This window comes from Daphnia carinata, chromosome 2 (genome assembly GCF_022539665.2).
Source record: "Daphnia carinata strain CSIRO-1 chromosome 2, CSIRO_AGI_Dcar_HiC_V3, whole genome shotgun sequence".
In the NCBI taxonomy this organism is placed as follows: domain Eukaryota; kingdom Metazoa; phylum Arthropoda; class Branchiopoda; order Diplostraca; family Daphniidae; genus Daphnia; species Daphnia carinata.
This window is the reverse complement of record NC_081332.1, coordinates 7,374,850-7,446,528: the sequence shown is the minus strand read 5'-3', so window position 1 is coordinate 7,446,528 and position 71,679 is coordinate 7,374,850. Positions and strand designations below refer to the sequence as shown.

At 42.0% G+C, this 71,679-nt stretch overlaps 4 protein-coding genes across 4 annotated transcripts; 2 read left to right on the top strand and 2 right to left on the bottom strand.

The window, feature by feature from the left end:
- The first annotated feature begins 31,815 nt into the window (after window positions 1-31,815).
- Window positions 31,816-32,949, top strand: LOC130699839 (uncharacterized). Its single transcript, XM_057521938.1, has one exon. It carries the CDS (start codon window positions 31,816-31,818, stop codon window positions 32,947-32,949), a length of 1,134 nt encoding a protein of 377 aa, XP_057377921.1.
- Window positions 32,950-54,845: 21,896 nt separating this feature from the next.
- On the top strand, window positions 54,846-57,432 carry LOC130699843 (phosphatidylserine lipase ABHD16A-like). The gene is given in 11 exon segments (XM_057521943.2): window positions 54,846-55,003; window positions 55,077-55,133; window positions 55,337-55,576; window positions 55,635-55,866; window positions 55,930-56,047; window positions 56,110-56,251; window positions 56,324-56,447; window positions 56,536-56,761; window positions 56,820-57,025; window positions 57,028-57,098; window positions 57,171-57,432. Coding segments are annotated over 11 exon segments (1,635 nt in total). The 5' UTR covers window positions 54,846-54,928; the 3' UTR covers window positions 57,315-57,432.
- On the bottom strand, window positions 57,368-64,569 carry LOC130699841 (uncharacterized). The gene is made up of 6 exons (XM_057521940.2): window positions 64,380-64,569; window positions 63,153-63,306; window positions 61,010-63,075; window positions 58,435-60,935; window positions 57,847-58,356; window positions 57,368-57,775 (listed from the first exon to the last, which is right to left on the bottom strand). The coding sequence occupies exons 1-6, from the start codon at window positions 64,405-64,407 to the stop codon at window positions 57,596-57,598; spliced, it is 5,439 nt and encodes a 1,812-aa protein (XP_057377923.1). The 5' UTR covers window positions 64,408-64,569; the 3' UTR covers window positions 57,368-57,595.
- Window positions 64,570-64,833: 264 nt separating this feature from the next.
- Window positions 64,834-70,169, bottom strand: LOC130699842 (structural maintenance of chromosomes protein 6-like). The gene is made up of 21 exons (XM_057521941.2): window positions 70,052-70,169; window positions 69,739-69,847; window positions 69,585-69,680; window positions 69,360-69,521; window positions 69,033-69,277; window positions 68,736-68,927; window positions 68,509-68,604; window positions 68,378-68,449; window positions 68,214-68,308; window positions 67,943-68,142; window positions 67,723-67,860; window positions 67,461-67,645; window positions 67,019-67,347; window positions 66,733-66,952; window positions 66,487-66,657; window positions 66,237-66,424; window positions 66,008-66,173; window positions 65,839-65,952; window positions 65,516-65,746; window positions 65,274-65,413; window positions 64,834-65,209 (listed from the first exon to the last, which is right to left on the bottom strand). Exons 1-21 carry the CDS (start codon window positions 70,124-70,126, stop codon window positions 65,170-65,172), a joined length of 3,264 nt encoding a protein of 1,087 aa, XP_057377924.1. The 5' UTR covers window positions 70,127-70,169; the 3' UTR covers window positions 64,834-65,169.
- Between the last annotated feature and the right edge of the window lie 1,510 nt (window positions 70,170-71,679).

Below are 71,679 nucleotides of genomic sequence, written 5' to 3'. Positions count from 1 at the left end.
AGAACGGGGTGCTCTATTTCTACGTTCTTGAGGTTAAGTTGCCAGAACTGCTTGACTAACTAGTTAAGGTCCTCGCGACGTTCCTCGGTTACCAAACGAGCGATGAGCGGGCGTCCATCCTGTGGCGGGGCCCGTTTGACTATCCAAACACCACCCAAACAAAAATCGTTCCAACTGTCGGCTTGATGAAAGCTTCATGATCATGGGCCTCTGCGACTTCGATGACTATCAACACGGTTACGTCCTCCTGTTGAACGGTCGGGACTTCAATACCACGTAGGTGTGCCCAGGACACCAACTGTAGAAGGTCGATCGGCAAATTCGGCGTCACCTTTAAATTGCCAACGGCGCAAGCGTGTTTGATTTCAAACTTACTTGTGCTGTCACGAGACGAGAGGTCGAAATTTACTAAGGAAGCCTTAACGTTCGACGTGGCTTCATCCTACGAGACAACGCTGATGAATTTAGACGGTTCAACAAGTCCCAACTTCTTTACTACGTCGCTCCTGTTCAGCGTAGAATTGCCTCCAGTATCCAGGAAACCGAAAATGATGACTCATGTTTCACCAACTCCAATACGAACCGGTACAATCTAGAAATCACTTTACTGTTTCGAAGAGGGTTAAGGTCAAAGGATTGCTGCCAATGGTTGATCTAATGGAGCAGTTGGATCCGCTAGCTTCCTCAGTTGGATGAGTTCAATGCCGCGAAGCAAATTGTGGTGTGGAGAACCAGTGCATCCAGCGATGGTACAACTGATGTCCCTTGGATATTCTTTTCCCTCTTGTTTGCCGGTGGGACACAGCAAAGATCTCCCGGAATACTTTCTTGTGAGCGAGGGAGATGTGAAGAAGGTGCAGTTTGAAAGATGTGTGTGGGTGGATGTGTGGGTTCTACCGTTGCATACACGGGATCTCCAATGTACCGTCTTCTCGGCGGTTCTCTTCTATGATGTTGGTCGGCTCCTTGGAGGCGCGGTTGCCGAAGATGATGACGCCGACAATCTCGAACCTTCCATTGACTCATACGGTTTAATTATCAAACGGAGCACCAACTTTCCAAAATGGGTGATTTTTCGCTCACAGCAATCTCCATTCGCAGTATAGAAAATCTGAATATACGGTGTTAGTATCCAGTCATCGTACCGCTTAAGTTTGAGCAAACGTTTGTAACAAAATGGAAGATGTTTGTTTTCGTTCGGATTCACTTACGGCCGTTACAAACCTGTCTACGAGCCACGCTCTTGTTCGGGCTGACTAGAAAATATTCTTGTAGCCAGTCTTCAAAATTAGTTTGCTGAAAAATGGTTTGTCATTGGGAACTGTAGAAGAATTTAAATAGGCTGGAAAGTACAACAATCTGGCAAAGCCTCAGAAACGGGTACCGCGACTCACAAAATTAAAAAATTATTAAATAATTGGAAACCCAGAATTGGAAAAACCTACAGAAAGATCAAAGAAGTGAGGTGCTGGAAATTCTTTAGGATTCCTTTAGCTGTTTGGTTTTAAGTGAAAAAGATTTGGGACACTACACATTGGTAGAACATGATATATATGCGGGAATTAACCATCCAATTCACCAGGTGCCTAATAGAATTGCTAGGAAAGACCGAATCGTGACTCAAAAGCAGGGGGAAGGAATGTTGTGTCAGATAATAATGGTATACCCTGACAATACTTGGTCTTCTCCTGTGGTTATAACAAAGTAGAAGGACGGAACTTGGCGTTTCTGCGTGGATTGCCGTATGCGCAATGCAGTGACGTGAAATAAGAGATTCTTACCCCCAATCTCGCGTAGCCGATACACCGAGCCGCGTGGAGAGGGCTACAATTATGGTCAGCATGGATCTTCAATCCGGATACCAACTGGTTTCAGTCGCCGAGTAGGATAGATCTAAGGCAGCCTTTTAAAACAAACTACGATAGATGTACGGGTTGTATCGTGTTCCTAGATGGCTTGAACATATTATCGGCAACGGTTTAAGCACACTTGGAACGACTACGCTCAGTTCTGGATCGCCTTGGGAAAGGAAGCGTGAAACTCAAATAGTCAAAGTACTTATTGGCTGAGAGACATGAAATTTTTGGACACACATTAACACATTACATTTAATTTTTTTGGGCAAGTTGTTACCAAAGACAGTGTAGATCCTGATTCTGAAAAAATGGAGGCCATTAAAATTTTCCATTTCTAGCAATAGTCACACATAGAGTACTGTAGTTACTGTAGAGTCACATAGTCACTCTACAGTAACCTAAATTAACCGGGTGGAAGGCTTCCTGGGATTGTGCCCCCGTTATCAACGTCACATCCAGCATTTTACAGCCATCGCACGTTAACTCATCTCGTTAACAAACAATGAAACTCCTTTCATTTGAGGAACGTATCAGGTTTAGAGTTTCAATGCTTTGAATGAGGCACTTACATCAACTACAGAGCTAGACCATCTAAACAACAAATTTGGCGATGGAAATTTTTCCGGATGCATTCAGTTACGACAGAGGAGGAGTACTAACACAGCCCTTCAAGAGAACCAAAACACCAGTAGAATACGCAAGTCGCTTACTATCTAAATGGTAACTAAATTATTCATTTACAGAGAAAAAGTATGTAGCACTATTATGGTACCTTGCAATGAGGCTAAGTCATACAGCATTACCAATGTAATGAGACTAGGTCTTGCTGCCAGTCAGGCATTGCCGTCCCATTCTACATATCTTACCTCAGCAACCGCAAATAGCAGGGATTGTCATTAAACATTGTCGACTCATACCGCCAAGGAAGGAACCCGTCCAGATAGAATAGTGTTAAATGGGAAGGCAGACAGCCATTGAGGGATAGCTAATTGAAAAGAAATCGCCAAGAGCGATCATACAAAGAAGATCGAGATAGATTTCCCGTGACAGATCCAATAGCCGTGGAAGATATCAGGATTGCACACAATACACATATCTGGATAACAAGAACACAAGACAGTCATGTAAACTAATTAAAATACCCGTAGATTTAAGCAATCAGAAATGCCAAGTTTTAGTAGATGTGGGAGCAGCAGCCAGTACCATATCGTCGGAAAAATTTTCTCTGTTACTCCATAAGGCAATCTAAGTTGAATTAGAACCTAAAATTCGCCAATGATTTATATCGGTCTCAGGGAATGTTATGTACCCTTAAGGATGTTTTACTTTAAGTATTAAATTAGCTCCAAACTTCGGTTTTCAACATGGTTTGGTGTATCATAGGCTTAGATTTTTTCATCAAAAATATAAAACAAAAATCCATGTAGCTAATAAAACACTAATATTAGTATAGAACGGAATACAATCCGATTTAGTATTATGAAAATAGCAATCCTAATCTATAGCATTAAAGGAAATTCAACCATTACCTTCGAATTATCCCATCTGTTAGTGATAGGTGGAAATGAGATAGGGAAAGTCTTAAACGACAACAAACAAGTATTTGCATCTAAACCAATTGAATTAGGATGTACTAACGTGCTAAAGCGTAGAATCAAAACGATCTTCTGTAGTATTGCTATTTGAACATGTTCCACATGTAGAGAATAAAAATTGTATCATTATGAGTAAGACGTTAAAGAGAAACAAACGTCAAAACCCCTGTTAGAAGATCCTTAAGACAAGCCATTACACAACCAAAAAAACTGATAACAGAAATGTAATACAATAACGGATGAGAACCATAATTTCGAGCCTTATCTTCTCTCTAGCCGAAGGCCTAACCCAACCAATAACCATCAGCTCTTGCAACTGATCGAAGAGTATAATAAAAGGTACCATAGACTTAGAACACCCGTACTATTGTTCACACCCCGAACCGGTAGAAATACCATGGCAAGTTATTTACAAATTACTGAGAAAGAATAAGGAACCCATAGCATGGGAAGGGAATCCCAAAAAGGTAGAGAAACTAGTACTCACTAAAAGGTAAGATTTACAACTTTAAATTGCAAAACTGAATGTCACAACATTTTGTAATTAACACAGGGATATGGGTCCTCCACCTCAAAGCCCATTGATGAAGTAGTAATACTATCTCAGCGTATTTCACATGTCCATAGGTCCACCTTAAAGTCAAAGTCACTATGTAAAAGCAAGCAGAAATGCGTCTGCTTTTAGAGCGAACTATTAGCTGTCACAGAAAAAAAACATTGTGAGCTCAGCGCCTCAGGTGGGAATAAAATAAACTATTTTTGACAGGAAAAACTTAGCACCGTCTTCACTTTAAAAAATTCCCTTTCGTAAAATAATTAATACATATGAACTTGTGATATTACTAAAAAGGAATATAGTTTAATCAATATCCTATAGATTAATGTAATTGCGAGGTGTAGGAAACATTTCCTTGTATACAAAAAAAATTTCCAAAAAATGAGGTGTCGTGTCACGAAAAGGCATACCAACGTTAAATCAACCAGCCTTCTCCAACAATCAAGCCATGGGGAGTTGGAGACTGAAGCTCAGATGCTGAAGCTGGAATTGAAGTTGGAAACGGTGAGGGCTCAGATGGAGGCAAACAAACTTCCATAACAGAAATCCTTAATAAGGCTTTAAGGAGCATGTGTGAACAGTTAAGTAAACTCATTGAGAGCTCAAGAGTCACGTCCAGAGACATTGCGGCAAACAACACGCTAGTCAGCGAAGCATGATGAAGATGAGCGCTCTGAACGTTCCATAACCACAGTCAAGTCAATCGTCCTCACAGCAGCTGTTGTAGTTGTCTACAACCTCCAAACTTCAAGATCCAGCCGTTTGATGGTAACCCGAAGAATTACTCACGATTCCAGGCCAAATTCCAGGCTTTGTATGAAGAGTATGAGGACTCTCCGGTTCTTCTTTTTATGTTGGAGGAGCACGCTCTCAAAATCGAAGTACAAACCATGAGATGTACAGCCATACCACCTTGATGACCCTTGAAGCGAAATTGACGCCTTACCTCAAGGATAAGTGGATTGAAAAACGAAAAAAGGCCGGCGTAGAACCGACCGTTCTAGACGACTGGGTAACGTTAAAATTCATGAGCAAACAACATGGGAAAAACGAATTCGAGTCTTTACCCACGTCGACGTCCAAAGGTGTTAAGTTCGACGAAAGGAAGCACGTCAAACGACTCAGCCTCCCATATACGGCGACCATCGGACAAATATCGACGATGGAAGGCTCGAAGGTAGCGGCGTCATCATTTTCAGCAACCAAGCCTCCAACTAGCCGATCAACATCGGGGAAGATACAAGCCGAGAAGACAGAACGGTGGAAATACCTTATATGTAACGGCAGTGTCCACAATCTTTCAACCTGTACTATTTTCATGTCGCTCACGCCGACGAAAAGGGCTGAGAAAGTATTCAAGTCCGGAAGATGTTTATTACGTCTTACGGGAAACCATGAACGCAAGGAATGCCCCAAGGATATCAGCTGTACTATTGCTGGGTGCACTGGATCCCGACAGCACACCTTGCTTCATGGATCTGAATTCATCCTGTCACCGATTTGATCGGTGGAGGCAAGACTCCCTAGAGGGCTCCCGTACTCGTTCGATTTTCTTTTGGTTCCCCGTCTGTGTCTTCTTGGAAGCACATATAATTCGACTGAATCAGATTGTGTTTTAAGTTTGAGTTGCCATTACAGTTCCTTTCAGGGCTGTTGATTAGTAACTTTGAAGTCTTCTTTTTGCCCTTTGCCAGTTGACATTCACGTCGAAACCCCCCCTTGGTTTGTTCAATAAAGAATTCCAAATCTTAGTTCAGTTTTCTAATTGTGAAACCAGGAAAGTCAGGGCTCAAAGACTGGCTGTTAAGCTATTGCTACTCTCTCAGTTGAGATACGCAACACATCCCATTGAGGAGGTTAGCTGCTCCACCAGTGCCACCATCGACTGCATCCCTTGGGACTTTAACCCATTTAGAAACAGTAAACCGACGTGTACGTTTCAAGATCGTACCGGTTCGTGTTAGAGCTGGTAAAACATGGGTCGACACTTCGGTTTCCTGGATACCGGAAGTGACACCACGCTGATTAGGAGCGACTTGGTAAAGAAGTTGGGACTTGTTGGGCCGTCTAAACGCATCACCGTTGTCTCGTATAACGGAGCCACGTCTATCGTCGCGGCTTCCGTAGTAAACTTCGCCCTAGCATCTCGTGATGGTAAAAACCAGTTTGAAGTCAAGAACGCTTAACTCGTCGACAACTTGAAGGTGACGCCGAATTCGCCGATCGACCCTCGACAGTGGGAGTCATGGACACACCTACGTGGTATTGACGTCCCGACCGTTCAAAAGAGGACGTGACCGTGCTGATAGGAATCGACGTCGCAGAGGCCCATGATCATGTAGCTTCCATCAAGCCGCTGGCTGGAACGACTGGGCCCATCGGCTTTAAGACGCCGTTTGGCTGGTGTCTGGGTGGACAAACGGGCTCGACACAAGACGGACTTCCGTTCATCACTCATGTGACCACCGAGGAACGTCCCGAAGGCCTAAACGAGTTGGTCATGAAATTCTGGAAACTTGAGGCAAAAGAAGTGGAAGTAGATCAGCCCATTTTATCCGAAGATGATCTACGAGGAAAACGTATCCTCGAATCTTCAGTAAAGAGTATTGGTAATCGGTATCAAGTCGGCTTAATGTGGAAGACCAACGACGTAAACCTCCCGAACAATCGGTCGTCTGCCTTGAAGAGGCTCTACGCTCTCGAGCGACGCTTTCATTGAGACATGGAGTTTGCTCGAAAGTACGATGCAGTAGTCAAGGAGTACATCGACTTGAAACATGCCCGACTTCTCACGACCCAAGAAGCACGGACGGAGACGAGCAAGACGTGGTATCTACTACACCACGGGGTCGTGAGCCCATCCAGTTCATCGACCAAAGTCCGTGTTGTATTCGATGGAGCTGCTGAGTTCGGTGGCACATCGATAAGCCAAAATTTGCTTCGAGGACCTAACCTACTCGTTTGCTTCCGCCGTAACCTCATACCAGTCGGAGCGGTCAACGAGAAAATGTTTCACCAAGTGAAAGTTCCCGAAGAAGACCAAACGGCTTTCCGATTTATCTACCGGACGCCCGGCAGTTCTCCAGCCCCGTTAACGTATCAGATAACTGTTCACGTATTTGGAGCGATATGCTCTCGGATGACCTGCATCTTCGGCTCAACCGAACGGCCGATGACCACCGCGACCAGTTTCCAGAAGTAGTTGATAGTGTTCGACGGAAGTTTTACGTCGACAATTACTCCGACTTCTTCGACTCTGAAGACGAGGCAGTCAAACGGTCCCGCCAGATGAAATCTCTTCTTCAGTTAGGCGGGTTCAACTTGACAAAATGGACGTCGTCAACGAGAACGGTGATAGCAGCGTTACGAGAATGCGGCCTCGCTTCACCAACCCTGGATCTGGACTTGGAGAAACTCCCCGTTGAAAGAACGCTTGGAGTAATGTGGGACAGAGAGAGAGATATGCTGACGTTCTAGATTCGGAAGCCGTCGAACAACGAAACCCTCACCAAGCGAGCCTTCCTAAGCATCATCTCTAGTGTCTACGACCCGCTGAGAATGGTTGCACCTGTTGTCTTCATAATGAAGTCTTTGCTCCAAGACATCTGGACAAACGAAGAACGGATTGGTTGGGACGACGTCTTACCTGAAACATTGAGGCAACGTTTCTATTGCTGGTACGACCATCTGAAAAATTTAGAGTCTTTTTCGGTTCCGAGATGCTTCCGTTTCAAACGCGGACATTGGACTCCACAGCACTTCCACGTCTTCACGGATGCAAGCTCCAAAGGTTACCGAGCAGTAGCCTATTTCCGTACCGTATTCGAGAATCAGTCCATCAACGTGTAGTTCGTTATGTCAAAAACATACGTCACGCTGATGAATGCAATAGAAGGTCTCAGCATCGACCTCACGATTTGTCGTGAACTAGAAATCGACTTGCGACAAGTGACTTTCCACACGGACTCACGAACGGTGCTACGGTGGATCCATTACAAAAACCTGACGATTTGAAGTCTTCGTCAACAACCGCATCGGTAAAATACTCCGGAACATAGGTCACCGACAATGGCATCATGTTGCTGGAGGCTTAAACCCTTCGGACCTCTGCAGTAGAAGTATCGGCCCAAAGGATGTCAACGAGTTGGTCAACTTTCACAGAGGACCTCTGTTCCTGAACCTAGACCCCTCAGAGTGGCACATTTGGGAAGAAAATACGGAGCCAGAAGAACGGGATGTAAACGTGATTCCTATCTTGGCAGTCAAAACGGAAGATGAAAACCACGTCATCAATCGATGTGTTGTACGTTTTTCCAACTTGTTGAAACTTCAACGAGTGTTGGCCTGGAATCAAAGATTTTCCAACAACGCTCGAGCCAAATTATGTGGAGAAAAACCCATTGTCGGAGAGTTAACGTTAGAAGAAATAGTAACAACGCTGACAGTATGCATCATACGTGCACAGGAATCGGCCTTTGCTGGAGAATTCTACGCCCCTACGCAAGAATCTAGAATTGCCACTCAGATCAAAGCTTCGCACCTTCAAGCCCTTCTTGGATGAAGTCGGAGAGTTGCGAATAGGCGGACCTATACTTCACGCGCCAATAGATTATGCAGCTAAGCACCCCATACTCCTACCAGCGACGCAACTTTTAACACGGAGAATAGTTTGGGATTATCACATAAGACATCTGCACGTCAAAACAGAGAGATTATTGACTGACCTCCGTTCACGCTATTGGATACTTTCTGGACGCAAGGTGGTAAAATCCGTAATCAACAATTGCTGGCTTTGCAAATGCACGTCGTCGAAGCCTAGCCCTCCGTTGATGGCTTCACTACCAGTCCACCGTTTAACAACTCATCTGCCCGCGTTCACGTACACCGGGTCGATTACTTTGGACCTTTAACTGTACGAGACGATGGAGGAGGAAGACGACATTGAAATACGTTGGGTTAGCCTATTCACGTGCTTGATGACACGAGCAATCCACTTGGAAATAGCCAACGGGCTCAGTATGGAGGAGTTCCTACTCTGTTTTTCTCGTTTTGTCAGCCTGCACGGAAAACCGAGGGTTTTTTACAGTGACAATGGAACAAACTTTGTTGCTGCCGAGCAGGAGTTGCGACAGGCTTTGGAAGAACTTGTTACTAAATACGAAGAGCTTCAGACGATGATGGCCTGTCAAAAAGTAGAATGGCACTTCGCTTCACGAAGGTCCCACTTCGGTGATGTTGAGTGATGTTCCCACTCGGCAAAGGATTGTACAATCCTGTAAGCGGGCAATGAAAACCAGCATAGGTAATTGCCTAGTCACAGACCAAGTACTACGGACCGTCGTTGTTGAAGTGGCAGCTCTGCTAAATGGCCGGCCGTTAACGCACTTAAGCATGGATCCCGAAGATCCTGATCATTTTACGCCAAATCACTTTCTATACGATGGCGCTCGGCCGTACTTGCCCCTCCAGCTGGCCGACGTGGAAAACATGAACGTCATTACTGTAACGAAGTCATAAAATACAATTTTTATTGAATTATATTGTGTTTTGATTGTTTGTTTTATTAATATGATTATATATTATATCCGTTGTCTTTATTTCTTATAGATATCATAATTCAAGTGTTGTTGCCCTTTCGTTGAATTCTATTTTTATATTGTACCTTGTGCTCTACTTATTTCCGATTGGATGAATCTGCATGAGTAGGAAGTCGCGCCATGCATTTCCGTGAATATGAAATGTTCCTGCGTACGACATCCGGAGCTCATTTGTCGGAAATGCTATGTTCCCTTAAGCCTGTAAAACGTATAAAAGGATGCCCTTTTTGTTCCCAAAAGTTAGTTCTATACTCCTACAGTTCTCTTCAGCCCTTCAGTTATTTCCAGTTCCAGTTCTCATTCTTAGTGCTACAAGTGCTGTCTATTTCTTCAAATATAGTGAGTTCAATTTTGTTACTCATTCCATAATTATTGTGAGTACTTTCATCGCTTCTTGTGTGCCTGACAAGTTCCGTCTGTCTTATCTTTTCTCTTTCAACGTTTGACATCTTTATTCCATCTTTGCCACGGCGGTGACGGTAAGACTAGACTCACCTGACTCCATTTGTATTTCCGTTTCCCATTTATTTATGGGAATATTTTTAGCGATCTATCGAACTCACTCACAATGACGGATAATATTTTTTCTAGTAAGCATAAACTTTCTCGCACACCTGTATCCACTATTAAAAGTCCTATTGAGCCAGTTATTCAAATTGATGAAGGTGTAGCCAGAACCCTTAATTTTGATAAAACTTCCACTTCAAATCTTGCTGGATCTGATAAGTTTACGGGTAATAAAACCTCGAGAAAAGCAACAGAAACTATCAGGAAATCTGCCTCTCCTGTTTTGAAGCCTAGTGCAATTCCGAATAATCCCCAGCTAAGAAAGTTAAGATCGAACTCTGCGTATGAGTTAGTAAAGCCAGTAGACCTTTCAAACGTTCGCAAACCACGAGCTCAAAGTAAAGCTGATACCTCGACCGTAAAAAATTCTCCTTCCTTCATAGCCCAACTAGTAAACCGTCTTTCACCCAAGAAAACCGTTTCCACAAACACTTCCCCAACAAACGCTTTTTTTGAACAAGTCTCGGGTTTGTTTGCAAAAAAGAAGACAACCAATGGAAGACCAGCTCAACGTCAACCTTCAGCACCTGTTCCAAGAGATCAAGAAGAAAGGGGACAGCATCTTCCAACTACCGAACAGCCAGCTACCGTTCCTACTGCTAGCCATCAAGAGCCTCAAGGAGAGGGAGAAGGACTTCCAATCGAGCGACCCAAAAATCTGGGATCATCTTGTCGTGTTGATGCGCAACATTCAGAGGAATTACGACGCCAAACAACACTAACGGATTGGAAACAACCGAAGACACTTCTGAAGTATCTGACATCCATTCTGGAGGTGAAAGCCAGTGTACCGATCACGAAGAAGACGAAGAAGCAGACGGAGGAAATTGTGACGGAGCTCAAGAAAATTTTCACACGACACGCGAGACAGGTTCTGACTTGCCTACACGGACAAATTTACAACATAATAGACCTTCAAGTGGTCACACCAACAACAAAGCGAGAACTATTCGGCTTCGTTCCAAGACGGGACATCACCGACAGAGACGAGGAAGGGAGATACGTGGAAATCATCACCAAAGTGAGCGACACATCCCTTCATCTGGAAGAGATCTTGCTGGCGTCCCAACGAACGTTCCTAAAGGAAGTAGCCAACCTAGCGGCATACCTAAAGAAACTACAACTCATCAACAATTTGGAGGTACTACAGCCGGAAATCATATTCCTTTTGGACAAACTGAACAATTTTCCGGAAGCCAACAACCCGTTCTTCGCACAGCAGGCGAGCGACATCAAGCCAATAATCACGCAAACGGAACAAAAGTTGAGACAATCGCTGACGTTCATACAAACGAGACCAACGCAGCAACAAAGCACGCCAATCCAACAAACATCGCCGCTGTCGGGAAGCATTCCAAAGAGGAAACGGTCGCGCAGAAGAAACTATCATTTCAATCAGTCACAAACCCTACACTGTCCTACGTACCCTCTACCCTGTCCTCGAGCCCACCCACCCAGCCAGTCGGATACAACGCAGGGGAATTTAAGGCAATTATGAACGACATTTCAGAACACCCTCAGAATTCCCAGGGAAGAGCTTTGAATTTTTTAAAATTTAATCCAAACATGGCGGAATCTTGTTCTCGATCAAGAGCGGCCATAGTCGATGATTTGAACGATTTCCAAAATAATCAACACACTTTTTCCCGTTTACAGCTACTTCCTTCTTTTTCTGGAAATCCCCTTGTGCGTTTTGACTCCTGGTTAGAATCTTTTGAAAGTATAGTAGAAGGATCAGGTTGGTCTGAGGGGAAAATTATTCAGATGTTAAGGGCAAAATTGGCTGATAAAGCTTTCTCGATTATTCAGGCAACCTTGAAGGGTCATCCTCACAACTATGCTTTAATTAAAGAATCTCTTCTTGATCATTTTCATGGTGACGAAAATGCTGACTTTTATCAAAAGAAGTTTAATAAAGCTAAGCGTAAGCCAGGGGAAAAGATTATAGAATATGCTCATCGTTTGCAGGAAATTTTCAAACGCGCATATCCTGTAGGCTATTCAGAAGCATCTTTTGCTATAATTCTTATGCAAAAATTTATAGAGGGGTTGGATTCCAAATTACAATCGAAAGTTAAATATAAAGAATTTAAAAATTTTAATGATCTTATTTCGGCGACACGAATGTATGCATTGCGACTGGAGGCCATGGAAACGGATAGGGAAAAACATGATTTTATTAGGGCAGTGACTGAGCCTCCTGACACCAAAGATGCAGAATTAAAAGAACTAAAGGAAATAATATTGGAGCAAAAAGAATTCGTCAAAAATGCCGTAGCAAATATCAGACAGGGAAGCAAACAAGTCGATGACCCAAAAACTGAAAAGGAGGAAATTAAGGGCGCACTTCTTGAGCTAACGCAAGCGGTAAGGCAATTGCAATTTGATAAAAACGTATCAAGCGCACCGTATAAGAAGCAAGTTTCGTTCCAAACTAGTGACAGTAACCAGGATAGGAATTGGAGACCTCCGCAGCAGAATAACAATAATAATGGCGCACAATCTTTCAATAAATTCCCGGATAGGCCTACAGCTCATAAAACCCCTGTTTCAAAACCAGCTGGTGATTCTCACCACAAGCCTACACAGCCACAGCTGATTTGCAATTTTTGTGGATATAAGGGTCATTCGCAGACAAATTGTTACAAATATCAACGGCAAAGTTTAGAACAAGCTCAGCCACCAATATGCTATTCATGTCGGGAAATTGGCCATAAATCAAACAACTGTACAAAGGCAAAAAACCAGAGTAGGCCTAACATTCCAAGTCCGCCTCCGAACCAGGGAAACCAATAGGTATCAACTGTAACTTCGGGTCAGTTGATAGGGAGCCTCCGTGTAAATCCCGACAAGTCGCAAAATTAACAACCATAACGAATGAATCGACACCGAGAATTCCATTGAAAATTCATCAGATCCCACTTCAAGCATTATTCGATACAGGAGCGTCTAAGAGTATTATTCATGAGAAATTATTTAAGAAATTACCCCAAAGAGGTCAAGTGATCTGCAGTCAACTTGATTTTGATTTATACGATGTAGGGGAGAAAAAATTACATACGCTGGGGAGCGTTACTTTGCCCGTGCGATACGGAGAGTCAGTTTTGGAACAAGAGTTTATTGTTACAAATGGTGTTTCTGAGGACTGTATCCTTGGATGGGACGCAATCCAGAAACACGGATTTCGGCTTGATGGAGAAGCCAAGAGCATTTATTTAGCAAGAGATAAGCAGGGATCAGCTATTTCTAGCATTCCGGACATGGCAGTTACTTCGGTCAAAAAGACGACGTTATCTCGTCAGACGTCGCTAGTAATTGCCGCGCAAATGAAAGGGTCATTTCCGTTTGTTCCGCCGAATACAGCTTTTATATTTACCCCAGCAGAAGATTTGCCGGCCGGCGTTTTTATTGAGGAGTTCGTAGGAAAAGTATCGAGAGATGGAAAATATAATATTCTAGTTGAAAATCATTCGTTAAATCAAGTCAAAATCCCCAGGGGTACGAAGTTAGGTGGCATCGAAGCTACTACTCGAACGATCGGAAAAATTTCTTTAAATAAAGTTGAGGACAGGCCTAACGTAGTAAAAGAGCCTATTGTAATTCCGGAGGTCGACCCCGAATTTCAAACACAGCTCGCTAAATTATTAAATGACTTTCACGACTTGTTCGCTGCAAAAGATTCAGAATTAGGCAACACAGATCTTATAAAACATACAATTGATACACAGGGACGAGGCCCTATCCGACAACGCCCATATAGAGTTACAAATAATCAAAGAAAATTATTGGAGGATAAGGTACAGGAAATGCTTGATGCGAATGTAATTCAATACTCGCATTCGCCATGGGCTTCACCTGTGGTTTTAGTTGAGAAAAAAGGTGGAGAAGTCAGGTTTTGCGTCGATTATTGGAAATTAAATAGTATCACAAAGAAAGATTCGTTTCCTATGCCAAGGATAGATGAAACATTGGATAAATTGTATGGGAAGAAATTTTTTACTACTCTCGACTTAGCTGCGGGATATTGGCAAATTCAGGTAGATGAGCCAGCTATAGAAAAAACAGCATTTGTTGTAGAAAATAATCTATACGAATTTAAGCGTATGGCATTTGGCTTGTGCAATGCACCTGCCACATTTCAAAGACTAATGAATTATGTACTGAAAGACGTTTTGGGAAGTAAGGCATTAGTTTATTTGGATGATGTAATAATCTTTTCGGATAATTTCGAGGACCATTTGAGGGATATTCGGGAAATTTTTCAACTACTACAGGATGCAAATTTAAAATTAAAACTTAAAAAATGCCAGTTTATTAAACGATCGGTAAATTATTTAGGCCATGTCATTTCGACTGAGGGAATTAAGCCAGATCCAGGGAAAATCGATAAAATAGTGAATTATAAAACACCTTCTTCTGTAGACGAAGTAAGATCATTTTTGGGATTAGCCGGATATTATAGGAGATTCATTCAAAATTTTGGATCAATAGCTAAGCCATTGACCCGATTAACTCATAAAGACCTTAGCAAAATACCTTTTGTTTGGGGTACTGAGGAGCAAAATGCCTTTGAAAAATTACGAACTTCTCTCGTTACGCCCCCAGTATTAGTTTACCCCAATTTCAATGAAAAATTTTTACTTTTCACAGACGCATGTGATTATGGAATAGGAGCGGTACTTTCGCAGATACAAAATGGCCACGAACATCCGATAGCGTATTCTAGTAGACAATTAACAAAAGCTGAGATGAAATATGCCACTACAGAGAAAGAAGCTTTAGCAGTGATTGATGCAATTAAACATTTTCGACATTATCTTTTGGATAAGCCATTCGAGATTATTAGTAATCATCGTCCACTACAGTGGCTTAAGGATCAAAAAGATAACAATGGGAGATTAGGACGATGGGCTATATTGTTAGCTGCGACCAATTATGAGTTAAAGTATAGGCCTGGTCGTATTCACCAAAATGCTGACTGTTTGTCACGTTTAAAGGTGGCGAGTATTCAAACTGGGAAAAATATTAAGTTTACTTGTGAGAAACAATTAGAAGATGAACTTTGTATAGCTATTAGGAATTATTTGGAGAAAGGAGAATTGGATGAAATTTTTCAACAAGCTAGGCCAGATTGGGTAAAAGAAATTGAATATTTTGAAGTCATCGAAGGTACTCTTTATCGGCATGAGTTGCCTTTGTCAAATAGCAAGCGCAGCGACGTAAATTATCAATTAGTGTTACCTGTAGAGCTCCGCCATCTAGTGCTCAAGGAATTACATGACGCACCGATGGGAGGGCATTTAGCATTTTATAAGACGTATTTAAAAGTAAAAAACCATTATTATTGGCCTAACATGAGGGGCAATATTAAAGAGTATTGCCAAGCTTGCGAAATATGTATAGCTAACACTTCCTCTACATATAGAGCAGTTTTGCACCCTCATGAAGTCGCCAAAGCTCCTTTTCAAGTAATTGGAATGGACTTTTTAGGGCCTATCACTCCGATTTCGCCTAACGGAAATAATTATATTTTAGTTATTACTGATTATTTCAGCCGATGGGTAGAAGCTGTCGCTTTAAAAGATCAAACTGCGTTAACAACAGCTGAGTGTATATATAAAACCATTATTGTCCGTCATGGGATGCCGAAAGCTATTTTATCTGATCGTGGAACAAATTTCACGTCAAAATTATTTCGATATTTTTGCAAAAAATTAAAGATCGATCAAAGATTAACGACTGCATATAATCCAGCCAGTAATAGGGAGACCGAAAGATTTAATAGAACATTAACAACAATGTTAAGGAAAGAATTAAGGGATGGGGAACATTCCAATTGGGAGGATATGTTAGACGACGTATTATTTGCATATCGTAGTTCAGTGCACGCGTCAACACTTGACACCCCTTATTATTTGCTGCATGGTAGGGACCCGAATATTCCAATTAATGAATTTCTGGATGCGTCCCCAAAAACTTTTAAATCTTCTTCTGATTATGTGGGTAATTTAGCGGAACGTTTGCGATATAGTTTCCAAAGGGTTAGGGAAGAAAGCGGAAAAGCTAGGGAGCGCCAGAGGGAACAATATAACAAACGTGCAAAGGAAAAGCGGTACGCTGTGGGCGATAGAGTGTTATTTGATATTCGTGTAGTTAAAGATGGGGACTGTAAGAAATTCACTTCTAAATATAAAGGGCCGTATAGGATAGTTAAGGTATATTCTAATAATACAGTAGATATAGCAGATAATTCCTATATCTGTCAACGTACTCACGTTAACAGATTAAAACCGTTATATGAAACAATGCTTTGGAAGACCGAGCATTGTCCTCCATTTGAATCGTCTTCTGAGTTTGAGAATCGATTTCGTAAAACAATTTCAACTCAAACAATTGATGAATCAGAAAATCTGGATAAGCCTATAGATGAAGTTGATGATTTGTATGTTATCCAAGAAATTGTAAACCCTTCTCCTGATGTAAACACTACACTTCTTGGCGACGACTTGAAAATACACACCGGAAAAGAGGCGAGAACTCTCGCGACGAAAAAAAAATACGAATTCGACTGAACAATCGACGAAGATGGAGGTCATTCATCTGGATTCACACGATTCTGAAAATTGTGCGAAAGACACGCCGGAAAAGTGTCCACCAAATGAGATACAATCTGAAAATTTGCAAGAAAATTTGGAAAAGGATGCACCTGAAACAGTCGCGAACACCGGACGCCCACAAAGAAATCGCAGGAAGCCTATTCGATATGGATTTTAATATGAATCTCTCTTGGCTGCTCTCTTACGGTTAGAAGGGACTATATAAGCCCATGACATACAGTGACAGATATTCAACAGTTGTGTTTGGTGATCTTGATTCCAACATGGATTCCGGCAGCGCGGTGGAACTGAACCAGTGGGACATCGCCCAAACCATCGAAGTGGCGACGACATCTAATCCACTCACCGGTAACGAGGAACCGGCGACCAAACGTCACGGGACAAAAGAAGAAGGAGAGTTAGAAACTGACGAAGAAAAGGAGATACGGCGGGAGAAGGCCGTGGAAGAATTTCTACAGCCAATATTGACTAAGGACGAGAAAAGGAAAAGAGACGACGATGAAAAACTGTGGGATGAGATGTGGGATAATTATCGAAGCCCAGGTGCTCATTCACAGGACTCGGAAAACGAATTTAACTGGCGTCGGGAGCAGCGCCGCTACAACAGAGAAATGCGTCGACGGACAAGGGAGTTGGCGGAGGAGCTACAACTCCATATCCGCCAAGAAAACTGGAAAAAAGCAGTGCTCAAGCTGAAGAAGATTCTGGATCTAGATCCCGAAAATCGAAGTCCACCCCTTTATGGTTGGTTTCCAGAAGACTGGAACCCGGCCTACCGTTGCAGATTTTGTAAGAAGGATTGAAGGAAGATGACCCGATATTTTCGTCACTTTAATAAATTCTTTTATTCTCTTTGTTGTAGTGCTTTTGTGTATGGGTAATGTTATCCTTTTGTGTATGAGTTCTTACAATTATTCTCTTTCATATTCATGTTTGTATTTTCAACCGACTTGTATGGCATGGCATCTCTTATATTCGCTCGTCCGACGTTCAAATATATTTACGCTTAGGTTCGGAATCTCGTATAATTTTTTTTCACTTCATTATTATTTACTATTTCCCTGTGATGATAGGAGAGTTTTCTCTTCTATGATACATGGTTGAGGAGGACTTAACATAAAACAAATAAAAATATAACAATAAGAGTAGGAAAAATTGAATGCAAATATCAATAGTTGAAGAATAGTATTACTCTACTGTAATCAAATCGGACAAGGGTACGATGACAAGAGGTGCGAATGCAGGAAACGCATATATATATATATGTACACACGTATATATGTATATATATATGAATTTCGATGATGAGCTGTGTGATTTCTCCTATTTATGATTAATTGTACCACTTGTTACTCCTGATATATATATTAATGTTTGATATACATGAATTTTGTATATGTTTCTGTGTTTCGGGGAATTTGTAGTCCGCTACTGTCCGAATGTTCCCCTATAAGATTACATCTGCTCTCGCTTGCATCAATAGTGGATTCGGCAACGGAAGATTTGCTTACAACATCAAGAAGAAGCAATTAAAATAAGGCATTAAACGTGTCGTTTTTGAAAAACAAAGGGAACTAGTTCCCGATTCCGAGAAATTGTTCAACACAGCTGACGACAACAATATCTTAAAATATATTCGACGCTGTTGGATGGCCGGGAATCAATCCTTCATCGCAACTCGTAACGTCGTTCTGTCAAGAAAAGTTTTTTTTCTTTCCGAAAAATGCCAAAGGATAACAACAGAGGCCATCGGCTACCATCATACACTACTCGTCGGCATAGTTCCGACAGTGGTTGGCGGCTGAGGCCAATTGATTTCGGGGAGCCGGAAGCGGGGCCATCTGGCCGTGTTACACCACCATCTATTCCGCCCCGGAACCACAGCAACCCGCCCCCCACACCGGCGCACCCCAACCCGATCCGACTCAGGCCACTCTCGGAACTCTTGGCCGTTCCCCCTAACTGGCCTACCCAACGCGACCTCAACCTGCACTACCTGAACCTTCGAACCGGAATTCTAAAACTAGAGCTACACAAAGCTCTAAACGAGGGTCAATGGAAACGATCAGTAGAAAAACTTCAGGAGATCCTGGAGCTTGACCCGCAAAACCGTATGCCTTCACCACACAATTGGGCGTTATCCCAATGGTGGATACAAGACGTATGCCCCACCTGCGGACGGGCCGGAAGGCGCCCCAGCGGCCCGGTGGTCATAACCATCGGTGATTAGCCTTTCGTTACATTGTCTTTATGTTATTGTTTTACCCACATTCATCCCTTTTATACTTGTATCTTATGTGCCCCGTTGTAATCTATTAAATATTATATACAGATTTTGATTTCATATTGTATTTGAATGTTTTTCCTCTTTGTAAAAAACAGACATAAAGGTGCTCTGACGTCATGATACCTATATCACCTGACGTATATACAAATCACCTGTTAAAAAAAAAAAAAAAAAAAAAAAGGAGGAAATAATGAAATGAAAGTAATAAGGGAATACGTAAATTTTTGTTGTGTATTTGCACTTATTTTGTTTTATACTTTACCTTCCCTTTTGTTCACCAACCTATTTCTTTTTCGAATTGTCAAAATGAGTACTAAGGAAGTTTCAAAATTACGTATTGTTTCACATTTCATAAAATAACGACACTAACATAATATACATTTTTTTTTTTTGAGAAAACAAAAATATAAAAAATTATAACCAGATAGTAAAAGAGCGTTTAAGGTAGTTGAAAAAAAAAAAATTTTCGTGTATTGGTTCGCATTTCATAAAATAACAACACTAACACAATATATATTTCGTGCAGTGCACAAAATCACTCTAGGAAAACAAAAACTTCTGTTATAGTTGCACAAAATTATTTCGCACACACAACTCTTCTTTTTACAGCACCCCAAAGCCACTTTTTCTGTACTTCTTCTTATGGAATGTAACTACCGCCCAGATTTTCCCCAACGCGACCCTCACTATACACTTCTTTTCACTTGTCTTTTCCGTTGAACACTAAAACTATTCCAACACTTCGCAGCAAGTGAGGGGATATATTTTCTTTCGTTTACTTTTATCAACCTCCTTTTCTTACTTCTTTTCACTTTCCTTTTCTTACACACTGAAGCTGCCCCAACACTTCCCAGCGAGCTAAGAAATATATTTCCTTTCGTTGAGTTTTATCATCTCCCTTTCACACCTCCTTCCGTTCCTTCTTCTTCAATTTTGAAGCGTACAGACATTTTGAACCAAGTAGAGAAAAATATTTTTGTTCCCTCTTTTTGCCGGAGGGCAACTAACAAGCCTTTCCATACACTTGCATTCGTATTCGGAAAATTCCTTGTTTCCCCTCAAGGCGCATTGGCTCCGCCCACCCGTTCGTATTTCACATTCTTTTCCCTTCGTTCCTAGCCAAGTCCCTTTTCCCTGCGTTGGACTTAGAAAAAAATGAAAACCCGAGTTTGACCTTTCGCGCACGGACTTTTTCCGCCGTGAAATTTTTAACGTTTCTTTTCTTCTCCGCATAATTAAACGAATCAATCTTTTTCTATTATTTCTTTTTGATAATTACGCGCGTTTTTTCCTCTTTAACACAGTTATAATGCGACACCCTTTTATTCCCTATCCTTTGCCGTAGCGCAGTTACTGAAAAACCGACGGGAAATAGTTGACCTTTTGGGAGTCGACGGCAAAATTTATTACTTTTACTTTCTTTTTTCTCTTGTCTTTTATTCTATTCTCAATATCTATATATATATATATTAAAAAAGATTCCAATGTCGATGTACAATATTTTTGGCCACTGCTCGGTTTAAATTTTTCTTATGTATTGTTTTTTTTGCGTATGTAGAAATGTCGTCTTTGTCCATTTTGTTACTGTTATGTCTTTACGGACTTAACGTTCGAGCCTTTGACGCGACCGTATGTGATTGTACCGAGTCGTCGAAAATGGGAATAATTCAATTTTCGGATGCCGATTGTCATCCGGAAATAAATGATAAACATTCCGCTGACGTACAATATTCTATATATAGTGAAGTGCGTGCGGCTGTTCATTTTCCTGGACATATTTGTGCTAAATGGAAACAAATACGCCATGTCACCATGAATTTTTTTGGACAATTAGTGATTGTGCCTGACAAAATTCCGCTTGACATTACGTCTAATGAGTGCAACGATATGATTAACAGTCTCCGGTGCGACGATCAAAAAATGAGTGCTACAGAAAATAAATATGTTTTTGATCGTGAACCTCAAATTTTCGGTCGTTGGTTACAAACAATTGATGTGGAAATTGTCAATTGTGCGCTCGAGAAAATTCGTCTTTATCAAGATATTGAAGATGGTAATTTTTCCACACCTATTGGTATTGCTTCCGCGTCAACAGGTCATTTGTCGCATAATCATTTAACGTTGGTTTGGGACAAAACCTATACTCAGCGTACTGAACCCAAAGCTCATCTCATTGAATCTGGAATTGGGAAATTAATCCGAAAAACGGGCAAGGACAGAATTTTTCGCCTTCAAGGTGATAAAAAACAATTGGATTTTCATTTATCTTTTCAACCGCGTTGTATTCCCATACAAAACTCTTCTTCAAAGAAATCTGATGCTTTTAACATCGTCGGCCAATCAAAACTCTTCGTTACAACGGCGGCCATCATGGAAAATTTGTTGACAATAACATTGGCGGACCCCGCGCCACCTAGCGCTCAAAATTTGGATCATCCCGCTAACTTGCAATATATTCGTGATCAATTTACGGACCATGAAAATGAATTATCACGATTAATTCAAATCTTACAATGTGATTCAAGAAAGGCCAAACATGTAAGAGCGATTATTGCAGCACAGTATAATGGCTGGTTAGCTGCCTCGCATCTAGATCTACCCAAATGCACAAAATTACAAGCATTTGGAAAAACTGCCATTGTCATATCGTGCAAACCTTTAAATGTGACCTTCGAGACCGTCATAACGTCTTGTGGACCGCAACCAAAATTAAAAAACTATACCATTAATTTAGATGGTTGGGAACTTGTTAAATATTCGCCGTGTTATTGGACTAATGGATTTGTGAACTTCAATGACGTACCTTATGCGTTTCGCAATAACACTTGGAAGCCCGTGAACGCAAGCATCGTCTTACCGGTACAAGACCTTGCGCATTCTTTTCGTTATGAAGATGTGAAATTTTTTGACTATGAACATAAAAATAACCCTGCGTATGGTGAAACTATTATGGATCATATGAGTATTATGGCTGATATTGCCGCAGCTATGAATGAACATTCGCCGAGTGAAATTTCGGCCAATAATCGACCAAGTGTAACTAACGTTTTGTTATCAGCATCTGGAGTGAACTCTTATACTAGCTGGTGGGAAACTATTAAAAATTATTTCTTTATTGGTGTACTTTGCCTCCTTGGTCTACTTTTTCTACGCATCTGTTATGGCTGTGGATTTTTCGGACTCATCAGCAAGTTATGCTGTCGCCCAATTCAAGAACCAGAACCGGATTTCGCTTATGAAGTCTTATTACGGGACGTAATCTCGCACCGCCGGGAGTGATGTAACGAAGTCATAAAATAAAATTTTTATTGAATTATATTGTGTTTTGATTGTTTGTTTTATTAATATGATTATATATTATATCCGTTGTCTTTATTTCTTATAGATATCATAATTCAAGTGTTGTTGCCCTTTCGTTGAATTCTATTTTTATATTGTACCTTGTGCTCTACTTATTTCCGATTGGATGAATCTGCATGAGTAGGAAGTCGCGCCATGCATTTCCGTGAATATGAAATGTTCCTGCGTACGACATCCGGAGCTCATTTGTCGGAAATGCTATGTTCCCTTAAGCCTGTAAAACGTATAAAAGGATGCCCTTTTTGTTCCCAAAAGTTAGTTCTATACTCATACAGTTCTCTTCAGCCCTTCAGTTATTTCCAGTTCCAGTTCTCATTCTTAGTGCTACAAGTGCTGTCTATTTCTTCAAATATAGTAGTTCAATTTTGTTACTCATTCCATAATTATTGTGAGTACTTTCATCGCTTCTTGTGTGCCTGACAAGTTCCGTCTGTCTTATCTTTTCTCTTTCAACGTTTGACATCTTTATTCCATCTTTGCCACGGCGGTGACGGTAAGACTAGACTCACCTGACTCCATTTGTATTTCCGTTTCCCATTTATATTCTATATCTGTGTAATTCATTTATTATCTTCGGCCTATAAGAATAAAATATATTCGGCATTGTGGTAACGCCTTCCCGAGTTCATTTTCTTATTACAACTTGTCTTTAAATCACGTAAAGACGTTCTTTTATTACTAAAAGAATGCTTTACACTACCAAGCAGTTTCTACAAAGCCAAGCCATCCTCCAACACTCTTTGAATAGATGGTACGTGAATACGTCCCCCACTTAACAGAAAGAAGAAAATGGCAAGAAAATAGGCCTAACGTCACCGTGGGAGATCTGGTGCTTCTAATTGAACCAAATACTTTGCGTGGTCAGTGGCCGTTTGGTAAAGTGCTTGAAGTCATTCCCAGCCCTACGGACAATGTTGTTCGAGTAGTGAAAGTGAAGCTCAGCCAACATCCAAGACCATGTATTCGTCCTGTGGCTAAACTATGTATTAGGGTTGCGGAAAAAGATCAAGAAGTTTATGCAAAGGAAAAGAAAAGAGAATCTCCCACAGCGTAAACGTTCTTAACTTAAGCAACTAACTTAAGTATTGCAAATATGTAACTACTGCTTGTAATGGAGTTCAAATCAAGAGCTGAAGTCGCAAATTCAAAATTGGAAATGCGACAAGTACAATCATGCAAAGACGACACAAAAATGTCAACAACGTAGAAAATCGCAACTTAAACTCTGGTGGCGAGTTCGCTAAGCTCAGCGCCACCTATATTCAAGTTCAAATATAGGGCAAAGAGCAAAAGTCAGGCCGCTTGCTGTTTAGTAATACAAAGCTGGAAACTGTTTAGCCTACCCTGCTAACAGACGACATTCAGTTGACCTAAATTCGTCTAGTGAACGTGTCCCCTGTGAACACCTACGTCCAACGTAAGTGTCATGGCCGAATATCCACCTCCATAAGCCGCATCCGTGAAGGAAAAACTTAAAGTTAGTAGGGAACGGGAGCAAGAGTGCGTCGCCAACATTAACGACACGATAGCAAACGTAACACGTGCAAAAAAGGAAGCTATCAACCAAGTTAACGCTTACCAAAGGGCCATCTTAAGTTTCGACGAAGAACTTGCAACCCTCTCCGAAGACTTGGTTAAAATGCACATCCACTTCAAGACCAAGCGAGAGACCCTGATGAGTGGGTACATCGGGTCTCTCCTACGCCAGGCTCCAGAAAAGGGCGCCGACACTCAGGTACCCACGTCGGTCGCCACTCCAGATCGTCCCACGTTTATCGCCCCGCTGCACACTCCAAACATCCCGTGCTTCCTGAAGGCACACGTCTCGGGAGCAACCCCATGCAAAAGGATGATTCCTGAATGTGAGGACCTTATGCTCCTCACTAATCAAGATCGATTGGAACTCCACTTTCCCCAGCGACGCTGTTTCGGTTGTTTTGTCCCGACAGCCGTCGCCGGCCACACCAAGATTGTGGATTGTCTTCACCCTCGACGTTGCACGTTATGCAACACTCAGGACCATCACCAAATCCTGTCTGGACCCAAAAAGGCCTATAGAGATCTCCCCCACCATTGAAGACGGCCTTCTCACTACGGAAACGCAAGGCACGGAAATTAAATTATGTTCAAACTTTGTTTTTTTCAAGTACCTTTGTTCTTTAGTTCACCTGTTGTCACGATGGGTCCCGCTGTCACCTACGGTGCTGCCATCGCGGGCAGTGCTGTATGGGGCACGAGCCTACACAATTTAGTGTGGTTTATTTTTTGGTTTCGTTTTTTCTGCCTTTTGGGGGAATTGGGCCAGTCGTATTCGAAGTATACCCCCAGATCAGTCATCTCATTTTTGTTCTAAGCCAGTATTTAACTTTTCTAACTGTTTTCCCGTTCCCTTCCCTTTTACGCTTTAACAGAGAAATAAAGTCACAGTCATTTATCTCACCTAAGTCATTTTCTATTTATCTTTCTTTCACCTAATCACTCTTACTACATCAACCCTCTCATCTCTGTCTCTGTTACGTTCCAAGCACGGGAAATCAGTAACAGCGGGCAAGTGTTCGCCACAGCAGTGATTGATACGGTGCTGCAGTTACAGTCATCTTTTTCAAACTGCTGAAGAAAATTCCTTCGTGCAGCAGTCATTGGATGGCTCTGCGGATTATTCTCGCAAACGGTATATAAGTGATGCCCCAAGAAGCAGCCGAAATCACGGTGACCCACAAGAACAGATCTGTGAAGGAAAAGCGATAGTTATGGTTATGTCAAGGATGGAACTTCTGACGGGAAACAATTTTCCCAAGCAATTTGGATCTATACAAATCAACCACAAACGGAGAAATCTCCTCTCACCATGGGTGATCTATCGTTCGCAGCAATTTCTCTTTCATCAGTATAAAATTCAGAAGATAAAGTGCTAGTGACCAGCGATCACCAGGAAATTCCAGCGTACCGGATTAAATCTGTTCCTGGAAAAGTGTCCAGCAATGTGGAAGGTGACTGCATCCTGAAACCTTCGCATTCCATTTTGGTCGCTACAAGCTTATCTACGTGCCATGCCCTCGTTCAGACTGATGTAGAAAAAATTCTTGCAGCCAACCTATAGCCGAAACCTGTATGGCTGGAGAAAAGCGTAACAATGGAAACATTAGAAAAATTGGAGGAGGAGGAACATGGGAAAAACGTGCAGGAAGACCCAAGAAAATTCTCTAGAAATTCATTAGCTGCTTTGCTTTAAGCGAAGATGATGTGGAAAACTCTACTTTGGTGCACCACGACATTAATAGGCCTACGGGAAATAGCCCTCTAATTCATCAGCTCCCCTATAAAAGTGCGTGGAAGGAACGAGTGTGATTGAAGTTAAAAAGAGTGCTGCGCCAGGGAATAATCGAGCACTCGGACAGCCAGTGGTCTTCTCCTATGGTCCTAGTGAAAAAGAAAGACGGAACATGGCCTTTCTACGTGAATTACCGTAAGCTTAATACAGTGACGGTAAACGATTCTCCATACCACTATCGTTAGATTTTAAGTTTACCCAGGACAAGGCCGTAAACGTCGTACTGCAGGACGCATAGGTACCAGTTTCAAATGCTCCACGCGTTCTACCCTGACAGCAGTTCGTAACACTGTTACTCTTACACAGGCCGTAAGACGCTAAGTATCGTTGGCTCGACAAGCAATTCGTCCACTTATTCACTGGGGTAGAAGTGTACGACCATCACAAATCCGTCCGTAGCGTTAAGTAAATTTTCAAATCTGTTTTTGTCGTTAAGTTTTGTGTATGCCTATGAAAGTGCAAATCGACAGTGTTGAAATAAATTGTAGGCGTTAGCTAGTGAAACTTTTATTCAAGATTAAAAATTTTTTTTACATCCGTTGGGAAAATTGTTTTTTTCCTCGAGAGCCTGATCTTCGCCGTCGTATAAAGCGAAAGGAGTCCTGTCCTTCGTATGGTAAAGATTAAGAGAAGTCCATAACTATTTTATTCGTGAAATTTCGTATTTTTTCTTAACAAACTACAGGAAATATGTGGTTTGTTGTTCTTACTCTTCCGCCACATTTCACTTTTAACCTACTAGTTGTGCAACAACAAAATAAACACATACATCCAAAAGCAATTTCCAATTGCAATAATAATAGCTTGACGTTTTAGCGCCTCGGCGTTTAGCCTGAAATCGGAGTCTCATGAGTATATTTCAAACGTTTACCAGTTTTCCTTCTTTTTTTTACTACCAAGCCTTTTAAATAGGCGACTGTTGTTTTTAGGTTTATTGGGTGCAAATAACAAAACCATAGCGGAAGTTTACATCATTTTACATAGAAATACTTATGTTATGATATGTTTTACAGCAAAAAGGAAAAAGTTGCTCGTTAAGAAAAGGTCGAATAGTAGAACCAATCGACAGAACAAGGATAAGAACCTTTCTCTTTCTTCATTACTAGCTGGATTCTAAGCAGTCGTTAGACCTTGATCGATTTTTAATTTCACAAAAATTACTAAATAATTTCGACGTGAAATTGGTTTCACGGTCGGAAGGAATAGATTTTGGCATACCATTGTAAGTGTTAAAGCCGTTTATTTATTATTGTCCTGGTACAAGTATAATATAAGACCAAGCAAAGGAAACTCCGTTTTTCTAATAAAAACACGGTTTATATATTAGTAGGATAGATACAGTGGCGCACGTCATGCCGTCATGGTGAAAACAGGAAACATGCCCAACCAGCAGGAGCGTGATAGGGGCGTGGCGCAGTGGTTGAACACCACGTGCCATCCCTAGGTCCGCGCCATAGAGACGTAGCGCTAAGCACACTTAGAGCGGCTCCCATTCCTTGTATGATAACGTAGTATACAACCTACGAGTCGTACCGGCCTCAAGGCTAGAGTATGCTACCCTCAAGTGTAACAAAAGCGGTTTTCCGCTCATTCTGACACATTCTGCTGTCGTTTATGCAATCTGATCTTTTGACGCAACAGCTTCTACCAATCGGCCAAAATAATCTGTAACACTAAAGTATAACTATTTCCGTTAGCTTAAACTGGCGTAATGTGGCCCAAAAAGTTCCTGAAGTTCACGTCGATAATGATAGTGTAAACTTTCCTCGAGCTCTCCCTTCTCTAAATAGTTTTGAATGGCAAAACAAACATACTTTTCTAATTGTTTTTCACTAATCAATGTTTTATTTTGTCCTGGTTGAATAGAAGCTACTTTTAAACGTGTTAAACAATCTGTATTTTGGTGAATACGTCCAGGCCTACATTTGAATTCGTAATTTGTAGTAGCTAAAAGTATAGCCTATATTCATAATCTTCCATTATTATCCTTGTGATATTCAAGTCATTGTAAAGGTGTAAGGCCATTGAAAAGTGTACTCAATAAAATCCAAGAAATGTCGAAAATATATAATTGCATCTATGACCACTAGAGATTTTTTTTGTGGTACCATATTTTTGCCTCAGCTTTTGTTAATTGTCTACTGGAGTACGTAATCGGATGCTAGTGGCAATTTTAAATTTGAGACAGAATAGCTCCCATTCGATAATCACATATGTCGGTGAAAAGTAAAATGTTTTAAATTAAAATTGGGATAAACGAGAACTGGCGGTGTTAATAGAAGAGTGTGCAATTTCTCAAAAGAAATTTGTTCCCTGGTACCCCAAGCAAAAGTTCTCTGTTGAAATCTAATGGGGTTCGTGAGTGAACGGTCTAGCAATTGATCTAAAATCATTTATAAATCTTCTGTAATATCCAGCTAATCCGAGGAATGATATAACTTTATCAGGGAAACAAATGTTTATAATTCACGATTTTAACGATTGTACCCGGATCAGGAATAATTCCATCGGTCGAGATCCCGTGGCCCTTGATAATTTACCAGCACTTATTAAACTGGCATTTCTTAAGTTTTTTAACTTTAAACTGCATTTTTCAATGAAGCAAAGATTTCACGAGTATAGCGTAAATCATCCGCACCATCCAAATAAACTAATGCCTTACTTCTTTAAACGTCTTTCAGTGCACAAATCATTAGTCGTTGAAATGTGGCAGGTGAATTGCACAAATCCAATCCAATAGGCTAAAATTAGTGGAGATTGTTTTCTACTACAAACGCAGTTTTTGTTCGATAACTGGATCATCTACTTGAATCTGCTAATAGCAAGAGGCTAGGTTGAGAGCTGTAAAAAATTTCTTTCCATATAAAATGTCTAATATTTAGTCTATCCTTTGCATGGGTAATGAGTCTTTTTTCGTAATACTATCTAATTTTCGAAAATCGACGCAAAATCTTAATTCCCCCTTTTTTTCTCTACTAAAACCTCGGGTAAAGCCATGGAGAATGCTAATATTGAATTACATTTGCATCATGCATTTTTTGTAGCCTAAATTCTGAATTTTTGGGCGCCAACAATTCATTAAAAAACTAATTAATAGTTTACAGAACGGTGCTTGAAATTCAGTCGCCTTTTGAAATTAAAACTGGCTTAGGTTCTTTGCTAGGCATGTCTTCTGATTTACTTACATAAATTTTTCCGTTGACCTGACTAATTACTGCAATTATGCCTAACATAGTGTTTTTGGAAATTTCGACTTATTTAATGAATTATTATCTGTCGTTATTTTACACGTTCCATCTCCCGATACGTTGGTTTCTATTGGATCATCTGCCGCTGAGGGGCACGTGGAATATTAGATCTATGTGAATTTCAGAACTTATTACAATTATTAGATATATGGCCAATTTCACCACAAAAAAATAAATAGGAGGCTGAGCTTTTTTTAAATATCGACGTCAATCAGACGATCCTCACAAAGATACCGAATTTTTTTAAACATCACATTCTTTCAAACATCTTGAATTTCTTCTTTCTCTAATTTTGGATTCTCGGCATGTTTATTTCTATTACGAAAATTGGCAGCGGCATTATTTACGATCTTCTTCTGAACAAGTACCTTTGTTTAAGCTCTTTTAACTTAACACGTTTGGTGTCGTATGATTCGTCTATTGTCCTAACAAACTTTCGTTTGCACGGTCTGCCTCTAAAGCTTCTAAGCAAACGACATTAACTCGTGTCGATGCAACAAGTTCGTTGAAATTTTTTTATTCTTTATATCGTACTTTAGCTTGCAGTTTCCAATCTAGTCCCTGGATAAATTTTTGCATAAGAATAACTGAAAAGAATTTTCTGTATAGCTTACAGGATAGGTAGGCTACTTTTAAAAAGTTCACGTAAACGATGAGCATAGTTTACAATTTTTCAGCTGGTTTAAGTTAAGCTTATTTATATGTAAGTCATTATTTTCATCTCCGGGAAAGTGATCAAGTATAGATTCTTTAATGGAAGCATAATCATACAGATATTCTATCACAATGATTTGGTTAATTGTTTGTTTTTAAGTTTATGATATTTGAATAATCAAAATTATACCACAGAAATGTAAAAAAAACGTTCGAAGGTTAAATGAAGTAAAAAAAACATTTCAATATTAGATAAGGAAAATTTTTTGTGTCGTCGAACTACGACAATTTTGGAATTATTTGGCAACAGTAGGCAATTGTTAATATAAAAATCACAGAGATATAGCTTTACCACACGATCTTTGTTACAGATCTCGAAAGATCGGTAATGGCTTTAAGACCGACAGTCTTAAAAGCTTCTGGTTCCCATAATTTAATCGAGATAATGAAAACTAAAGAAGGTTTGAAGTAACTGTATGGAACTGAATGAGGGTGTTACCGAGTTGCCATGGCAACTCAGTTCGGGCTTCGCGCGCCAAACATTTATCCTTCCTTTTCTTTAATTTAGCGGCCTATTGTTTCGCAATGCATGTGTCATTTGTTTTTTGATAGACGTGATAATTAATGACGTGGAAGGACGCTCAGTTCTTTTTCGACCGTGCTACTTGTCGGGTCGCCATTTTTCCCACGCTGTCTCATTTTTTGCTAAGTTTAATACAGTCATTTTGTGACTAGTTCGCTATTCGTTTTCATTTTCGTTTTCGTTCGTTTTCGTTTATACGATACAGACTTATTTAGTTTGTAACAAAGTGGTGCCGAAACCCGGGAATAATCGACCCTGGTAACCTTTAGTAGCATTCGTTTCGTCGCTTTTTCGTTTTGTGCTCGCATGTGCTTTTGTCTCTAGACATCCCGACTCTGAATCAACCGCCAGCCCAGGAGGGGTAGCGGTCGGAGTTCCCGGATTTGAGAAAAGGTTTCATTGCGTGCAATCGTGTCCCCCGTTTTTCTTTTTTTTTAAATCTTCGTCGAGTTTCTCGAAGCTTCCCACCACGTGTTGGAGACAACATGGCGACTAGAAAGGGCATTGATGGGGAAGCTGACCTCATTGCCGGCGTCCCAGAAGAGGCTGTTCGTGCTACCTCGCCGACTCGTTCGTGTGCCTCTAATTCTACCGGTCGTTTGGATCCCTCCGCTTTGGTCAACAAACGTTCCCATCATCGAAGAAACTTCACTCGCAACTTGAATCTGGTGAAGAAGGTGATTGGGGAGACTGGAGCCAGCAGTTACACCGCTGATCTCATCAAGAAGGCTGACACCCACTACGAACAGTCCATGTATTATCATCATCGCTACTGCGCCAAATTGGGTATCACTGACGATGCCTGGCTGGAAAATCTACGCTATGATTTTCTAGCTGCACATGAGGAGTTCGAAGTACTACGTCGTACTGGGCAACCTGATGAACCGTCATCGCATGCAGCAAAAACACGCTCGAGAGTCCATGTCCGCCGTGATATGACTGATCCGACACGTCCACCTCAATCTACTCCGATGGATGTCCCTTCCGGATCCTTGCTGAAGCCTCGTGAAGAAATTATTTCCCGGCCCGGGGAACTTTTCGTCCAAGAACATCCTACTCGCCGTCAAGCCGAGGGTAATCCATCGCCCTCGGTAAACCCAAGATCTTCCCTTGCTGGTAGCATTTCCTCTTATTTGTCAGGGAATTCCTCTCTTTCGACCCTGACGCGAGAACGGCGTGCCGCCGAACTCGAGCTCGAGTTGATCCGGAAGAGGAGAGAAGAGGAGAAGGGCGAAGATCGACGCCTCAGCGAGCTGGCTCGCAAACTTCAGGAGGAGAAAGAGCTCGTCTCAGCCAGACGACAGGAACGAAAAATCGAGGAAGAAATTGCCCGGCTTCGTATGAGTGAGGAGTTGTCGAAAAGATCCATTCGTTCGTCTTCGCCGATCTCTTTGAGCTCGCTCAGCGAATCCGACGAGGAATTTGCCCTATGCCGTCGTCGAAGCTAAAGACTCGCTCCAAGAACGTCCCTGAATCGCGGTCGGCCGTCTTAAAATTGGACAGCTGGATCGATAACCTGGAGAAGGAACCAGCGGCTGTACCAGCAAACACCATTGTTCCATGGATGTTTGGAGGATCGGCTCCGTTTATGTGTAAAACTCCTTTCGACGGAGATCCGCGTGACTGGCTTCTCTTTTCCTCGCGCTTCCAGGCTCTCGTTCATGATGTCATTCCAAATGACGCCCAGCGCTTAGCCATTCTAACCGAGTGGGTAGGCCCTAATGTTCTGCGCCGCATCTCTCCGCTTTTGAGAGCGCCTCGAGGTTACCCGGCTGTTCTTTCCTACCTGAAGAAACACTACGGTTCGAGTGAGCAGATCTCCCGCTGCCAAATTCACGATCTTTTGAGCCTCCCTATCGTCAAACCAGGTGATCGTCAGGCGCTGGAGCTGTTTTCCGATCAGCTACATGGAGCAGTCGTAATATTGGAGCAGGGAGGGCTGAAGCATGATTTAAAGAGTGCTGCCAACTTAGAACAAGCAGTTCAAAAGCTGCCACCTCTTTTTCGCCATCGCTGGGCCCGCTATGTGCGAAAACGTTTGCCAAGAGTTGTAGATCTTGGCGATCTCGATCGGTTTCTGGAGGAGGTTGTCGAAGAAGAGAGGATCGCCTTTGCGTCTGTCGAACTAGCGCCCAGGATCGAGATCCGTGGAAAGCGTGCCAACTTTGACCATCCTAACCTCGAGAGATACCCTTCTCCCAAGCTTTCATTTCCAAAGCCACCACCCGTCCGTCCATCTCCGACCGTTTTGTCTACCCAGGCAACTAGAGAAACTGACATCGAGTGTCCGAGCTGCGGTGAGGCTCATCGCTTAAGCAGCTGTGCGGAATTTCGACGGAAGTCGCCGAACGATCGAGCGTTGTTGGCGAAGGAAAAAGGTGTATGTTTCAACTGCCTCGGAGGAAAACATCGAAGTGCCGACTGTCGTTCGAAGCCGGCCTGTGAATCGTCCGGATGCCGTGCTCGCCATCACTCGTTGCTGCATGGTGCGGAAAGAGTTTTCCCTGAGAGGAGTGGACACCACCGTTTTCCACCTCCGAACGAAGATTCGAGCGTCGTTCCAGGTCCGCAGACTTTCGCCATTGCCGCCCGTTCAGCTTCAAACGTCCGTTTGGCCGTTGTTCCAGTCCGTCTTCGTGCTGGTGATAGAACCCTCGACGTCTTCGCTCTACTGGACACCGGTAGCCAAGCTACTTAATTGCGTGAAGACGCGGCTCAGGCACTCGGTCTAACGGGCCGGCCGCGCAAAATTCGTTTTGGGACTTTCCACGGGAAAGATCCAATCGTCGACACTCGTTTAGTGGATTTTACAGTCTCATCGCTGGATGGAGAAGAAAGCTGTCCGGTTTCCGACGCCTTCGTGGTACCCCATCTTAACGTTGGGCATCGAAGAATGGAAAACGCGGCTGCTTCGTTCGAGTATCTCCAAGGCCTTGCTTTTCCCGCTCATGATGCCACAGAAGTTAAAGTCCTGATTGGCATGGACGTCCAGGACGCCCACCGGAATATCGAAGTCCGTCGCCCGCCAGCTGGAGTCCAAGGACCTAATGCAGTTCGCACCCCGTTCGGTTGGTGCATCGTAGGTAAAACCTTTTCGGCGCCCGCTGCTGAAGCAGCGAGCGTAAATTACGTCAAATTGGATTCGATCGAGCTGCTGGAGGAGTCCGTTGAGCGATTTAGGAGGACCCAATCGCTGCCCGTTCGTGAGGACCCCGAAACCTTTATGTCCGCGCTTGACCACTGCGCCATAGACCAACTGGAATCGACCACTCGCCATACTGGAGTTCTTTACGAAGTCGGTTTACCCGTTCGCCCCGACTGCCCTAAGCTGCCGGACAACAAGGAGTTTGCCCGACGGAAGTTTTTCGCTTCGGAGAGAAGACTGCGTTCGAACAGCGATCTGCGCCAGGCAGTCTTAGAACAAATACAGGAAGTCTTCCGCAACGGCCACGCTACAAAAGTTATCTCCACCGGTCCCGATTCCAAGATTTGGTACCTCCCGTTTCCCCCGGTTCAGCATCCCAGTAAGCCCAACAAGGTCCGACTTATCGACGACGCCGCTGCCCGCCTTAAAGGAATGATTATACTTCGCTGGATCCACGCCAATCATCGCCGCTACAACATTTTTGTCGCCTGGATTGGGAGATTTATCGCCAACAGGTGTATCCTCGTTAATCGAAGACAGGCCGAGCGAGAGATAAATCCAGACGGCAGCCGTGCAGACCCTCCATCCAAACCGATCGGGCAGCTGAAAACGGGCCGGCAGCAAAGTCCGGACGAATTTAAGTCCGATCGTCTCTTGTTGAGCCGCATCTCGCAACGCGTTCCCTTTTCCGAAGGCTTACATCGGCTGAAGAAGGGGAAAACGACCCATCTTGAATCCCGATTACCGAAGCTTGCCGTTTACCAGGACAGTGGCGGAATTATTCGTGTCAGTGGCCGCCTCAAACATGTCCCGATCAGCGCTGAAGTTATTCCTTATCATCTTATTACTTATTTTCTTATCATCTGAAGTTCGGCAAAACTTATCCCGCCCAGTTACGATGTTGTGTCGCATCGAAGCCTTTAATTGCTGCTTGATATTTGCCGCAGCAGGGCCGGCTGTGTTACCGAGTTGCCATGGCAACTCAGTTCGGGTTTCGCGCGCCAAACATTTACCCTTCCTTTTCTTTAATTTAGCGGCCTATTGTTTCGCAATGCATGTGTCATTTGTTTTTTGATAGACGTGATAATTAATGACGTGGAAGGACGCTCAGTTCTTTTTCGACCGTGCTACTTGTCGGGTCGCCATTTTTTCCACGCTGTCTCATTTTTTGCTAAGTTTAATACAGTCATTTTGTGACTAGTTCGCTATTCGTTTTCATTTTCGTTTTCGTTCGTTTTCGTTTATACGATACAGACTTATTTAGTTTGTAACAGAGGAACACATTTCGTTTGATCTTTAGTCTAACACTTTTTGAAGCGGTTTGGACAACTATCTGCGTTGAAGTTTTTTAGCTATCTGAGCGTGGATTGACGACCCACTCGAACAAGAACACAAAAGGAAAAATAGACTGCCCAGATCCGCCACCAAGTTTTGTGACCGATAAGGGAGCCCTCTGGTTTCCCAGCAATTCCCATTCAAATCGGTGACAGCGGGCCCTTGTACTGAAATGAACCACATTCAATGAGAAGGAGACAGCAGGTAACAAAGGAAATTTCTGATTCACAAATTAAGGATGGAGATGTCGACTAGGATAGGAACCAAAAGAACGAGAAACAAACGTCACATTATTGGTTGCTTCGTCGAGCGACAAAGTCAGCCCGGCAAAGCAATTCGTGGTGGCTTGCGCTATTGCAGCGAGAACAGTGTCGAGGGTAAGGACAGCTGGCTCCTACGTGCCTCACGTCTCCGGCAAAAGATCCCCTTTCCGAACAGCGGAAGCATAAGGAACGTGGGATGATCAGCTTTGCCCGCTCGGTGGCTGTCATTTTTCCCAGGAAAGCTTGACACCGGTCTATGGTGTGTGGAGGCAAATCTTCGATATGGTCAACAAAACATGGCACCGACGGAGTAAAACGTGGGCTAACTACAGCTGACGGTGATAGCGTGGAAATCGAAAATGGATCGTCTGACGCCTGCTGCCCCTCCTTTATGCGCTGGCAAGAGTTGTCGGGTGACTCAACTTGCCTTAGTGAATCACGTGGTGGGCCCATCACCATGATTTTTTTACACAGCGTTTCCTCCATTTCATTTCGACTGAAACTCAAGGCTATGATCGTGTCTTTCACTTTACTGGCATCTAAAGGACATTGAGCAATCCCCGAGCTTTCTTTTCTTCGCGATCAAAATTTTCCACTACACTTTAAGTTAAAGCAAGAGTTTCTGTCGACGACGATCGGTGATTTCTTCCATCCTCACAGGTTAAGACCACCGACACAATATTTGTTCATGTTCACAGAAGGGAAAGGATGCTAGCACTTAATAGTTCGAAAAAGTTTCGTTCGCGAGCATCACCGAAGCAACGAATCCAAGCGGATCGTAAACAGTGGCTGCCACAAGATTTCTCTTAGTAGGTGTGGCGTACGACTGAATTTTCTCTCCCACCTTGGAAATGAAAGCATCGATTTCCTGTCCTGAAGAATTAGGGAGCGAACTAGGGAGCGATTCATAGGCAATGTGTCCAAGTCTAAATCCAGCTTCGGGTTGGTTAGTCCTAGTCCTCCTGGTTTAAGAGCAGCGAGAATCTTTCTTAATGACGAAGACCATTTAGTGAGGTTAACCCCCTCCCCCCAGCTGCAGCAATTCCTTAAACTGGCGGGCCCATTTGATTGCCTCTTATGCCGTATTGAACGAATCAAAATAGTTGTCGTAGAAACTTGTTGTTAAGCTAGCTGCAGCCTCTCGAAAAATTCATTTTGGTGCCTTCAGCTGTTTTGTTCAAGGCGAACAAGCAGGTCGACGGTCACGAGACAGCTCCAAAGACATGAACTGACATTCTGTAAGTAAGGGGTGGCGACGTACTACTAGGCGACTGGTACAAAAACCGAAAAGCATCTTGATCCTTTTCTGGAACTAAAATTTGATGGCCCGTTTTTTCAATGTTATTACTGATGGGAATTTGGTTCTTGCGAAAGCGCAAGACTATTCTAAGTAAAACGAAAGGGATTCGTTGGATTGGAGATGATACTGAAAAAGTCTCTTTTGGCGAGAACTTCGTTGTCCGGCGACTTTCGAATGTTAAATCGAATCTGAAAGATAACAGGCCTTTCTCATTATCCCGCATCACCCCAAGTGTTGGTTGCATTAAAAGCCTTTCCAAATCGAGGTCCAGGATTTGCGAAGTAAGTTATCACAGTCGATCAATTCCTTTAAAGCAGTTATCATAGTCGTCGACAATAATGTCAAATTCGTTAAGTTGAAGCCGCCTAATTGAATACGAGCCTTCATTTGGCAGGCCGTTTGACTGTCTCATCTTCGGAGTTGAATCATGATTTCCGATGTCCATTCCAACTAATACGAGGTTACGCTGGAAACGTATGAGTACACCGAGCAAGCTAACGAGTAAGTAGCTCCCCGAAGCAAATTTTCATTTATCGACGTGCCACGAAGCTCAATTGAATATAGCTCGAACTTTTGTAGATGAGCTAGATGAGCTCACGACCCCATGGTACGGAAAAATACCACGTCTTGTTCTTCTCCTTCCGTGCCTGTTGAGTCGTGAGGATTCTGGCGTGTCTCAGGCCGATGTACTTTTTGACCACTGTATCGTATTTTCAGGCGAAGCCATCGTCTCGATGAAAACGTTTTTCAAAAGCCGTTTCAATGCAGAAAAAAGAGTGTTCGGAAGCTTTACTTAGTCTGCTTTCCACATTAAACCGATTTGATACCGTTTACTTAATAATTTTTACAGAAGATTCCAGGATGCGATTTTCACGTAGATTGTCTTCGGATAGAACGGGGTGCTCTACTTCTACGTCCTTGGGGTTAAGTTGCCAGAATTGCTTGACTAACTCGTTAAGGTCTTCGCGACGTTCCTCGGTTACCAAACAAGCGATGGACGGGCGTCCATCGTGGGGCGGGACCCGTTTCACTATACAAACACCACCCAAACGTTGTCTTGAGATGGGACAAATCGTTCCAACTGTCTGTTTATGATCATGGGCCTCTGCGACTTCGATGACTATCAACACGGTTACGTCCTCCCGTTGAACGGTCGGGACATCAATACTCCGTAGGTGTGTCCAGGATTCCAACTGTAAAAGGTCGATCGGCAAATTCGGCGTAACCTTTAAATTGTCAACGGGGCAAGCGTGCTTGACTTCAAACTTGCTTGTGCTGTCACGAGACGAGAGGTCGAAATTTACTACGGAAGCCATAACGGCCGACGTGGCCTCATCCTACGAGACAACGCTGATGAGTTTAGACGGTTCAACGAATCCCAACTTCTTTATTAAGTCGCTCCTGTTCAGACTGTAATTGTAGAGGAGGACACGACGTTGTCATGTTGCCTCCAATACTGAAAATACAACTAAACGCGGCGCTGCTACTCACAATGTCGTGTACAAATAGGCGTAAGACAATACGTGTACGATAGAATAACGTGTATTAAGAGACCACAAGTAGTCAATAGATTGAACAGATCGAAGGCAAGGGCCTACAGTGGCATATCAAGTTACGTGGCTTACACGACCAATGGATAGCTAAGACAAGTAGCGAATATTATTAAGAGAAGACTTACGCTTCAGCTGGAGAGGAGGAGGTAGCGGCTCGGAAGGGCGCTGAAGGTCTACACGAGATAGTTCTTCCAGGATCGACTAACTACTGTGAGTTGTCGATGGCTTCTTATATGTTAGCCATCGACCGTGAGAGTCCTACGGGACAGTGTTAACGGATAGGCGGCGATATCGGGCGATATCGGGCGATTTTGGGCGCAATGAAGAGGTATAGGCGGGCAAATTCGGGCGGTATCGAATGAATTTAGACGATAGCTAGAAATCGGTCGGGCGGTTTTAGGCCATTTTGGGCAATCTTGGACCAACCGAAATAAATCTATTTTTAGCCAGCGTGCCCAGACATGGCTTCATTATTTTTATATTCTTAAGTGAGTTTACAACTAGGTTAGTAAATGAAGGCTCTGAGTAACAAGGGGCAACAGGTATGAGGTTCTAGTCTATTGAGAAAGAAGGTAAGAAGGGGCTTCGCTAGACGATTCGTTACATCGCTCCCCGTCATACCAGATTGCGTCCCGCAATCCAAAAGAAGTTTAGGGCTCTCTCGGGCGGTTGTTCTGCGGTCGGTAAACTGCTGTCGGGGGGGGCGTGGGGGTTTACAACAACATCTCCATATTAACCCACAAAATCCGAGGGCATAGCAGCCGCGAGCGAGTAGAAGGAAGGCGGCGATAAGTAGAATGATAAACGAGTAGACTTTAAAATTCTCGAACCAATTGGTAAAGGTGCCGAGACCGGCTTTTTCGGCTGATGAGATGACGATTGCGGAAGCTCCTGTGTTTAGATTTGGTCCAGTCGCCGAATGTTCGTTCATAGCTAATGTAATGTCGGCCATCACATCCATTGGGCTAACCAGAGTGTCTGTATATGCGGGGTTGGTTTGATGCTGGTACTCGAAGAAATCGACATCTTGGTAACGGAAAGCGTCGGCTAGATCGGCTGCGGTACGACGACGGATGATTCGGCCAGTTGCCACGTGTTATTGTGGTAGGCATATGGTTTATCGTTAAAGTTAACGATTCCACCAGCCCAGTAGCATGACGTGAACTCTGTGAGTTCCCACCCGGATCGGCCGATGGTAGAATTCCCGAACCGTGGTTTTGGTCCACAAATGGTGGTGTCTGTTGTGAAATTGACCGTCGTAGGAGTACACTGGATGGCTGAGACGATGTTTCCGGTAGCGATCAGTTTCACGCACTGACGGAGGCCCAGTTGTGTGGCTGCCAACCATCCATTATATTGAGCATTTAATACAGTTTGTGCGTGTTTGGTGCGTTGCTGGTCACATTGTATGCTCTGGACGATTCGGACGAGTTCGTTTTCGTGGCGGATGGCAGCATCTTCTAGATATTGGATTCTGGCGTTTTGCCGGATGTTGATGTCTAGGGAGTCGCTCATGTTAGTTGTAGTGTTTTTGAAGATTGAAGGCATGGTGACTGCGGTTGGGCCCAACGGGTATGTGATGACGAATAAATGGTTGTCTCCAACTACGGTCCAACTTTCTGTCTTTTTGTCGCACTTCACAGTCTGACAACGTGACATCAGTCGTACATGGAAGTCTAGTTGTTTGGAGTCATCTTGGAGAATCCGAGTTCCGTTTGTTGAAGATTCGTACCAGTATCCCACACCCTTTTCTAATTGTCTGAGGGAGATGTCGGTTGCTTTTCCGTATGTGTCGATCCAGAATAAGGTGAGGTGATTGTGAGATAAGGAACCATGCGTCACGTTGGCTTTTCCTAAGGGCGTATTGATTATGTCCCCTTCATCGATGCGGGAGAGGACAACTTCCTCCAACATGCAGTTGATGGTGACCACGGTAGTGGTCCTTAGCCAATATCCTACGTCGTCTGGCTCTTGGTTGAATACCCATTTGCTTTCTGATATGGTCATTGGGCTCTCGTTGCACCTTTTTGACTGCCTCATGATATCGCACTCTACGGCTGTTGTTTCCATGGCGATGCGTTCCGGGACGATTATGACTTGTCCCACGAAATTGATCGTGATGTGTTTGATTGATTTCCATCTGCCGCAGATATATCCTGGGAAGTTAAAGGCTGCTTTTTTGTCGGTCATTACTCGGTAGTCCACTTTAGTGTGTGAGACGCGTTTGGTAGGCTCGCAAAGACCGTCGGAGAACTGAAGAAGTCCAACTCCAGTCGGGCTATTACAGTTGCATGTTGTGGTTTGAAATGCTCTTGATGATGAGAGCAGGAGGGTCAACGCGATAGGGATCAGCATGATCTGGGAAATCATAAAAACATTTTTGTTTTTATGACTACCTGATGTTTTTATAACTACCATATTTCTGGCAGTACTTTTTCTTTTCCACTTTTTTTTTTTGTTTGTTTGGAATATAATTATCAAGGGGTTAACATATTCGTATGGGAATGATAAGGAGGAACGTACGGGGACAAAATATTATTAATAGTATGTAGAATAAATTGTAGTTGTGGGATTTTGCGAATACTAAACATAATCTAATTATAGTCGTAGTTTGCCGCACTGGTATCGCAGTGGACTGCCATGCAAATGCTGCAGGCTGGACGTGGGTTCAAACCTCACAAACCCCGTATCCGACGACTGGGCCTTAAACAAGAAACCCTGTTTGTTCAGGCGTTTTTTTCTTGTTGTTGTATTTGGGTAATATTTGCTTGAATTAAAATTTATTTCTATGTATTTTGCACTTAAAATAAAAAAAGAAAAATTTTTTTTTTTTTTTTGTTGAAGATCGCTAATAGGGTAATAAAGGTAGCTAAGTAATGGCCAATAATGGCGTAAACTAGGATTGGAAAACAAGGGAACGGTAACGTTGTAAATCAGAAGGGAAGGAGGATCACAATAGGCTTGAAGAGACATGGCAATGTTGCTGAGGGAATATATTGGGCGAGGAACCGTTTGTTGAGACATGGCAATGCTGTTTGTGGAAAATAGGGTGGGTGCGCGGAAATGGTCAGGGAGACATGGCAATGCTGCCTTTTTTTTTTTTTTTGAAAGTAAAGGATGCGAGAAAATGGTTGGGGAGACATGGCAATGCTGTTTTTGGAAGATGGCGTGTGGCGAGGAAATTATAGGTGGCGCGTCATACGTCATGCGGCGTATGTTCGGCACATGAAAAAAAAGGAATACATATGAAGTAGGAGGAGTTCGTATATGCACTGTTTTATGTTATTTTGTTTTGTTTATTATATATTTTTTTTGTTGTTTAGTTATTTTTTTTTTTTTCGTTTATTTTTTTTTTTTACTTTGTTTGTTTGTTTGTTTGTTTTTTTAATCATTTCTTTCTTTATTGTTACTACTTTTTTTATATATATATATGATAAATCCAAGGGTAGAAAAGAAGTTTAAGGGTTCTTTTTTTTTTTTTTTTATTTGTTATTACTTAAAGAAAAACAATACAAAAATAAAGAGGATTGCACAAAACATCAGTAAAATTGTCTCCATTTTGGTGGGCAGCCAACCTTGGCCGGTTGACCGTAGTTTGTTGTCGTCGGTCGCTTTTTTCGCTATCGTGATGAAGCCGTAGGGTGGCCATTCCATGGTAGGGAGGCCGAACGGCGTCCATTTCCTTGTGCTAGTGCCGTTCTTCAGACAGGCCACATAGCGGTCTAGGGCGAGAAATTTCCCCCAAGTCAGTGTTCCCTGCCTCGTCCTCGACCAGATGGTTCAGGCTGCCGGGGTTCGAGAAGTAGGCGTCTAAATCTTCATCCGAGAGGCCCTGGCCTATCTTCTCGGACGGGGAGTGGTCGTCTGGAAGACTACTATGTCCACTGGGCGATTTGAGTACACTTTGACGACGCGATAAGGGCCTCGAAATTTCGATGTAAATTTCCTGTTGTCTCCTTTTTGCACCACCCGGACATCTAATAAGACTCGATCTCCCGGTCTGTAATTAAATATTTTGGCCCTTTTGTTGTATTGTTCCTTTTGGCGTTCCCTGGCTTTTTCATTTTCTTCCCGTGTCCGGTGAAAGCTATATCGTAGTCTTTCGAGCAGTGTATCGACGTAACCACATGATGAGGGTATGGCTTCAGGAGTTGCTCCCAGAATTGTGTTTATAGGCATGTTACAGTCACGGCTGTGCATCATATAGTAAGGTGACTCGTTGGTGGAGGAGTGAACGGAGGCGCGGTATGCGAAACAGATTTCTCCCAATACATCTTCCCAATTATGATGTTGCCCATCTACGAGTTCTTTTCTTAGCATCGTGGTGAGGGTTCGGTTAAATCTTTCCGTTTCCCCATTGCTTGCTGGGTTATATGCCGTAGTGAATCTTTGTTCGATGTTAAGTTTTTTACAAAAGTATTTAAATAGACCGGAGGTAAAATTCGGTCCTCTATCAGAGACGATAGCTAGTGGGGGCCCCGTGGGTCAATACAACATTTTTATACACGCATTCGGCCGTGGTGCGGGCAGTTTGGTCGGGTAGGGCAACGGCGATGACGTACTTCGTGAAGTAATCGGTGATTACGCAAATACAGTTATTTCCATTAGGGGATATTGGTTGGATCGGACCCAAAAAGTCTATTCCTATAATCTGGAATGGAAATTTAGCTAATTCGTGGGGAAAAAGGAAGGCTCTCAGTGTAGAATTAGTGTTTGCAATACAGATTTCGCAAGCAGAGCAATATTCTTTTATGTCTTTTCTCATTGTGGGCCAGTAGTAATTATTTTTGACTTTTAGATAGGTTCTAAGGAAAGCGAGGTGGCCTGAAATAGGTTCGTCGTGCATTTGTTTTAATACTGCCCGTCGTAACGTAAGGGGCAGGATAACCTGGGGGTTCAGAATATTTCTCCGGCTTTTTGCCGTTGATGTTTCTATTCTGTAAAGTACACTATTTGTAACTTGGTAGAAACTAATTTCTTTTGCCCAGATTGGCATATTCTTTTCATCCTCGTCGGAGAGGACTCCGGCGTCTAGATATTTCCTTATTGCTTGACATAATGGGTCTGTAGTTTGGCTAGCTACTATATCTATTTCTGCGTTATCCATATGAATATGAGCGACGAAGGCGTGACAGGCAATCGGCGTTTTGGTGTACGCGTCCTGGCCGATACTTAATTTTGTAGTTGGTACCGGCTAATAAAATAGCCCAACGGCCTAATCTGCCGTTGTTGTCTTTCTGTTCTTCCAACCATTGAAGAGGGCGGTGATCGCTAATCACCGTAAATGGTTTATCTAGCAAGTAGTGTCGGAAATGCTTAATAGAGAATACAACTGCTAATGCCTCTTTTTCTACTGTAGCGTATTTTTGTTTAGCCGGTTTTAGTTGTCGACTCGCGCATGCTATGGGTTTTTCTACACCGTGTTGTATCTGTGAAAGAACAGAGCCGATTCCGTAATCGCAGGCATCGGTGAACAATAAAAGTTCGAGGTCGAAGTTAGGGTATGCTAATAGTGGGGGAGTGATTAAAAATGTACGCAGTTTTTCGAAAGCCTTTTGATCGTCATCCGACCAGACGAAGGATCTGTTTAATGCATTTTTATGGGTTTTTGCGGTTAAGGGTTGGGCAATAGCTCCGAAATTTTCGATAAAGCGTCGATAATACCCAGCTAATCCTAAAAAGGATCGTACTTCTTCGGCTGACGTTGGAACTTTATAATTAGCTATTTTGTCTATTTTGTCTGGGTCCGGGCCGATACCGTCGGTGGAAATGATATGCCCCAGATAATTTACTGCTTGTTTCATGAATTGACATTTCTTTAGTTTTAATTTTTATGCGTTTTATTTTTTTTGCGTTTTTAATTAAAGAGAAGACTTCCCGAATGTCGCTCAGATGGCTTTCGAAGGAGTCGGAAAAAATAATTACGTCATCTAAATAAACTAGGGCTTTCTGACCTGCAACATCTCTTAATATATGGTTCATTAATCGCTGGAAGGTAGCCGGCGCATTACATAATCCAAAAGGCATTCTAACAAATTCGTATAGGTTATTTTCTACGATAAAGGCAGTTTTTTCTTTAGATGATTCTTCTAGTTCGATCTGCCGATAGCCTGAGGCCAGATCCAAGGTTGTAAAGAATTTTTTCCGTACAGTCTATCGAGAGTGCTATCAATTCTTGGAAGTGGGTAAGAGTCTTTTTTTGTTAAGGTATTTAGTTTCCTATAGTCGATACAAAAACGCATTTCCCCTGTTTTCTTGACTACTAAGATTACTGGTGCTGCCCATGGGGATGTTGAATGCCTTATTACGTTCGCTTGCAACATTTCTTTTATTTGTTTCTCTAATTCTTCTTTTTGGCCCTGGCCTGTACGGTAAGGTCGAAGTCGAATAGGCCCTTTCCCTTCTGTATCAATGAAGTGTTTAATCAACCCTGTACTCCCTAATCCGGAGTCTTTTGTCGCAAATAGTTCAGTAAATTCACTAAGAAGTGCCGCTAACGGTTTTTTATATTGGGGGTTGATATCCGGTTCTGGTACGTGTTCCTCGTTGGGAGGATTCGCCTGAGAAGCAGACTCTTGACCTGATGATACTTTGCCTATCAGTTGACAAGAAAGTTCTACCTCTCCTAGGGGACTATCCCTCGGCAGATTATGTGCCCTATTAGATTTATTTTCCACAACGATCTGATATCTTCCGTTTCTGTTCCTAGCATTTACAAAATCGCCTATAAATATTCCTTCAGGTAAATCCATACTCTGGGAAAATAAAAAGAGAGGACTGGTGTCCATAATATTACCAGTCTCCTGAAATGTGGCTTCCACGACTTGAGAAGATCTGGGGGCAATTAAGACCCTTTTAACTAAAGTCATGGTTGTTTTAACTATTGGCTCTTGGCCCTTCGGTAATAAACCCTCTTGTTTTACTTCTAGTTTACTTTCTGGTCTGTCACGGGCGAGGAATATTGTTTTAGAGCGGCCATCAAAAATAAACTCGTGTTTGTCTGCGGCGTCCAAACCCAATATACATGCTTCACAAATACCATTCGTGACAATAAATTCTTGGTCTAGTATATTGGCGCCGTAAACAACAGGTAGGGAGACTATCCCTGATGTGAACAGTTTCCTATTGTGCACGTCGTATAATTCTACGTCAGACTCAGAGCAACTTAGTTGATGTTCCGACGTTATTTGATTAAAAATATCTATATGTAATAGGCTCCTAGCCGCGCCAGTATCGAATAATGCTTTAAACGGAGTATTGTGAATCTTTACGGAAAGTCGTGGGGCTGCTGATTTACTGAATGCTGTAATTTTTGCGACTGATGATAATGGTTCGGGGCTTACTGACCTATTCTCTGTCGACCCTATTCTAAGGCCGGCCCTTATTCGTTTCCCTGATTCGTAGCATCCTTAATTTCATTGGACCTTATTAAGTTTTTCTTATTGGGGCAAAATTTCGCTATATGCCCCAACTGTTGGCAAACATAACAGGTAGGTGGCGTTCCCGGGGTTGTCTGTTGCCTTAGGAATCGGAAGCAAGATTCAATGCTATGGTTTGTGAGTCCGCAGTTGGAACACCCTGTGGCGTTTTGCGCCGACCTGTTTTGCTGGGAGGGTTGTTGACCTGGGGTGTTTTCGTTGTGTTTACCGAAAGTATTTGTGAAAGGCTGACGGAACCCATTCATTTGGCCTTGGCGAGTGAAAGTGTTACTTGGGGCGGAGTCTGAGAAGTTGACCTGTTTAGGGGGATAATTGGGGTTGTTTCTTATTGGGTAATGGTTTCCATTCTCTTGTCGGAAGTTCGTGCGCATGAGGTTGCCTAGATTCGTAATGACATCCGTTAGGCGGTCGATTTTGCTGTCCAATTCGGGCGATATGTTTGTTTCTTGTCGAGTAGGTTCCGTGGTGGCTATTTTCAGGCAAGAGGCGATTGAGTTGATATGGTCACTTTGTTTTTCGATTGCGTTTAATATTGCTGTATCATTTGGGGTATTTGTCACTGCATTAACAAATATCCGTTTGTCTTTTTCTATTATATCCGGCTGGACGCGCTTTGCGTATTTCTGTGTGATGGACACCAGCTCTTCAAAATGGACACCATTTTGTGTCTTACGATGTTTTGTAGTTCCGCTTCAAGTCCTTGCAGGAATTTTTGCCTAAGTAATCTTAGTTGCGTTGTTTGTTCTTCGGGCGTTTCTTGGTAATTGGAGGGATAATCGCGTTTATAGAGAGTTTTTAGTCTATAGGCGTAATTTAAAATATTCTCTTTCGGTTTTCGTTGTATTTCGTCGAACTGGATTTGGTAGAAATCGATGTCTTCGGAACCGTGGTAATTTTCTTGGAAGAGTTTTTTTATGTCTTCGTACTCGTAAGTATCGCTAGATTCCAAGATATTTTGTAATAAGTCATAAACTTCGCCTGACATTTTAGTTGACAGCATGCTAATTATTTCGGAATTGTCCCAGTTGGACATGTCGACGACGTTGTCGAAAAGTTTAATCCAACGATCGAAGCGGACGGCGGGACTCCCCGAAAAATTTTGGAGTTGATTCAGCATGGTAATAGCTTCCCTGCCTTTTTGTTGTTCGGTTTTTCGGTGGGTATTGGGCGGCGATGCCATTTCTTGATTGTTCTCGGTATTGAAATTATAGGTCTCTTTTCCCTTGAATGAATGCTCTTTGTGTTCGATCGATTGGGGGGGTGAGCGATCGCCGTGGAGCTCCCAGGTTTTTGTATTTCCTTCGGTTGTCTTGAAGTCCGTTCCTGTCGGATACGACGTATGTGTGTCGATTTGGACTAGAGGCTGAGCTCGATTAGTATCAATCCCGAGAGTGTAAGGGTTTTGTATTTCTTGTGGAGGATAATAAACTTGTTGGTTTGTATTTGGGTTCCGAGAAGCTGAACTTTGGCCTTCAATGACGGCAAGAGAACTGTAACGCGGCTGAGGTCTAGCAGTGGTTTGATCAGTTGGCTGATTCTGGTACAGAATAGCGTGATTGCTATCTGCTGCTTTGTGTTCAGAATCGTTGCAAGGTTTTTGAGTGGCTGTATAAGAGAGTGAATTCCCTGGTGTGTCGCGCGCTTGGGCTGTGCTTGCTTCTGGAGCACTTCTGTGAATGCTTGTGCTGTTTGCACGAAATGATCCGTTGTTTTGATGAAGTGCAGGATAGACTTGGTTTCGGTTAAGGCAGCGGTCACAAATGCACACAAAAGGACTGTCAGATCGTTCGCTGCCTGTTTTGCGGTTTGTTGGACTTCCGTAAGTTTCGTCTTCCGAGTTCGACTAGTTTGCGTATTAGGTCGAAAAAGTGAGGTGGAAGTGGAAAGTGGGAGTGTTGGTCGCAAATCTCTAGGTGTGCACGCCGAATGGCCTGTCGCAGGGAGTGAATTTGTTGTTCGGATGGTTTTTCCTCTAGTGTCGTTGTTATATAGGTGATTATTACACTGGCTTGCGGGTATGCCGGCCGTATACGTAGTAATTCCTGTCGAAGTGTATGGGCGTATTGGTTGTGTAATGTCACGATTCTTGTGGTGATTATCCACTTTTCCATGCGTTGGTTCGGTTTTTAGGGGGAATTCTATGATATCGTTGCTCTCTTCGTCTCCGCCAATAGCGTTGCTGTGTTGGCTTAGAGCCGCATGGATGTCGTCGATACCGACGTAAGGTACAAAAGGTATGGGGTTGTTAATGACTTCTATGGTTGAGTTGAGCGTGTGTGATGGAATATCTGTCGGTGGGGTGTTGGTGTCGGTATTTGGTGGTGCAATGTGGAGGTGACCTGAGAGGCGATCGACTAACTCGAAGAATGAATCGGAAGCTGTAGGGGAAGGGTTTGGAGTGTCGGATATTGTGTTTTTTGTTAGGTTTTCACTAATAGTTTCGTTCGTTTTTTCTGTGGTGTGATTGTCTACCAAATCGTGATGGGGTATGATGGTTTCGTTATTTTCTATGCTGATCTTATTGACCGGTTCGGTTTCTTCTAAAACCGAATTATTTGTCGGGACGTTGAGTTGTGTTTGGTCTTCTTCGCCAATTACTAGACAGATTTTGGGGGGTTCGCTTATGCTAAGTGATTCAGGAATAAGGGCGGTCTGTGTTGCCGGGAGAATAGGGCTTAATTCGGTAGCTATGGTCTCTATCTCCATGTACTCTCCGTGTAGAATTTCACGACTTATTGATAAATTAGACTGTTTCGTCGGCGATTTTTTTGGTGAAAAGAAGTTAGCAATCTTTTCTACGAGAGACAGGTTTGTGCTATCGGTGTCCTGAACGCGTATCCGCTTGGATCGTAAAATAGCCTCTGGGTTATCTACTTGGTTCAATGGTGCGTAATTGAGTGTAGAACGGGTAGATCTTTTCCGAAAGGGTAAGGGGTCGAAGGTCATATAAGTGACAGACTGAGTTAATTCGTTTGTGGAATTGGGGTTATCAAAAATTTCTGTAGAAGTGTCATCAGATTTGCTAGTTTTTTTTAAAAAGGTACGTTTTGTCTTAGGCTTAGCACCTGTATACAACGACATTGTAAGTGAGTTCAAAAACCGCTGCCACCAGATGTAGAGGAGGACACGACGTTGTCATGTTGCCTCCAATACTGAAAATACAACTAAACGCGGCGCTGCTACTCACAATGTCGTGTACAAATAAGCGTAAGACAATACGTGTACGATAGAATAACGTGTATTAAGAGATTACAAGTAGTCAATAGATTGAACAGATCGAAGGCAAGGGCCTCCAGTGGCGTATCAAGTTACTTGGCTTACACGACCAATGGATAGCTAAGACAAGTAGCGAATATTATTAAGAGAAGACTTACGCTTCAGCTGGAGAGGAGGAGGTAGCGGCTCGGAAGGGCGCTGAAGGTCTACACGAGATAGTTCTTCCAGGATCGACTAACTACTGTGAGTTGTCGATGGCTTCTTATATGTTAGCCATCGACCGTGAGAGTCCTACGGGACAGTGTTAACGGATAGGCGGCGATATCGGGCGATTTTGGGCGCAATGAAGAGGTATAGGCGGGCAAATTCGGGCGGTATCGAACGAATTTGGACGATAGCTAGAAATCGGTCGGGCGGTTTTAGGCCATTTCGGGCAATCTCGGACCAACCGAAATAAATCTATTTTTAGCCAGCGTGCCCAGACATGTCTTCATTATTTTTATATTCTTAAGGGAGTTTACAACTAGGTTAGTAAATGAAGGCTCTGAGTAACAAGGGGCTACAGGTATGAGGTTCTAGTCTATTGAGAAAGAAGGTAAGAAGGGGCTTCGCTAGACGATTCGTTACATAATCAGGCCTCATTTAACTCCACTCTCAATAAGTATGCAATAGTGGTTAGAGCAATCGGCAAACTACCAACAAGTCATCACACTCAAATCAAGCAACTAGTCGTTCTAATAGTTCGTCCAGTTCAACGAATGCTTTTTAAAATCAGAAGTTCAGTACTAGCCAAACTCAAATGAATAGCGGATCTGAAGTTAATCGTAAAAGTTTGTAAACCAACAAATTGGGTAAGCCCAATGATGGTAGCACAGAACTCGAATAGGGAAGTCTTGTCCCGTATGATCGAAACAAGGAAGTAAAACGTCAACATATTTAAGTTCCGTCGGACCAGGAAATTGTTTGAAGGGTAGGAAAAGTCCGTTACTTCTCTACAATAGACGCGACCTCAGGATTAATTTAAGTGCAGTCGACGCAAGAGTCAAGGTTTTTAACCACCATAACTACCCTATTCGGTAGGTATGTTTTTCGTGTTGCTTTTTGGATTATAATCTCTTACTGAAGCATATCAACCAATGGCAGTAGAGTTATTTAGCAACTTGTCGGTAGTCGAGGTATACTTTGATAATTTTTTGTATTTGGGGTGACACTCGAAGAACATACTTCCTGACTGGGGTCACTGTTTAAACGTTAACCGGCAGTAAGACTGAACATGGATAAGTGTATAAGTGTCAACCGGAAATCAAGCTTATCGGCCATTTGAGACGAATTTCGAACCCAGATCCCGAGATAATAGCGCCCATATCGTCTTTCAACCAACCTGAAAAAAAATTTCAGCCATTTTTGGGGAATGGCCAACGATCGAAGTTCTGTAATACTTTTTTTCAAAAATGCCTTTCTTGCGATTGTTACTCAGTGCAAACACGGAGCGGCAGTGGGACAGTAATACTGGCAATGGATTTGGAAGTGTAAAAACGGCAGAGTCTAGTTTGTTAATCTTTTAATTGTTCGATTTTTTCTTCCGCGCCGATAGGAATCGGTCCGTTTTTTATGCAACTGCAATAGCCGCTTGAATTTGCGTCCAGAACTCTGACTGATATTCAGCAGAAATATGAACCCTACAGATCGAGAAGGAATTTTTGGTTGTACAATTCGGGTTACAACATTTCCATCAATACGTCTCTTAAAAATCAACAACAGTGAACTCCTGCAACCATCAATGGCCTCAGCCTGTAAACTTTCCCAAAGTGAGCATAGCGCGAAGAATTTTTTTTATTGGGATTTCGAAATAGTAGCTCGCACTGTACCTAGTTCAAAAACTCTGACCACTATGTAAGTTGAAGGTAATGTAGCCTACCTTTTTAGATTTATCTCCCTACATCCATTTTCTTGTTTCTGAAGAAGCATTACAGGAAAACTAAGTAAAATATGTGCAAATAGGAAACACGTCTATAAGCAATGATTATTTGGAAAGAGATTATGCCATGAATACAGAAATTTTTAATTAAGAACAAGGTGATTGATAAGCGAGTAAATTATGACTATAAGTTTCACTCGAATTCTTGGTTATTTTAAATATATAGCATATCAGGAAATTAGATTTTGAGCTGCAAAAGGAGGTACTGATGAAGTTATAGCTGATGATGGGATTTAGATCATCCGGCTCCATGGACGGATAGAAAATCCGTAAAGAAAATCCGAGGCAGACAGAAAATTCCAACACGTTCAAAAATCGTACAAGTTAAATTTTTCCAAAATCTTCTTCACCAGTACTTACTATTCTATTATTTTCAGATCCAGTTTAAGTAAGGAAACTACAGCGTCATTAGGTGATCCGTTTCGCCATCAACCTTACAGCCATTTCAACACACTGGATATGCTGCAACAATATTTGGCTTGCAAAAGTGGCCTCAGAAGTTTGGTGACAAAAACGAATGATAACAAATTTAGTAGTATTGTTAAGTCAAATATTAGCAATTTTTTACAAGATTTCTTTCCTAACAGTAGCAATTCCTTTTGGGAGTGCCTCCTACGCTCCCAAAGCTTATCACTCGGAAAATGTATCAAAAACGTTCAAAAAATTTTGTTTATATAATCTGGAAAGATTTTTTTCGAAAAAATATGTGTTTACACGAAGAGGTGGACGATCACTCAATGTTGCGGTATATCGCGTGATGAAAAAACTTTTTTCCGATCCAATTTGCGCTTCTTACACATTGGCCGCAAAAACCAAAAAAAAAGGGGGGGGGGGGAATATTGCTTCAGCGAGCTGTAGAATAAAAATACTGCCATATTTAGTTACTACCAATACTTTTATATATGTACATTGTTGGTTCTTTTAATTAAAAAATTTTTTGAAATGGGTACCGTCCGTGCGATTCCCGTCTCCAGGTGAAAGAGAATCAAAACTATGACATTGAGTTCTACATTCGCGGGTGTTTGCGCCATTCGTAGGAGAAGTGTGACAGAAAGGCTGTCTTCTCCGTCAATTATAAGATCAATAAGGTAAATATAAATATCATATTCTTTTACTTAGGTCTATTTTAACAATTCCTATTTAGTAAAGGTTTCTTATAGTGTTAACGTCTTTAAGAAGAATCACAGCCTACACTTTTCTATGCGTAAAAATAAAAAAAGTAAAGTTATATCAGGTGAAGAATAAAGAAAATATCTCTAAATATATATGTTTTGTATATTTTTATTTTTAATTAATGGTTGAAAACCTTTTCTGTGAGAGACGTAGAAAAACGGGATAGATACAAATGGGATACACCTCGGAAGTTAAATAGTGTGGTGTATAGAAGCGCTGCAGGCAGTCTTTCGGAGGCGAGAGGTCTGCTAGAGTTTGTGGGGTGTGACACTGGTGTTACAGTTTCTCTTATGTGCATGTACAATGCCACAGAAATTACAACAAGGATTATACTAAATGGCACACAAGATACTATTACAGACACCCGTCGAAGGGAAGCCAGCTCACGCAAAGGTCCTTCTTAAGGACTTATGCGAGGGTGCCCAGCTGACAGCAGAGCCCCCTCTTAAGGTCTTATCGGACATCGGGCCAAATCCCGACTCGCTCTCTAATTAAAAGAGAGACCAGAGGTCGACTCAGGTTCGACCTGACCTCGAGGGGTAGAAAGGCAAGTATACAATAAGAGGAAAACAAGCACTCTAATAAAATTTGACAAAAGATGACAGCACTTGCAACACTGGGAACTTACATGAATTTGAATCAGCAGGCCAGAGACGCTCTCATTCAACGAAAGCAAGGGTGATTCTTCAAACTCAAGAACGGCCAGACAAATCGCATTCGGTGTGTTCCAGCGAAGAAAGAGTGACACGTCTCGCTTGTTGATATGGAAATAATCGTTAGCCGTCAACAATATTCATTATGTCCTGATCACGTTACATTTTTTTCTCCTAGACTAGCCCACTATCGTATTATTTTAGATCAACGTTCACGTTATGCTAATTCAATTTCACGATGACTGTGTTTTTGTAGCAATATCCACCACATGCAGTGTTTCTTTTGTCATGTAACCAGATGTTCGTATCGAGATTGCTTTTTTTTTACTCTTCTTCTTCTTCTTTGTTTGGTTACGAAAAGGAAAATGTTATATTGTATTGCCAGTTTACATTTAGTTGTCATCCAATGTAGGGCCTAACCAATACAACCAGTTTCAACCAGAATGTAAGGCAGTTAGGACACAATTACTACAGTGACTATAAAAAATCTGCCTTTTCCCGTTGACTGATATAGAGCAATTCTCTTCTATAATAAGACTATACTGTAGTAAAATTTCTTACGTTGTTTTTTCACTCTTCCTTCTAACAACAGGCATTCCCTCAAAAAAATAAAGCTTATTGGCGGTTACCTCATCTAGGCAATTCCCAGGAAAAGAAATCACTAGCTCCATATAACGATAATGTGAGGATTGTACCTCAGCGAGGCAGCGGCCAACTTAAAAAGAGGGATTAACGAATTCTTTTCACAATTTTTCTTTCCATGTTTCTCAAGGTAAATTGTACATAAATCGATAGATCTCGACGAGCACTTCTGTAAAAATTGCAGAGGTGCTGTTTCTTCTTTTCAGAGGTGAGGTTTTCTTTCTTTTTCTTATTGCTTCTTTTTTGAAAATTTCAGGCTATTTCTGGCGGAGGAGGGACGTCAAAAATCATTTTTTAAGCTCTCGTTCGGCCTTATGCAACTGCTATTTCATAAAAACTTTGAATTTTTCGCGATGTTCGTTTTATCGCGCATACACTGATCTCCTTGGGACAATTTTGTTTCAGTTTTATTACTGAATTCATTACAGAGGCCTCCGCCTATCGCAATACCCCTGGGATAATTTGAACTGAGGAAATTTTTTTATTACCCCAGTGAAATAATAAATTTCACAGAAATTTTTTACTTCCCTCTGTACACACAGGTGTATTTATGGTAAATGAGAAAAATTAAATGTCATAATTATTCACATCTCTACTCTATAAAGCAACACAGAAATTGGGAGAGGAGTCTGTCACGCTGTGCATTTGCTGTGATTGGCTGGCGAGGGGACTACGTCAAAACCGCTGTCGGCTGTAGTGAATTGGTGGGATGGGGATTTGGAAGACTAAAATGTGGGAGTAAATGTGGGTTTAGGCAATTTTCCAGTCTTAGCTTATATGGGCTTAGCTTAAAACGGGTTAGCGACAGTACGTAAGCCGACGGGCAGAGACTATACTGTGGAAGACGGGCAACTACAGCGGGTTTTTTGGTGGGCAAAGGGGGTTGACGGGCAGAGACTATTCGAGACAAGACGGGCAGAGGGACTGAGACGGTTTCTGGGCTGAGACTATGAGGGAAAGACAGGCAAAAACAAGCAAAAGGTATATGGGCAACTATATCAGTCGTTTTGGCAGCCAGCGAGTGGGCCGACGGGCAGCAAGATAGTCGACGGGGAATAACAGCGGGCTTCTTAGCGAGCAGAAGCAAAATGTGGGTGGGCGGACAACTATAGCGGGCGTTTTGACGGGCGAAGACTGTGACAAAAGGGTGGGCAAATGCAAAAAAAGGCAGATGTGCCCCCAACAGGCATTTTTGCGGGCAGCATGTGGGTTGACGGGAAGAGTGTGGGTTGACGGGCAGACAGTGGGTTGATTGGCAGAAAGTGGTTAGGCGGGCAAAGAGTGGTTTGACGAGCAAAGAGTGGCTTGACGGGCAGAGAGAGGATCGACGGGCAACTTCAGATTTTCTTAAAAATGGCGTAAGAATACGCTAGCGCCACCTATCCCCTGGCTCTGGACGGGCCCAAAGTTACCAGCACTGAGGGCGCATTTTGGCGTCAACCTTTTGTTGAACCTTTTTAGTTCAACTTTTCGTCAAGGTTGACGCCAAAACGGAAGAGTTGAGAAAAAGTTGAGCAAGGGGAGGAGTCGCAGTTCAACTAAGGCTCAACGGTGGTCTGGACCACCGTTGAAAAAGCTCAACTGTTTCAGTTGAACCACCCACTGGCGTTGTCGCCAAAACGGTCGCCTAGTTGAACCATCTACCGGGCAGTTGACGCAAAAATACAAGTTCACTAAAAAAGTTGAACTAAAAGTAGACGCCAAAATGCGCCCTGAACTAATACTACAGATAATGATTTCGAATTTTTGAAGAACGGATCTATGTCCGATCACTAGAGCCTTCTAGTGAAAGAACATTGAACATAGGTCCGACTTTCGCCGCTAGATGACCGGGTCTAGACAGACAACGAGATCGGAACACCATCCGTTAATAGTCGAAGTTTGTGTTGTCACGCGTGAGGTGGAGTAGATTTTACCTTTAAGTAAACAGCTGACTGTTGACAGCAAGTCATTCAGTCAGCCACCCTAAAGCCGAAAATAATGGCTGCAGTTTCTTTTATTAAATGCCTGCTGGGTCCGCGCTTAATAAAAATTTATGCTTCGTCAGAAAGAAATGTATTTCTACGGTTTTCTATATTTTTGAAAGTAGTTATCTGGTTGTAACTAATCTTGATATTATTGGTATTAGGCCATCAATTACTTACCATCGGGAGCCGAAAAGTTTGGAGATGGATTCTTAAAATTGGTATGTATAACAATGTATGGAAAGTGCTTTTTAAAACATAGGTCTTAGAGTTTGATGGGGGTAACCATTCTTTGTTTGCATTGGCATAAGAAATTTGTTTTAAGGATAAATTTTGCAAATTGCAGAAATGTTTTTTCCATTTTAGGGCCGATCAGTATAGTTTTAGATTGCAAGTTAGTGATATTAAACATATTTTTTTCTAGATTAACTGGTCCCTTCAACTTGGATTTTATACATCTCCATTTGTAATTTGGGTTTTACATAAAAAAAACTACCTTGGCTATGATGGATGGCAATCTTTAATGCGATTCTCAGCCATCTGTTCGTTTTTATGTGCTAGCTCACTGGTAGCCAGAGCACTTGGAAGATTCTCTAATCCACATTATATCAAATTTATTAACCACCTGGAAGTGGCAAGAGTTAATTATAATTCACTTACAAAGGTTGTACATAAGTTATCACTAGAATTTAATTTTACATTTAACAATTTGTTTCATCCAGAAACCCTTATCACACTACGATTTTGAGTTTTCAGCATGGCCAGTGGATTATGATGCAAAAGAAATACAGAAAGATTCTGATAAACCAAGAATATTTGTTGATGAAGACAGCAACAATAGATCAATTACTGAAGTTGCCAGGGTACTACCTTGCAGAATCCTTGGATACCTGTTTGCTCATACTATTGGTATTCGACTCCTCTATCCAGGAACTATAATCCAACATTTCATTGGTACAGTAGACTTTTTTAAAACTTGTATTGTAGGTAAATTTTATTTTATCTGTTTGCTTCTAGATACTCACTTGGTTGAGGGTAGATCTCGTTTAATCGAAGAGCTTCAAGGAGAAAGGTATAAGTTGATGAGCCGCGATAAAAATGCCATTGATTGTATCGCTGTTGATAGGAGGGCCAAGTATGTTCCAAGAAAACGTGTATTTCATTTTCAAGATGCTAAATTAAGGTTCTCGATTGAAGGCCACAATACTCAAATGGACATTTATTGGTTATTTGTTGTGAGGGAAACGCCGGTTTTTATGAAGTAGGAATGATTGGAACTCCATTGGAAGCTGGATACTCTGTTCTTGGATGGAATCACCCCGGATTTGGGGGCAGTTCGGTATGTCGTGCACATATTCTAAAAATCAATGGGAATAGTCACTAGTATTTCTTATTTCCCAATTCTTTTAAGGGGACTCCTTTCCCGCGACAGGACCAAAACGCAATTGACATAGTTGTTCAGTTTGCGTTAAACAAGCTCAATTTCCCGGCCGAACATATAATTATTTACGGTTGGAGTATTGGTGGCTTCACTGGTTTGTACTAGTTTAATGCCCATAAGTTTGATTGTCGTTATTGAAATATTAGTATTATTATTGTTCTACACTAATCGAAACTGATTAGCGTCATGGGCTGCTATGAATTATCCAAACATAAGAGGCGTAATGTTGGATGCCACTTTCGATCATGTTCTTCCGTTGGCAGCAAATGTTATGCCGTCTTCTTGGAAATCAATTGTGACGACAACTGTAAAACACAACCTAAATCTTAACGTCGCGGATCAACTTATTAAATACAGTGGTCCAATCGTACTCTTCCGTCGAACACGAGATGAAGTCATTGCCCTGGAGTAAGCTTAGATTAGATAAATATAGTAAGGTATCATATTTTTTATCTTCCAAATTTAGGCCTGGTACTTTGTCGTCAAATAGGGGTAATGATCTCCTGATTAAACTCCTAAAATTCCGCTTCCCGCATATTGTCGATCACACTACAATTCCTACTTTACGAGCATTTCTGAACGCTGACACGGCAGAACGTGAACAAATGATTAAAAACCTGGAAGTCCTCCATGATCCATGCATGAAACAGTTAAAGCAATATGCTATTGAAAACAAAATTCTTTCCCGATGCGCGTCGGTCAGAGCTGGAATGAAAAAAAGAAAACGCAAATGGCTTTATTTTTGGTTAGCATTAATGAGTAAACAAACAAACATTCCTGTTCCCTAATTTTCCTTTTTGTTTTTTGTCACATATAGGGCAGCCGATACATGTTAGATTACGACAGTACCCACTGTACGCCACTGCCTGCTGAAATGTTTCATTTGCCTCAGGAAATTGGATACGAAGCTGATTATGTGGAAGTCTCGGATTTTACGGAAATTTCTCCCAGTAATTTGTAAAGCTGGCCCAAAATAGGAGTAGGATTTATGTACGATCACTGTCCAGTTACCGCTTGGCCTTTTAACGTTTGTATTCATAAGCTTATTATTGATACACACTTGCTAGAATGAAAACCAACACTCAGATTCACACAGTATTTCAAATCTAATGTTGCGGATAAGGTAGATTTAATATATTGCAAAGGCCAGTTTTCGTGGTTTCCCGAAATTTACTGAATTGCCCGCATGTTCGGTAAGGCACGAGTTGCGATTACCAGAGAAGCGAAAGCATATGAAAGGATTTAATTTGGGAAGTAAAAGTCCCAGTGAGTGCTTATCCTTTGTTTTCCCATGCCGAGCAGGAAAATAGCGCACACAACAATCAGCAACATGAGTAACACGGCTTTCAAATCATCCTTTTCTTTGTCATCGAAATGAATCCCTCGACGATGTAATTGCTCATTGAGCTGCTGCAGTCCTATCTATAATGCCATCAAATCAGGTGTCATCCAAATTGTAGGTAAAACCAAATTCCAAAATGCTAATTATTTACCTCAGCTACTCTTTGCGCCATTGTGTAGGTTTCAGTCGCAGCAATGCATACACCACTTGCTAAGTTTCTGGCCGATACATTAACAAGTTGCAAGGCCAAGTTACTGAACGAAGCATCTGCCATGTTTTCCGTCTGGCTGAGCGTACGGCTAGCAGTGTCCACCTCCGGTATCGAAGGAGCCGCTGCAATTCTCGGGTTACTTGAGGGAGGTGCAGCGGTTTCCGCAATAGGCTGTTCAGGTAAAATAATATCTGCTGAAGGCCGTGCTTCCAGTTCTCCGGGTACTGGTCGGATGGGTGCCTCCTTTTCTTCTTGTACTACAATTTCTTGGGTCTCTCGAGTCGACGGGACTTCAGCGGGAAGAATCACCGATGTTGGAGGTTGCGACAACTGCCTGTCTGTTGTAACGGTCTCTACCTCTCTCGGGTTTCCCAGAAAAGGAATTGTTACCCCAGGTCCAATATTGAACATAAGCTGACCTGTAGCGTTCGATGTTGTCATCTGACACACCTAAAAATTACGTTAAGCATAAGTAAAATTTGCACGTTGAAAGGCTTTAGTCGCGTGCCACATGCTGCTAAAGATCACCTGTAACGAATTTGTGTCAAGAGAGGAAACGACAAGGCGGTCTGCCATGACTTCCCGTACGTTCAAGCGTTCGACATCGAGGTCTGCCAATTGCAGTCGTCTGGGGAAATCGATGTGTACGGGTGGCAATGGAGCAAGTGAACGATGAAAATATGGGGGAACTTGTGAGAAACAATCCCTCTCATCTTCTCGCTCATGAACTGAAGTTTTCCTGTTTGTGCTGGAGTCGAGTCTCGGCATAGAGTCTATATTCTGAGGAACCCGTTCTTCTTGTTGTTGGGAGTCCGTCTTTGATTCAGGAATGGATTCTTCAGGTAAGACAGGTTCGCAGACGGGAACCGTAACCGGATCGGGATCAGGCGAGGTGGCGGCAGACCAGATGATCTGCGGACATGATGCTTCGTCATGCTCATTTGGTGTCGGCTGTATGCCAGTGGATGATGTGGCATTTACATCTTGTCTATCGACGAGCCTTTCATTAGCTGATACCTCTACTTCTTGACGGTCATACAAGTTATTGTTTATTTCAGAGAATGAGAGCGTCGCATCAGGCTGGACTCCGTTTGGTTCAGCCATAACGACGGATTCTTCATACTCGGGTAGTGGATCGGTTTGGATGCCAATTGATATTTCCTCTACTTGATCGGGATTTTCGATCGGCTCATATTCATCAGCGTTGCTAACTGGCTGGACGGTTGCTCTTTCTAGAGGCGCAGACTCCTCGTTTGTAGCGCAAGCAGTGGTTGTTTGGTGTGGAGTATGGCGTTTCAAAGACGACGTACGACTTCGAGGTGGCTTGTTTGGAGGACTGCGACTTCGGTGTCGCTTTATTCTTGGTGGGGCTGGCAAGGGTCGCGCTCGCATCCGTTCGACGACCGGAGCCGACTGCAGATTCCTTTCGTCTTTAGTTTCGTCCACTCCAGAAAATGAGTGTCTCCTAGCGAGGTTCGGTTCAGAGTGATCTGCCGATTGGAAAGCGAGCTCGTTTGGAGTGCGTGGTCTTTGTTTTCTTGGAGGTCGATGGGGCCTAATAGTGCAGTATGTCCGAGGTGGTCTTTCCGGGGAAACACTGGTACTAATGGCTTTCTTTCGACGTGGAACCGTGTAAATGTAAGAGTACGAGGAAGCGCTAGTGGGCGCGTATATGGGTGGAGGGGGTCGTGGCGGGGGAGTCCTCTTTTGGAACTGTTTAATTTCCGCATACTGATTCTCATCAAGCAGGTCATCTGAGTCGTTAAGATGGACGGAATTGGTCGTCTCTTCTGTAATTTGCTTATCCGCTTGAACATTGTCATTATTGTCTTCCTTTGGACTTGCTTCCTGAGGGAAAGTGGTCGCTAAGATTTCCAATATTTGATCTAGATCTGCTTGAACAGATGAAGCGCTCTCCACGTCTCCGCGTTCATTGGTTTCGTGATCTTCTGACGGCGTTGACGCTGGAACGGCGGGTAATTTTTTCGATGTTTCTTCGAGATCTAAATGAAGCGTTGTTTCCGCTTTGCCTGATTTCTTGACACTTTCCTTCCTGCGTCGTGGAGCTGATGGCTGTGATGTTCGTGACATTCTCGGCCATGTAGTTTCTCCGTAGTTACTGGCTACGCCGGCGTGTTTGGCTTTGCGCAACGAGCCAGTTTGATTATTTTTGCGCCTGTTTGGAGCCGATGGTTTGGGGCTCTTGTTGCTGCTAAGAATTTTCACTTGCGGAATATTTAATTGCGATTCACTTGGGATTTCATAGTTTAATTTGCTATCATCGGAGGGTAAGGGTTGCTGCTCGTTGACAGCTTCCGATCGTTCCGTTTCTGTCCCTTCTTCGTCGATGAAACGCGATTCGGCTCCAAAGAGTGTGTCAGCGTCAGTAAGGATGTGATGGGTAGGCTGTTCGATTTGTTCTTCTAAATCTCGAATACGAGAAACGTCTTCACAGTTTATTTGCTTCCTGGAACGAGTACGTTTAGGAGCCGTGGGAGGACTATGAACCATCATGCGCCTTGGCCACGTCTGGTAGTTGCTGCACACCGGGAAAAGTGGCTTTTTGGTTACTTTTGATTTGCCACGTTTCGGAACGACAGGGCGGTCAGTTGACAACGCCTTGCGTGGCCACGTTTTCACATAATCGTCCTCGTTGGAAGGCTCGAGGCAATTTTTTTTTTTACCGCGTTTACTACGCCGAGGAGGCAGATTCGAGTACATATGTTCATCTGATGCCACGTCACCATCCTTCCTAGACCGTGATCGAGCAGGCCTGTCCGGCTTGCGACCGGAGCCCCAGCTACTATCGACCGCTTCCAACGAGTTGACAGGAGCGCAAAAAGCGGATAGCATCTCTTGGCTAATGGTAGGGTAGGCATTCGTTTTTTCTACCCAGGAAGACCTAGTATTAAATTCGACATGAGCACTTTTGGGGCGCCCAAATTCTTCGTGAAATCCATGACGTCGATTGCGATAGCGTTGCCGTTTTGGACGAACCACGACGTTTTCCTTGTCCGATTCCGCATCATCTGCCATGAGTAAAAACGATGGTTAAAACACATAAACTTAGGAAATTCAGAACAGATACTGATCAGCGACTCACCCTCAGGAAGCGTTTCTGTCGACTGGCTTACGGAAGATGGTTGTGGTCTATCTGAGCCATGTAACGAGAACTCCAGTTTCGGCTCCAACTCTTCTTCCAGATCTTCTTCTGTCTCTTCTTCAATGTTTTCACACTCGTTAGCTTGATTAGACTGAACAAAAGACTTTTCAACTGGCTGCGTAGCTTTCTTAGTTCTCTGTTTAACAATCGGGGGATTATCGTCTTGAACGAGTTCTTCGTCAGGCATACTTTTCCGTCGTACCGTATACTTTGTTTTCCTTTCAACAGGTGTTGAAGTTTCGTACTCTCTTTCTGCTTCCTGGGGAAAGGTGGGGAAAATATTTTCTTGAGGGATCGGTTGAGCTGTTGAATCCACGGTCTTGTTCTTTTTCCTCTTTAGTGTGCTATTGAGTGAGGTTTGAAGTTTGTTGCGAGTCGCTTGGAAGTTCTCCTTTGAAAGAGTAGATTGCAGTTTTTCGCGAGTGGCTTGCAGGTTGCGCTTTGATAAACTTGATTGCACTTTTTGGCGAGTCGCTTGGAGGTTCTGCTTTGAAAGAGTAGATTGCAGTTTATTCCGAGTAGCCTGGAGTTGCTCTTTAGACAGGCTTGTTTGAATCTTTGACTTTGTCAGTTCGAAAGCTTTTCTGCTGCGTGCTGCAAAGCCTGTGGGCTCTGCCAATACATTTTGATCATCTTGCGCGACTTGCACAATTTCGGTTTGACCATCCACGCCTTCGTCGTCGTCTTCAAAATCCTCGTCGATGTCTATATCAACGAATTCTCCACGGGTCACGATGACGTCAGCTACCTCCCTGTCCACGATGATGCCATCCCTCGCCAAATCGGCTTCCTCCGATTCGGGTAGGTTTTCAATGTCATCCATAGTTTCTTCGGCTTCGTTATTCTCTTGACTAGGCGAAAGCCTTGCTGCTTCTTCAGCACTATCAACAGCGGCCTTCAAACCGGAAATAACAGGTGCAGTAGGTGGGACAGGATTGTCACCGTCACTGGTTTTCGGTGCAGGAGGATCCGAGCGTGGTAGTCCGACTTCCTCGTATTGATTCTCCGGCTGTTTTGATTTATTTGGTTTTGACGAGCGTCCCGGTAAGAGAGCAACAAAACTTTTGATTTGACCATCGGCGTTGCCACGACCACTTCTTGATGCTTTGAATTTTTTTAGACTATTGTTCCAGCTTTCCAATTGTTGGTTAATCTTTTGCCTCATTGGGCTGGAACTATGTGGTCGTCGAGGCTTGCTTTTTTTATTTGGTTCTGCCGCTGTCGCTTCAGGTTCCTGATTTTCTATGTCTGCATCGCTAGTTCCCTTGACTTTCTTCCTGCCGGGTCCAAACTTAGGCAACTTTATGTTTATATTAGGTTTATTCGGCATACCTATATTTGAGAAGTTGAATTTTCCCCCCTTCTTGGTTTTCTTGTTCTCTGATTCGGGCACCGCTGAACTGGGTGCTCTCGTTTCGTTATATTCCATTCCATTTGATCCTTCTTGAGAAGGTGGTAATGCTTCCTGTGCCGCGGTAGTACGTTGGAAAAAGTGGTCAAAGGCATTCATGTCGTCGTCAATTGTTGCCGAAGGGTCAACTTCCAACTCTCCTTGTTCTTCAAGTCTTTTCCGTGCTTCGTCAATTATCCGCAATTCATCTTGCGTGTAAAAAATGTCATCGGTTGGTTTCGGCTGGAGTTGATTTCTTTCCAAAATAGCCGCACGGCTCTGGATGTATTCCAGAATGTGATCAGGAATATCTTCGTCCAAGTTTCCTTTATCAGATTGCAAGTAAGCCATTACAAAATCTGGTATGTCTTCATCGGGTAGTGGAAAGTCTTCCAGCTCCTCTCGTTGCTCTGAGGAATCAACAGCCATGGCTTGATCCATGGTGTCTATCAAGGAAACGGAATTGCTGCTCGGTAAGCTAGGGGTCGGCTCGCTTCTTGCTCTCCTATTCCGCTCTCGGTCTCTTAGTCGATTACGGATATGTGTCCTTCTGCTAGTGCCGTATGCTGAATCGCCTTTGAACTGTTCATCCACCAATCTGTCACTCGGCACCTCTCTATATAAGAAGACAGCCTATTATATTAACTTTACTGTGGGATTCGCAACCATTGGTTGCCCTTTGAAAACACTCACCCTTTTAAAAGTGATTCTATGTCAAGAGAGTCTGGAAGAGGAGGCTTATACAGGATAGTCCAAGGGTAGCCTCCTCGACATTTGCTCCGTCGCACTTCCTCCCACAGGTAGGTCGGTGGAGGCGTAGGTGGTGGACCCCTAGTTCCAGATGATGCTGCAGCGAACAATCAAACCGAAGAAGGAAAAAGAAAATAATTGAAGAAATCAAAACCACCGTTCACTAAGTATTATTTGTTGAAAAAAAAACATAACGTCATCACTTGTTCGATCGTAGAATTTGTAAAATAAATGTTAATACATTCCCGTTTAGTATTCGGCGAACGTTGCCTGGCCTCTCGGCCTGACTGCAGTTCAGACACAGAATGACAATGCACAGGATGTGAGAAACGGACTGACTAATTCCAAGATCGCCTAAGCTTTGCCCCGGCTCGTCTATTTCTGGTGAAAATCTGTGGCTCAAGGTGGACACCTTTTTACTCCTTCCCCTTTCCTTTCATCGCAAAGAAACAGAGTTGAAATTGCACGCTTGAAACAATTCAATATAAGTACACGTATTTCTAGATATATACATATATATAATTTTTCTAATAAATTTTGCGTTCAAGTGTTTGCACTGACTGCTTAAGCTGAGCCAAATTTGTTACATTGATCTCATCCCAATCTAATCATACAACTAAATATAGATTCGATACCCGTAAACACGAGTTTTTTTTTCTTTAACTCTGCTGCCTTTTAACGCGGTGGAATCTACATTCGACTTCTTTGCCAAAAACTCGTGAGACGTTGCTCACCAGCCATAGCCAATAACATCTTGGGAAGGTGGAGGTGGGGGGCCGGTCCGAAAATAAAGTTGGCAACATCAGCTGAGCTCCCTTAAAGCTAAGTTACTCTTCTTACTTGTTGCCTGCTATCCAAAAGATTGATCCAAGCCAGTCTGGATAATGTACGCTGCAACTAGTTATAATTAAATTTAAATGTTTTAGTTTGTTTTTTTTATTTGCGCGCCAACAAATATTTGGCTTTTAAATGTGATACGGAGTCGAGTACGACGCCCAATCATGATGTATCGTGAATGTCACCCAAGATAATATTTTGAAAAAATTTGCGTTTCTGAATCTTAGTGTAACGCCACACAGAAAAACAAACAGCTAAAATATACCTACAAAACACTGGGTGTAAAAAATATTTAAAAGCTTTACATTTGAGGAACAAAATGCCGAACACTACCTCGACTGTGCGGTCGTTCAAGACTCATTCGAAGAAAGTGAAAACCGAAACTGCAGATTTACAAGGTAAATAGGTTTAGGTCGGTTTCGCCAATACCACTAGTTCACGAGCAGCGCCTACCGATTGTTTCAGGCGACTAGATCGACGTCTGTTGTAATCGCCGACCTGCCACATACTGACATTTCTCCAGAGAATTCAATCGACATGCGAGTCAAAACATCGGGTAGTACGCTATACCAGTAGCTAATGAGTAACCCTTTGATGATGCAAATGCATCTTAACTTGTTTGGAAGTAGTGTAGTTCTCCATGATATGCTGGTTTAGAATGTCAGTGATCACAATATACGTTTCGCAGAAAGCTAAGAAAGATCCAACTGACTTTTTAAATATCAAGGGCTGTTGATGCCCTTCTTAACATTAGATACTAAATAACTGAACAAGAATTGAACAAAAACCGGAAGAGTAATTTATTTATAACCCTACAGTAATGCCCGTATACTTCGGGCGATACATATTTAGTGATGTTTGACCTCAATTTTTTGGGGTTTTCGTTGGTCCTTAGAGAGAATCGCCCATGGCGGTTCGTGACATCTACTGTAGAAATGTTATACTTAACTTCGGCATATTTTGCAAAAATTCGGGGTTAAAACACAAGATAAGCAAAACAAGAATTTCAATTAATTAGCATAAAAAGGATGCGGTCCGCGTAACACAGTAACTGTTTGCTTTACATGAAAAGGTATCCAGATAACCAAAAAAAATGAAAAAAAAAGAGAGCAACGCTTGAAAATTAAATTGCCTCTTCGTCGCGACGATTCGGATCCGCCATCCTATTAATGATGCAATAAGCAATATTTGAAATAAACGTTTGGTTAAAAATAAATAATAACAAACTTGAAAATAGATAGGCCATCCATGTTGGTGAGCTGTTGCTTCTCTAAACCAAGTGGTGTAAGAAAAATGAATTGGCGACCCGAATTTTCTCTGGCTTCGGTTATCAACAAATCCATACTAATAGACCGGTTCACATGATCCTACAGAAAGAAATCGGAAAAAAAGAAGCAGAAAAGAATTCATTACTTCCTTAGGCAAATTTAAAATTACGGCGGCGAATCTAATGCAAAACAGCTATTTACCATGAAAACGTCAAACTCATCGAGGATTCTGAATGGGCTTTCAATGGCATCCCACAACGATAAAATGAAACAAACAGTGGCGAAAGATCGCTCCCCCCCGCTTAAGGAACGAATATCAGTGGTCTCGTTACCACGACCGCGTTTTGAGGTAGGTTGCAATGACTCCTCACGGCCAGGTGGAGTAACAATTAACGTTAACGTCTTCTCAATGGAATCAAAACGGATTTCTCCCTAAAGGCAGAAAAATAAAAGAAAAGATTTTATTAAATAAATACCTTGCATTAATTTTTGTATGCTAAACTGAGTTACGGACTGAAACTTACTTCAAAATTGCGAGTTTTCAAAAGAGATTGAAAGACATGGTGTGTCCTAGATTCGATGCTGTTCCGGAATCTGGAGATGAACTCCTTGCGTTGTTTGCTCATTTGTTTCATTTTCTATAAACATCAAACGCATTTGTATAAAGGTTTTAATCGGCCGCTATTAACATACTTTCAATGAACCCTGAGAACATGTGATCTCTGAGAGAGCCCGTTCGTAGTCTGCTTTGCGTCGTCGATACTCATTCAAAACGTATTCTGGAGATCCATATTCCTTTTCTTGAGCTACTATTTGTTCTTTCAATTGCCGCAATTCAGAATTAAGGTTCTTTAACGACCTAAAAAAAAAATTTATTCTACCAATAAATTTCATAAATATGGGATAACAATATTTCTCTAACTTCGTAACTGGAACACGGGCGCAAACCTGTGTTGCGTTTTCTGCTTCAAATTCCGCTTTTGACTTAGCGGCTTCGTAATTCGATTCAAAATTATTAAACTTGGACTGCATGCTATTTAATGAGGCCGCAAGCATTTCGACTTTTTCCTTGATGTTTCTTTGTTGAATTTCGTTGTCTCTAAATGCATCCTAGTTTAATATGCAAATTTCTCTGCTTCATGAAAATCAAACTGATTAATAATGGCGAAAACCTGCAACGGTCCACACCCGGTCATCAGCGAGGAAATGATAGTCTGGTGCTGTGTAATAGTCTGGCGAACTTTATGCAATTCACGTTTCAGTTCCTCGAGAGTCGCAGTCTTATTTTCCAAATCACCATCAATTCTGTCTAACTTTGCTTGAACATCGAGTAAATCTTCTTCCTATTCGTTAAATGGGGCTTTTATATAACAGACAATATAACTTGATATATTCTACAAGCACAAAGGAAGCCGTACCAGAGCAAGGATATCAGTCGGCTCAGCGACGTCGTTGTCGTTCTCCAGTACCCGTGATTTATCACGAATTAATGTTATTTCTCTTCGTGTTGAGGCGAGTTTAGTCTCTTCCTGTTTTAATTGCCCTTCGTTATTCTGAATTTGCATACTTAAGTTATTTAAGTTTTGACGAATTCTATCTTGTTCGCGATGTAAATTGCCAATTTCTTCATCAGCGTTTCTTTTTAATTGGAAAAAAAAAAATTAACACAAGCAACAACAATAAAATTAACTTAGAATGTCTTACCGAATGGCGTCTTCCACTGAAGCTTGTAATAATTGCGCAGAATTTTTTACCTTACCACAATAAGAACGATAGTTCGGGTCAGGATAATAAGTATTGCCTTCTTTTGTAATGGCGTTTTTACAATTCTCGGGTACTCGTTTGACATCGGCCAACAAATGACGCGCATCTCGATCTTCACAAATGAGAAGAACTTGCTCAATACCATTCAAGTCGATTAGGATGTTGGCAATGTCAGGATCATCAATAATTAACATGTCCATTAAGCAATGGATATCTTTCCTTCGTAGTTCAGGACTGCATCGAACTTTGTAATTGCTAACATCATGTAGCTTTATGGTGTTCAACAAAAAAAAATTTAATTAAAGATATAGGTATTGTAGTAAAAGCAAGAACTGACAGAAGCAACAAATTAAACAAAATAAATAAACAATAAGTTGCATACCCGACCACTAATGGAAGAAGTTATAATGTTTGGCTTTGGTCTATTTCGCGGAATCTCTTCGTCAATCAATCTGTTGAGTAGTTTTGCATCTTCATCATTAGAGCAGATAAAGCATGAAAGTCTTTGTCCCAAAAACGTCTCGACCACCGGCGCCCATGATTTATCTCGAAGTTTTATGTAAGCACCTTATATATGTAAAACGGAATGACTTTATAACCTTAACAGTTAATGAGAATAATAATGTAGTAATCAAAACGAATACCGATTGGACCTCTAGGCTTAGTTCCTCTGAACGATGTTCTCTCAATTTTTTGGAGCAATTTAGGGATCCATTCGCCGAACACAGCATATGCATTTGAATCCGATTTTTTTAGCTCCGCCAGCGTTTTAATGTTCGTGTCTTTAGTTCAATCGTGGTTTAGGAGCAAAAAAAAAAAAAAAAAAAATAAAAAACTTCTCCTAAAATTTTATATAATATTTACCCAAACTTTTTTGAATGCGTGACAGTTCGTTCCGGGAAGCCGATGCCTCATGTTTCAGTTGGACCAAGGCACCTTTGAGTTGTTCGACCAAATGTTCAGAAACTTTCCGTGAAGAATTCAACGTTTCTTCCCTTTCTTTTAATTTCAGCAACTCATTCTCTCGTCTTTCTTTTTTTTGGGCATATTCGCCGTCTCCGTGTCTGCAACAGGAATGCAAATTTTAAAAAATTCGGACGTAACACGAAAATTATGCTTTATCGGGAACCCTTACGCTTTTTTTAATTTGTCTATTTCCTTGATTAGCGCTTGCTTATCGTTTGTGAGTCGTTGTTTATCAACGACCAGTTGACGAAGTTCACACTGAAACTGTAAGTTCGTAAGGAAAACAAATGAAAAGGAAAGCTAGAAAAAATTCGGACTTTCCAAAAATTATACTTCTCTTTGGCGGCTAACTATTTCTTGCGATTGTTTTTCAACTTCGGCGCATTCAGTTCGAGCGATTTGCAGCTGTATCAAATAGAAAGCTAAAGAAATACTAAATTTAAAAATTAAATATTCAAATTAACCTCTTTCCTCTTTTCGGTGGCATATTCTTTCCGTGTCTGAAGATGTTCTTTCAACTTGGCTAGTCGTGCTTCTTGCTCCTGCATTTTCTCTCCTGTCTAAAAAGCCAATAAAACGTCAAATTATGGTTTAAAAAAGAGACATAAAATAAAATAAGTGTATAAAATAAAATAAAAATAAATAAAAAAAGGAGATGAAAGACAAAAATAAAATAAGGAAAAAGGGGTACCCTTTGGATTTCTGCCAACTGGTTCTCCTTCCTTTTCAGCGCATCAGAGACCTCTCTTTCAAGGTCTTCAACTTGTGCCCATAATATTTCGTTTTCCAATTTTGCTTTCTTGTCGTGGATTTCATTAATTGCCTCGTACCACTCTTTTTTTGCATGCCATTTCTTTAAATCGATTCGTAACATTTCTAAGCTCTAAATGAAAAAAAATATAAATTCAATTGTCGTACAGGGAAAAGCAAACGATCGAGTTGGGCCGTAAATGAATGAGTACCACTCATTGATTGACAATGAACAAACCTGTAGTTTTTCTTTCATGCAAGATTTACTTCTGGATAGCTCACTCTCTGCTATTGAAAATTCATCACGCATTACATCCATCTGTGTCGCACGTTCGAACAGTTTATATTTCTGGTTGGCATCATTGCTATGCAAAAAATTTTTTGCAGTCTCTTGGTTTAAAATACAGACAGGATTGTCCACTTGAAGGTTCATTTTAGCCAGGATTCGATCCAGATCACAACGTTTGGTACTCATCGTTTTACCTTCAACGCAAATGTAATCGAACCAACACGTTATGCCTAATCGTTATTCTACTTTAAAATATATAGCCAATGGAACTTTTACCAAGGTGATTGATAATTTTATATCCCCCAGATCCTGTGGAAGCATTTATGGTCCTTTCAATCGTGATTGTGTCTCCAAAAATATCTCGCTTATAGGATCCTTGACCTTTGTTTGAAAGGGTTACTGATACTACAGCTTTAGATTTTCCTGTTTTCACAAAATCTTACAGCACAGACATTTTTTCTATGAGTATCTGATATGTTAAATGCATGGGCATAATAATACCTTTGATACCCATGCCTCGACATGTGGCTGATGCCCTTTCTCCTAGGGCGACAACAATTCCTGTAAGTACAGCACTTTTTCCACTGCCATTTTTCCCTATAAGATTCAGGTAGATAAACAAATATGTGAAGATTAATATATTAAGTTCTATTACCTATGATGAAATTGATTTGCTCATTGAATTTTACTTCTAATTTATCATGACAAAGGAAGTTTTCTAACGATATTTTTGTCACAATGCCTGCAGTTTTCAAAGATTTGACCTGGAATTAAATTTTAATTTAAAACATGAAATTTTTTTTGAAGCCATCAGACACTTGTTACAAATGTGTCTGACAATAAACAATTCAGCATTTCACACATCAAACAATTTTTGTCATGTAACACCTTCGGCAAAAAAGGAAACAGTTTAATGCAGAAATTGTCCTAGCATTAACAAAAGATATCAGAAGATAAATGGAAAGTACCATTTTCCTAGGGATATCAACAGTACTATTTTCATTTTCAGAAACAGGATTTTGGCTGCTATGAGCACGTTTCATTCTAGTATTTTCCAAGGCAGACCATCAGACGTCTTCACTTTGTCTAAAATGCCGGGGATAACCAAGTAACACCAGGAAAATGCAAAAAAATTATCTCTACTTGTTAAGCACCAGGTATCTGTAAATACCATTACATTTTAGTTATTTCATAGCGGTACCTACGATCTGAAACTCAGCTTATTCTTAATAACTGGGAAAAGATTAAAAAAGCACAGGTCGTTGTTTAAAGCACGTTACTAAAATGTAGCAATTGGCGCGGTTTCGTATTAGCCGACTTTTGTCTGCTCGAAATGGGACGAAAGGCGAGGAGGGGCCAATCAGAGATGAGCTACAAACAAAGCAAAATGCCAAATCGCTGTTTACTTACTCTACTATTTAATTAATTAATTGAATAATCACTTGTAGTTGTAGTTGCCTTTCTTATTTTATATTTTGTTTGTTAAACAGTTTGTTGTAGGAGCCAGCCCCGGTTACCTAAGATCCGTTAAACCACACCGACCTTCCATAAAAATGGCCCACCGGTAGGGCTCAGACCTGATCTCTATCAAATCAGACACCGTTTTCCCTCCCCGAAAACAGAAGATCGGGGAAGGTCGTTGCGGGAATTTTTTTCCGGGTACGGTGCGGTGCTAGAACCGGTGCTGGACGAAAACACGTTTCGGTTAAGGGGAGCTGTCTAGTCAGTGACCTTCGGACGTCAGTAACATTTTCTTCACGTTGGCCGCAGGGTCACTCCGACTTTCCGAATTTAGATCACGAAGAAAAAGCTCCGCGCCATCTACGTGGGACCAAGGCCTACCAACGGGTATTAAAAAAGAGCTATCCATTGCTTTTAAATTTATGAAATTTTCCCTTATAATAGAGCCTAAATTAATTATTTATATTTTAGCCTTCATTTCAGAGGAAGGGAAATGACAGCCAAAATTCCAAAGTTTGGGACACTCGTTCAGGGGTTATTCCCTATTACTGCAAAATCAAAATACACTTATTGGAATCTCCGCGAGCATGTGCACCTCGTGATACCAAAAAATCTATTTATTTTTAATTTTAATTATCAGAATATTGAATAAAACTTCCACCAATCACCGTCAAAGCAGACAACATTTTCAAGGATTGGGCGGTAATTCGAATGTTTTTTTTAAAGATTTAATACCAATTTATTTACCAGTTATAATAGTCGAAATTTAACTAAGATAGGCAAAAATTTTTGATTGTGCAGCCACACACTGCTTTCCATTTATTATATAATTAATTTCTAGTTTAAAGGTACAAATTACATTCGGGATTACAGAATATATTACGAGTTTCGGTCATATGAAAGAGAAATTAAAGAAGGCACTTCTTGGTGGAGGGAAATTCAATCGAACTGAATTCCGAATGGAAAACATTGCACAGTTACTACTATCTTAAACAGCAATTGAGATTTTTGTTCACCTGCACGGCACCAGACACGAAGCAGTGTTGAAGACTTCAAATGCTGGCTGGTTTCACCAATTTTAAGACTTTTAAAAAGTAATGAAAACATTTAATAGAAATTTTACAAAAGCACTAAT

Bases quoted from the DNA above. Each gene is read 5' to 3' on its own strand.
- LOC130699841 (XM_057521940.2), bottom strand. From the start codon at position 64,407: ATGAGTCTTGAACGACCGCACAGTCGAG. The intron at 60,936-61,009 runs GTGAGTCGCTGA...TACTCATGGCAG, and splicing joins GACAGAAACGCTTCCTGAGG to ATGATGCGGAATCGGACAAG. The intron at 58,357-58,434 runs GTGATCTTTAGC...CGTAATTTTTAG, and splicing joins TTGACACAAATTCGTTACAG to GTGTGTCAGATGACAACATC.
- LOC130699842 (XM_057521941.2), bottom strand. From the start codon at position 70,126: ATGAAACGTGCTCATAGCAGCCAAAATCCTGTTTCTGAAAATGAAAAT. The intron at 66,953-67,018 runs GTAAGACATTCT...CCAATTAAAAAG, and splicing joins TCAGTGGAAGACGCCATTCG to AAACGCTGATGAAGAAATTG. The intron at 65,747-65,838 runs GTAAGTTTCAGT...TTCTGCCTTTAG, and splicing joins TGAAAACTCGCAATTTTGAA to GGAGAAATCCGTTTTGATTC.
- LOC130699839 (XM_057521938.1), top strand. From the start codon at position 31,816: ATGTTTGGAGGATCGGCTCCGTTTATGTGTAAAACTCCTTTCGACGGA.